The following is a 69,093-nucleotide window of genomic DNA, read 5'->3' as shown; positions in this document are numbered from 1 at the left end:
AACAATTGTTCACACCTTGTGTGACCTGAGGCAAGTCACTTAACCTCTCTTGCCTCAGTTTCCCTATTTGGATGTTCTAAAGCCAGCCTCTCTCCTCCATTCACATCTCCAGCGTGCTTTGTGCTGAGAAGGCTTCCTGCCCTGGCCCCAGATGGTGCCTTTCCCCATCCAGACACCTTAAGGATGATGATGAGTGAGCACAGTGAGCAAGCGTGTGTGTGCTTCCCTGCCGCCGCCCCAGGGAGGAGGGGCGAGGCCTCTCCACCTGCCTGCTTTGGGACACATGACTCACGTGCATGAGGTGGTCAGCTGGTTTTCCATGAAGCCAGAATGTCCTCTGCCCCTGTACGCTGAACGTGCTGATGAAAATCTGGATGGCATTATGGGTCTCTTTCCGGCCATGGTCTGGCCATCTTCTCCAGGTTGGGAAGCTCCCGGCTAGATTCTACCCTCCCAGAACCCCAAAACCAGTAACCCAAAGACCCTGCCACTGCCCTCCATTTGACCTTTAACATATACATCAACAGGCTCGGGCCCTGAACACCTGGGATGCAGGGGGTGGCTGAGGGGCTAGGGATACTCCTAAGTCACTGGCTGCCTGGTGGGGGAGACGGGTACACAGACAGCTAACTAAGCAGCAGAACAAAGTCAGAGTCAGAGAGGAGTGTGAGCCAGGGGTGCGGGGGCGTGGCCCAAAGATGGGAGAGCGTGATTCTTCCCGGGAGATCAGGGGGTGCTTCGTGGAAGAGGTAACGCTGCAAATGAGTAAGATTTGGCAGGAGGAGGAAAGGAAACATCAGGCTGAGGTAACAGCACAAACAAAGGCCTAGAAGTGGGAGTGGACAGGTTTGATTCAGAGACTAGGGATGTCTGGTGGGATTGGAGCTTCAGGAGGGTGGCAGAGGCTCTGAGTTGACAGTTCGGGGTGTCTAGAGGGCCCCGGGAGCCCCAGGAGCGTGAAGCCCAAGGTAGAGGGCATGTCTGCCTGGGGTTGGGTCAGGAGGTTCCTGCGGGCTCAGCCTCCCACCCAGGAATCTGGCTTCAGCATCCCGGTTCCTTCTCACCCCTCACCCACCTGGGAAGAGGGCGCAAGCTCCTCTGCCTCCGTCCGCAAACCTGTCAGCTATTTCTCTGCGTACGACCTGGGCAAAGCTGGCATCCACTCCAGGATGCCTCCTGACAGCACCCACCCATCCACCATCCCACCCCCCAGGCAGAGGTGAGGTGCCCCCAGCCCATCCCAGACAGGCCTCTGTTAGCACGCTTCTCCCAGGCCACAGCGTTAGCTGTCCTGTCTCCCCCACCAGCCATGAGCTCCAGGAAGGTAGGTGGGCTGGTCCAGGCCAGGTCTCCAGTACCCAGCCAGGTACACATTACCTTCACACACGAATGGACAAATGACGGTGACGACGTTCAAGCTTCAAGGAGGACCTTACCACCTGATTTTATAGATGAGGCCTCAGGGGCCCAGGGTGAGAGAGGATTGCCCAAAGTCGTAAGCATGTTGGGAGCAGAGTTTAAAAGAGAAGTTTGGTTCATAGCAGTACTACTCACAGTAGCCAAAAGGTGGGAACAACCCAGATGTCCATCAGCTGATGAATGGGTGAAATATAGTTTATTCATGGAGTAGAATATTTTCCAGCCATTAAAAAGAATTAAGTACTGATACGTGCTACAACTGAGATGAACCTAGAAAATGTTATGCTAAGTGAAAGGAGCCAGACACAAAAGGCCACATGTTGTATGATTCCATTTATATGAAATATGCAGAATAGGCAAATCTATGAGAGACAGGAAGCAGATTAGTGGTTGCCAGAGGCTGAGGGAGGGGAGAATGGGAGTGACTCCTTAGCGGGTACGAGGTTTCCTTTCGGGGTGATGAAACTCTTCTGGAACTAGATAATGGTGGTGGTTGCACAGCGTTGTGAATGTATTGTATGTTTTAAAATGGTTAAAATGGTGAATTTTAGGTTATGTGAATTTCACCCCAATTTCAAAAAAGGAGTAGATTGGGACCAGATCAGATGCCACCAGCTGGGCCTAATGTTTATTCCTCAAACACATGCCACTGATCGCCCTTCCTGTGACAGACCTCCTCAGCCTAGGGATAGGGGAGCCTGTGGCACATCTTGGTTCAGAGGAAGCCCCAGGGTCAAGTGGAAGAGGACAGGATTCCTGCTCAGGTGCCTCTGCTGGGGCCCGGCCTCCATCACTTCCCCATCCCACTGACCAACCTGCTTCCAGTTAATGCCAAATATTCCATACATCTCAGGCCTCCGAGATGCTCTGCTCTTGCTCCTGCTGTTTGCACTGTAAAGGAAGTTCTTTCCTTTGTGACCCTCTCATCCACCTAGAAGCATCCTTTAAGAACCAGGTCCTATCTTCCCCTTGCAGAAGACATCCACCCTCCGCCCCCTCACCACGAGCCAAGCTGAGCTCCCCAAGGTATCACATGCATGCAGCCTATTAAAGCAGCTGTGGGAATGATCGTGTTTGCCTGTGTGTCTCCCCTGGAAGACTGGGAGCTTTGGGAGGGAGGGCCTGGCTTGTTCACCACTGTGTTCCTAGGATAGCCCTGGTGCCTTGCTCACAGGAGGTGCTCAGTAAACGCTTGTTGAATGGGGCAATGGCTTTGGAAAAGTTCTCTTCCCTCCCAGACATTCTCCATCGGTGAGGGAAGGACAGGCAGGGTGATCTCCAAGTCCCTTTATGTCTGGGGTTCTCTGGTTCTAAGAGCAGCAGTGAGGGGCCAGCCCAGCAAGTTACTGCCTGTCGTCACAGGCCAGTTTTCTGCTCCTGTTGCCCGGCTGGTAGAAGTGGAGAAGGGGAGAGAAGGAGCCTGCAGTAATCCACTGCAAGCAGCTATTTCTGCTCTTGGCAGGGAGGAAGGAGGGCAGTTCCCAGAGACTGGGCTTCTCCATTCAGCCTGAATGGACCAGCTCTTCTCTTTGGAAATCTAATTAAAACCCTCCCCTGAACAGCCTAGACATGCAGGTTTTGGCGAGGTAGCCTGGAGTCCTTCATCTGCAGGGCCGAGAGCAGGCTCTTGCTCCATTTTCCTCCACAGACGAGAGGTGCTACTCTTTCCGCTTTCCTGATTTATGAAATTAGTCATTTTCTAGGAAGCTTATTTATAGAGTCCGCTGCACACATGCAGCGCTGAGCTATTCTGAACACGGCTTGGGGCCTGGGAGGCTTAAGGTGTGAAAGCAGCTGTGAGTCACACATGGGTCCCCCTGCAGAGGTATCTGGATACCTCAGTTACCTTTTTGCACTGAGCCAGGGGCCAGGCCTTTGGGGCTGCCCTCCAGCTGGGGCGCACTTCAAGATAAAGAAAAAGCTTCAGATCAGGAGGTAGGGGGTAGGTGTTCTCCATCGCAATCCACACAGCCACCCACTCGATATATCACCTGGGGCAAGTCAGACCTCTGTTCTGTGCCTCCGTTTCCTCCTCTGCTAAATGAGGGGCCTTCCCGATGTGTGATTCTGGGCCTACTGTGGACAGCAGCTGTGGAGGAAGGTTCCCAGTGACTTCACAAAGACTGCCTTCACAAAGACAGCTCAGATAATGGCCATGTTTGAGTTTCCTGATGTTTTTCCAAGAAGGTCAGGGCAACATTCACTTATTCAACAAGTGTTTGTTTATTTATTGGACACCTGCTGTGAACCAGGCACTATGCGAAGCTTTCAAGATACAATGGTAAATGAAACAGAAATGGTGGTCCCTGCCCTCGTGTCGCTTATAATCTAATGTTAGTCATATAATGGCCTGAGTTAAAATGAAATTTCAAACTCTGTCAAGTGTTGTGAGTAAAAAGTACTGGGAAGAAAATAGATAGCTAGTGGGAAGCAGCCACATAGCACAGGGAGATCAGCTTTGTGAGCACCTAGAGGGGTGGGATAGGGAGGGTGGGAGGGAGACGCAAGAGGGAGGAGATATGGGGATATATGTATATGTATAGCTGATTCACTTTGTTATAAAGCAGAAACTAACACACCATTGTAAAGCAATTATACTCCAATAAAAATGTTTAAAAAAAAAAAAGTACTGGGAAGTAGAGCTCGGGGAGCGGTGGGGGGCTCTCCAGGCAGGGAGAAAAGCATATGTAAAGGCATCATAAAGGAAAGAGCCTGTCCCAGTGTAGCTAGAGTGCAGAGGTTAAAGGGGAAAGGGGCATGAAATAAAGTTGGAGGGATGAACAGGGGTTAGACCATTCAAGATCTGATAAACCATGTCAAAGGTTGCCATTGCCTTTGTTCCAAGTGTAATAGGATGCCATTCAAGTATTTTTTTAAGGAAAGTTATATGATAAATGTTGAGTTGTGAAAAAGTTGATTCTAGCTCAGGCCTGCCCCATCCAGATGTACAGGTTGTAAACTGCACAACCTATGAAGCCGTATGTATTGGAGCCATATGGAGAATGTTTTGGAGGCCAGGCTGAGTGGATGCCAGAGACCAGTTAAAAGACTGCCACAGTAATCTAGGCAAGAGATGCTGCCCTGGGCCAAGATGTAGGTAGTGAAGAGGGAGAAAAGTGGAGAGACTCAGGAGACATTTAAAGGGCCTTGAAGATAGCAGCCCTCTCTCCATAGGAGAGCTGGGCCCTGGGATTTGGGATTCTCAGAGACCCTGCCAATTGAAGTGAGGAAAAAATAAAACAATTGCCAGTTGAGAGCAGAAGATGTCAGAATGAAAATGGTCACCATCCTTAACCCGGCCTGTCTGCCCTTCATTGATTCCGATCTGCAGCTGGGCCTGAAATCTACCTCAGGACCAGTCCGAGGAGCAGGATTGCAGGACTAGTGGGTGGAGGGGCAGCTGACCTCTTGAACTTCTTGGAAGTATTATGCTAGCAAGGCTGTATTAAAGTTTCTTCTGGTTGCCAATTTCAGAAATCAAATTCCGCTGGCTTGAGCTAAAATGTTGGAATTTATTGGAAGGATCCTGGGGCATCTTATGGTCTTAACAGACATGTTGCCCAATCAAGACTCAAGACGGGCCGGAATGAAGTAGCTCCAAGACCCTTGGCAGCAGGTGTTTTTGGACCTTCTCTCCAGGACACTGTGGCTACCCTGATTCAGCCCCCAGAATGCATTTGAAAAGTGCAGAGGAGAGGATCTGATTGGCCCAGCCTAGTTGGTTTGTCCAGCCCTGGATCAGTCAGCTACTGCCAGGGGTCAGACACGAAGGGCAGGCAGAGCCACTGGAGCCCACACCTGCACAGCAGGCTATTCCCAAAGCAGGGGAAGCCCTGAGAGCAACGCAGTTACCCTCAGGATATGTCAAAGTGCAGACACTGGGGTCTGGCTAATCTCCAGCAACCTTTTTCCCAGCTTACTGGGTAAAGGAGAAAAGCTAGACCCCAGCATAGTCCTGGAAGGTGCCCTGATGAGCTAGAAAGAGGGTTTTCTGAGTTCAAAAAGAAATAGAACATTTAGAATATGCACATACATATACAGCTACTTTTTCTAGCAATTTCCAGAGGAGAGTTTTGCATACCACTTTTTACTGCCTGAGGCACAGGGAATGTGCAGATGTGGGGAGCTGGACACACACTGTATGTTACCCAGATCCCTCTTGCTCACCCATGGTTCAAACCCACAGGAACTAGGAGGCAGAATGGCACAGCAGTGAAAGTGTGAGCCTGGAGTCCTAGACTGTAATTTCGTACCCAGCTCTACCCTAATGAGCTGTGTGGCCTGAGGCAGGTTACTTGACTTCTCTGAGCCAGTGGAATGATCCCTAATTCATGGGGTCCTGATGAAGATTCAGTGTGATAAAGTTTGTAAAGTGCTTTGAACGGAGTAAGCCCTCCTTCTGTGGCAGAGATGATGGTGCTGATGGTGGTTTTAGAGATGCTGCTGGTGGTTATTCCACCTGGAAGACACCTGTAAAATTCTGCTTCTGCCTCTGCAGCTTGACCCCTCTGTAGGTTGGTCTTTTCCTCCGGTCCCCCTAATGGGGCAGGGTTACTCCAAGGGACACAGTGCAAGAAAGGAAGGCTTTTTCTCTTTGCTCAGGGTTTTGTCTTGATCCCAGCTCAACAGCCTCATCTCACATTTTTCATTCTGCTGCAGGAGTGAGAGAGAGAGAGAACCACACTGCTGATGACTCCGAGGGAGGGGCCCTGGACATGTGCTGCAGCGAGAGGCTGCCGGGTGAGTCTTCCCAGCACCAGGTCCCCCAGAGCTCCAAATGGAGGAAGAGAGCTCCGGATGGCACTGGGGCTGGAGGAAAGCCTGGGTGGCTGTGAATTTGCTTTAGAGGAGTGACTCAGCTGGTCTGTAGGTCTTCGTTTCAATGAGGATTTGTTTTTTTTAATCCCTGATGTCTTTCTGACCTGTTATCATTTGGAGCTGCTCTAGACTCAGCTGGAGGGGAGAAGAGGCAGCTGAGGGTGTGCGGGGAGGGTGGAGAGAAGGGTGAAGAGCTGGGGAGTCCAGGCTTGATCAGGACGTGACCACTGGCCGCTGGTGTGCTGGGCAGGTTTCGAAAGGTAAGATTAGGAAACACAGCCTGACCGTGGCATGAGCCAAGGGTGGGATGGACGAAGTGGCGAAAATCCCTGACAATCTTGAGGAGAAGCCTGGCTGTGAATGCCAGATTGTGCTGCTTGAGTCTGGTTGACCACACTTGAACCACGGGCCATTGCTATCGCCACAGAAACATTACCAAGGCACTCCTGCCCATGGAGAAGCCACACGTCCAGTTGTAGACCAAATACCCAAGTCATGATTAACAGCCTTGGAAGGAATGAAGGAAGGAAGGTAGGGGAAATTTTTTTGTGTTTTTTCCTTTTATAAAAGTTTTTATTGTTTTTTTTCCTCCTTATAACAAATATCCATTGTAGAAATATTAGAAAATAAAGACAAGAGAAAAAGAAAAGAAAAATCACCGTAATCCTGTAACACTACACACATTTTCACATCTCCCTTTCCAAACCTTTTTGTTAAGAAATAACCGATTCTGAATTCTAATTTTGAACTCTCAAACCTGTAGCTTCTTAGAAACCTCATGATTGGCAAGGAACCTTAGAGTGTCGAGTCTTCAGTGACCCTCTTTAAGATAGACATGGGAAACAACTCGGTGTGACTCTAAAGCCATGACTCTTTCAAATAAGTGGCTGTTTTTTCACCCCATGAGCAGTTGCCCCAGCTACGGATGAAGTTCCTCCAGCCTCCCACTGAGCATTGGGCCCTTCAATGTAATTCTCACCTTACCCAGTAGGGGGTGCCATTGCTCAAAACACTTCGGACGGCCTGTTGAGATGGGCTAGGATGGATGCCATTGCACCAGAGTCGTTGCGGGACCCAAAACAGCTAGCTTGAGGACTAGACTTCTCCAAAGGGATGTGAGAGCTGTCTGAAAACATCTGAAAGGCTGTCTTGTGAAGGGGATGGCATACTCATTCTGTGTGTGTCTTATGAAGAGGGCATAAATCCAATACATAGAAATTTTAGAGGCCTGTTGGCTCACGGGATGCTGAACTTTCTTTCTGACTCTAAAAATAGTCCAGTCATTGAACTTGATAACGCAGGAGAAAATGAGTGTTCCATCACTGGAGGTATTCAAGTATTGTCTGGATAGACATTGGAGAGGAAATTTCCACAATGGGTGGGAGGTCGAGGTGACATCACAAGTCCCTTTCAACTATTAAACAGTTCTGTGATTCAGATATGAGTCATAGAATTCAGAGATGATTCTACAACCAGGGATGGCCCCAGCGGCTAGAAAAAAAAATCCATAGAAAATAGGACACCATGTATAGGAATCCAGAGAGTAGCATGGTGTGGAGGAAAGAGCATGGGGTCTGGTCTTGGAGTCTGGCTGTTCTGCACACAGGCTGTGTATTTATGGACAAGTCATATAACCTGCTGGTCCTCCAGTCCTTTATTTGCAAATGGAAACAACAACAATATGAACATTTATCCTCACAAGGAAAATAAATGTAATCACACAAGCATTCATTCAACAAATACTTATTGAGCATGTACTATGTGTCAGGTGCTGTACTAGGTGCTAGGGATATAGTGGTGAGTATAACAGACAAGGCCCCTGCCCTGCTTTGAGCTGCTTCTGGAAAATGGAATGAAGCCACCGCAGAGAGGCTACAGTAATAAGCGTGATATGTTTAATTCCAACCCTCTCTCCCATTCCTCCCCAAAAGCCAACAACCAGCATAGAATCAAAGAGGAGTATTGGTCATCTCCACTGGACCTGGCACATTGCCTGCCTTGTGCCAGGCACTGTACTAAATGCTTTCACATGTATGCAAAGGTGCAGGAGCACCAGCAGGTTATCTGAGAATTCAGCTCATTTCTGACACTGTCTACCAGGAGATAGCATCAGATTCCACAGGTAAAGGGCTCAATCCCACAAGTCTGCCCTCTACTTCAGACGCCAGTTGCAAGCCCAGGTTGTTACCTGTAGTTCTGACCGACTGGCTATATATCAGAGGTTCCCACAACCCTCTCCTCAGGTTCAATTAATGTGCTAGAAAGGCTCACAAAACTCAGAGAAACATTTTAGTTACTAGATTACCAGCTTACTGTAAAAGGATATTAAAGGATATAGATGACCATCCAGATGGAAGAGATGTGTAGGGCAAGGCATGGGGAAAGGGCATGGAGCTCCCATACCCTCTCCCAGCACCACTCTCCCCACCTCTCCATATGCTCACCCGGAAGCTCTCCAGGTCCTGTCCTTTTGGATGTTTCTGGAGGCTTTATTACATAAACATCATTGATTAAATCATTGGCCATTGGAGAATGATTCAACCCCCAGCCCCTCTCCCTGGAGGTCAGGTCTGGGACTGGAAAGTTCCAGCGCTCTAATCACATGGTTGGTTCTCCTGGCAACCAGCCCCCACCCTTGGGTGGGATCCAAAAGTCACCTTCCCTGAAGCATTTTCAGGAACTAAGGACAAGAGACCAAATATGATCCCACTGCTCTAATAGCTCAGGAAATTCCAAAGACTTTGGGAGCTGTGAGTTAGGAACTGTGGCGGAAGACCAAATATATATGAGAAATATATATTTTGGTCATCTGAATGGCAAATTATATATTTCAGATAAATCATAGTGTCACAACCTATATCTCATGCAATCCTCTCTGCTACCCTAGGAAGTCGGTATTATTTGCTATCACCATCTCATAGAAGAAAGGACCAAGGTCCAGGGAGGTTAGAGGGTCTGTCCAGGTTCATCCAGTGTTTAGTAGAGTGAGGAGTCCCTCCAGGCAGTTTCCTTCCAGAGCCCAGGCTCCTGGCCACTACCCCATTCTGCCTTCTTTGTCGCCATTGAGCCATCATGATCTTCTGGCACCCTTTGGACTGAGGCAGGAAGAACTAAGGTATGTCTGTCCCCAGGGAGGAGTTTGGAGGAGTTGGGCGATGTCACTGTGCCTGTCCCTATCTGTGTCCTTCCTCTGGAAAGCCTGCCTTCCAGGGGCCAGGCAAGTTATATGCCCTTCTAGACACCCATGACGCCACCTTCATGTGATATTGAAATAACTTTTTGTCTGTTTCCTCCATGGGACCATGAGCTCTTTGAAGGCAACTACCTCTCTATTCCATCCTCCATGGCAACATTCATTCACTCATTTCTTCATCCATTTACTCAGTATTCACTGACCACTTCCATGTGTTGGGCACTCTGTAAGCACTGGAGTTTCAACAATGAAGCAACCTGAGAAAATTTCCCACCCTCACAGGACAGTATCGTGCCCTAGTTAAGAGCAGGCATTCTGGACCCAGGCGTAGCTCCACCATTTACCACCATTTACCATTGGGGTGATCCTGGGCAAGCTACTTAACCTCTCTGCCTTCCATTTACAAAATGGCAAGAATAACATTCACTACCATGTAGAGTTGTTGGAGGATTAAATGGAGCTCAGGACAATGCCTGGAATGTGGCAAGTGACATAGGCATTTGCTGTTAAGGGAAAGATAGACAATAAATAAGTAAAATATATAGTATAGCAGATGGTGATAAGTGCTGTGGAGAAAATTAAAGCCAAAAAGGGAGGGGTGGGAAAGGACTGGGACTCGGTGGCCGGGTGCGGGGGGCGGGGGGATGGTTGGCATTGTAAATAGGGTGGTCCTGGAACCTGGTAAGGAGTAGACTTCCACAGTGTTCGTCAGCCAAAACCACCAGCCTAAGCTGCACCTTGGACATAAAAGGAGATGGAGGCATACAGGCCCAGAGACTTGGGGCGTTGGGCCTTTAGAATGAGCCCATGGACACTGCAAGCAGTTGCATAATGATGATGTAAAAATACAGCCCTCGAGTAATCTCTCCCCCTCCCAGCTGTCTTCCCCGCTGGGCAAGACTAAGAGGCGAGGCAGAGTGAGGACCAGCCATGCCTGGGTGACTCACTCATTCCCACACGAGCTGCCAGGCGGGGGCGACATGGCCAACACTCCCGCGGCCGCGGTCACCCAGACCCTAACCAGCGCCAAGCAGGTCATCCGGTCCTCCCAGATTGAGATTTCTGGGTGAAAACATCCTCAGGCATCGCCGACACCTGCAGGCAGCCCACAGCTGCCCCCGGGACAGGCACGCTCACTCACACCCCCGGAGGCGTTCCACGCAGGCGCACACACGCTCATGTTTGCTGTCACTTGTCACAGCCTCATGCTCACGTATGCACGTGCACATACCCACACGCAGTCCCCTGGGCACGTGCAGCTCCCGCACCTCTGAGTCTTCTTCCTCTTGCACACCCCGGACCTCTTAACTCCATCGCCCTGTCATCCACCCCTTTCCGCTAGAGATGCTTCTTAGAGATGGACACACTTGCTTGTTCTCTGTCTCATCGTTAGGTCTCATTCTTTCCTGCAACGACGCCCCCTTCTCCTGCACATGCAGATAAGCAGGCACATTCCTGCCCTCCGGTTCTCTGTCCTGTCCCCAGTCCCTTAACCCAACCCTCCCTCATTGCACGCAGTCCCTAGGCACTGTGGTGGGCACTGGTGTATCTCCAGGTCCGTGCACGGGCATACATAGGTTTCTCCTCTCTCGCGTGCACACGCTCTTTTTCACGTGCTCACCCTCCTTCTTTTCTCTTGCACTCCCCCTCACTTGCTCACTTCCTCCCTCATTTTCTTGCTCACAGTCACCCAAACACATTTAAACATTCAAACTCACACTCTCTCCCCTTCTGTGTGTAGGTGTTCACATTTGCGAGAAAGCAGGCAACCCTGCTGATGCTGGGGCCTCTGCTCCTGCCCGAATAGCACCAGTGCAGGCCTAGCCTGGGACCAGCAGCTTCCTCAGGGATACAGGGCAGGGGAAGGAGGTGAATAAGGCAACAGTAGGTGCTGGTGATGGCATGACGTCACCACATGTTGCTCACAGCGTCTCCAGCGGGCAGGTTCATGAGCAGGCCTGCTCCTAATGTTTGCAGGGACCAAGGTCAGACTGCGGTTGGGGCCCCTCGTGGGGCACCACCCCCTGCTCAGTCCTGCACTGGGAGGGCCCTCATCTGAATGCATGGGGGCACGTCAGTCTGTGCGTGCAAGTATGGTTCACACTCCACCCTGCTAGCTGACACTTGGCCACCCCTCAGACCTAAAGATTACCCCCGGGGAAGGCCATGTCCCTGCTCAGAAGGGTGTACGTGCATTCATGAAGGCTTCAGGCCATTCGGGCAGAGAGTTCTGGAGTCCTCGTAGCCAGAGCATGGCCTGGAAAGCGGGGCATGGGCACACCTCCTGGGCCCTGTGGACCTCTTGCTCCGTGGGGAGTGGCATGGCCAGAGGAGAGGGAGACCGGGGGCCAGATATAAGGACCACACTGCTTTGGGAAACAAGGTGCTCCCAAAGGCCTCCTACAGCCGGCAGCTGGTTGGAGCCATGGCAGTCCCCGCCACCCTGAGATTTAAGTGTGTCATGATCAGCTGGGTCTATGCAAGGCTGTGAGTAGCCACTGAAGGCCTGAGTAGGTCATTGCCCCTTTGGTAGGAACAGCTGACTTCTCCACACCTAAAGTCCTGGTGCTTTGAAGGCTACCCCCAGCCCAGCCCTAGGCTCTGTACCATCATGGATATCAGATGGACCCTCCTCTGAGGAGGTCAAAGTCTAGGTCTCAGCAAGAGACCACTGTCCATCCTGGGTGGTCTTTTATAAAGTAAAGGGAAGACCTGTATTGAGGAAATCTTTGTTATCCTAATCATTGCAGTGACTACCCCTGGTCATCAGGGAGAGTCAGGCCATAGCTTTCACAGCCATCCCACCCTGACATAGATGAGGTCTTTGCCAGAAGCCAACAAGGGCTGATTGAAAAGGCAGCCTGACCCTGTTATTGATTCAGCAAGCGTTTATTGAATGTCCACTTTGTGCCCAGTGCTGTACCAGGTACTGGTGATACAATGAAGAGCAAGAGAGACCTGGTCCCTGCTCTCAGGAGGACAGGGTACCATGGAAGTGTACAACAATAATATTACCTTATCTTGGGGCGGGGGGGGAGGCGGTCAGGGAAGGCTTCCTGGAAGAAGTGGCCTTTAAACTGTGACCTAAAGGATGAGTAGGGTCCTGGTTCATGTCTTGAGGAACCAGCTATCAAAGCATCTTAAGGAACAGGTTAACCTCAGAATGGGCCTTATCCCCTAGCTGCTAATGCTTGTTCTCACAGAGCCCCCTGATCTGGTGCCTGGTACTGGTTCAAATGGTCTGGGAGCAGGTGCAGGAGCCCAGATGGACCAACGTAGAGAAGACAGACTTGGATATAGTATCATTACTGAGATGTCACTTGTGCCCATCAACACTCAGCAGCTTAGGTGCTGTTGTTGACTTTTAGTTCTTTAATTGATGGCTCTGTTTTCATTCGGGACTTTTAATGCATTTAGGGGTGTTTATGTGGCCAATGGTACTATGAATTGTCTTTGAGACTTTAGGATAGAAATTAAAGAAAGACAACACCATCCAGATGTGCTGAGAACCCTAATTTAGAGAGTAGTCTGTAACGATACCACTGTATTGAGAAGAAAGGTACCAACCCAGGTACTCACTGATCAGCGATGGTAGAGGTTAACTATTCTCAGACACCAGGACAGATATGGAGGCAGGAGCCCATATAGCTGGGTCTTGGGGTCCTGGGGGGGGCAGTCAGACCTGGGTTCCAATCTCAGCTCTGCTGCCGACCAGCAGCTTGATCTCAGGTAAATAATCTGACCACTTTGAGCTCCAAATTCTTCACTCCAAAATGAGGGTGATAATAAGATCTTCACAGACATTTTGGGAGGTTTAAATAAGCTGATGTGTGTGAAATGCTTATTACACAGTGCTCCATAAATGGTAGCTAATAATGATGGTGATGATTTTGCCAGGATATGGAGTATAAACAACAACAACAAAAACCTGTGCATGTTCCCAGGCGTCAAGGGCCCAGGCATCAAGTCCCAGGCCAGACCTTCAGGCGTGGAGTGGATAATATGGGTCTGTGGATCTTTCATGACTCCCCACCACATGCCTGGGACCTCACAGAACCAGCAGACACACAGAGGAGTGTTGTTTACTTGCAAAGTCAGGTGGGAAGAGGAGCCAGACTTGCTGGAGAGGCCAATCATCCATTTTCCTGTGTAGAAACAGTTCTGACATTCCTGGGAGTTGCCTGGATGTATGATGAAACTACAAAGAGAGTCTTTGCAACTGGAAAAAAGAAGCCATCTGGTTCAGTCCCGTGCCTCCACCCAGGTGGATGCTCAAGCCCTTTCAGACAAATGGGCATCATTGTATAACTAAGATATGCAGTGACAGATGCTGTCACCTTTCTCCTTGACTTGGCCCAGGGACTAAATACCCCAACTCCCAGGAACTTCTTTATACCTTAAAAACAAACAAACAAAAACAACAACCTCTTTCCTTCCATTTACGCTCATTTCTTCTTTTCAAGTCTCAGGATGTGCTTTGTTTATCTATTGCTGCCTGTCTCAAAACTTACTGACTTAAAACAACCACCATTTTATTTGTTTATGATTCAGAGGGTCATGAGGGGCTCAGCTAGGGGGTTCTTCTGTTCCCTATGGCTTCAACTGAGGTCATTCACTCAGCTGTATTCAGCTGGTGCTGGGCTGGAATAGACGGTCCAAGAAAGCTTTTCTTACGTCTGGCACCTTGGTGTGAATACCGGGAAAGGGGGATCACTAGGGCACCTTGGAGGCTGTCTGCCATACTGCTTAAGAGTTGAATCCTTGAAATTCGAAAAGGCATATTCTCAGGATATGCCTGTACAGTTGTCCCTCCGTATGTGCAGGGGATTAATTGCAGGATTCCCCACGGATACTAAAATCCACCGATGCTCAAGTCCCTTATATGAAATGGCATAGTACAGTTGGCCCTCCATATCCACAGCTGTGGAACCCGCAGATGCAGACAGCCAACTGTATACAGAATGGTGGGGAAAAAAATCCACCCCCAGAGAGAGAAAAAAATACCAGAAAATATATCTAAAGGAAACCAGTGCCTTTCTCAGTGTGGTAGGATCATGGATGACTTGGGGTTCATTTATGCTTTTATGGGGTTTTTTCCCTCATATTTTCCAAAATCATTTTTAAAAGATTGGCCACCTGGGACTTCCCTGGCGATCTGGTGGTTAAGACTCCGCACTTCCACTGCAGGGGTGTGGGTTCGATCCCTAGTCGGGGAACTAAGATCCTGCATGCTGCACAGCGTGGCCAAAAAAAAAAAAAAGATTGGCCACTGGAAAATATTCATTAATCCTTGCCAGGCAAGAGTGGTAGCTGGGGATCATGGGGGCCCCCTGGGGTGAGTCACCTCCCTCCAGGTTGGGTTGCTCAGCCTGGCAGGCGCAGAGTCGGGGGCTGACCCAACCCCAGGGATCTTAATGGGGGCTGGTTAATCCTTTGGGGACAGCGGTGGAGACAGTCACCAAGGCATGGAATCCCTCCCCCCACCCCATAGAAAGCCAACAAAATGACTCACGTCATGTCATGTTGGTGAACCAGTTCAGAGAAGGGAAGACTCAGGGGTCCTTGACAGGCAGCTCTGTTTCACTAAGTCCATGAGTCCTTCAGGAGGTATCAGTTCCCAGGGCAGGAGAAGCAAGTTCTTGCTCTGTAATTCTCCCAGTTCCAGGACACAGACGGGATGAAGGGCCCTCTGCTTTCGTTCATTCTTTCCCCATTGGACCTTGGCCCCCCTTCCAACTCACCTGGTTTTGTTTTTACCTGGGGGAGGAAGGGGTGGTGACTGGTGGTAGGTTCAGAGCTGTCAGTCATACTCCTCTGTGGCCCTGCTTTCTTCACGGGTCCCCGCAATGCCCCTCTCTGGTTTCATTCACTGATTTTTTCTCTTTTGTCTCCCACCGCCAGGTCCCTTCTCCCCACAGTTCGTGTGTTCTAACGTGTTTAAGGCGTATTTTGTGCGTTTCTGTGTGCTCTTGCAGAATGAGTGGCAATATGTCGTGTATACATATTTTTAAAATTTGTGTCTATTGTGTTGTGTTCGGTCTCATTCTTTTCGCTCAGCCGTGTTTCTGAGGTCCTGCCATGGTGCCATATGTCCTCTGATCCTTCGCTTGTAAGGGCTGCAGAGTATTCCCCAGTGTGTCCCTGGACACGGCCTACCAGCTTCCCCAAGTGATGGGAATGTAGGTGCCCCACTCCTCCCACATCACCGCAGATAGCACAGGAGGGAGCTTCGGCGTACGGCTTATGTGTTTCCTAGGACTAGGTAAGAATTTTTTGGAGCAGAAGCACGCATTTCCAGAGTTTTCTACTTCCCAGATTGGTTCCAACAGAGGATCTGGAACACAGAGAACCAGGAGGAAATGGTGTGGGTGGTAGCTGGGGAGATACGCAGGGGACAGAGCATGCTGGGCCTTTATTGATGGCCATGGCAGGGATTTTGGTCTTTATTCTAAGAACAAGGGGAAGCCATTGAACGAAACTAAAGCAGGGGCTCAGATTTGTTTTCTTAAAAAGGCAACTGTGGATCTTTAGCACTAGAAGGGCCCTTAAAGACCCCTAGGCACACTCTTTGAGTTTACAGAAGGCCTCTGAGGCCCACAAGGCAGTGAGATGCCCAGGGTCACACAGCCCACGCCTCACAGAGCTAGAACTGCTACCCAAGCCTCTTGACACTGCCAGTGTTGTGAGCCTCCCCAGTTACTGAGGGCAGCAGCCCCTGGAGGGTTGGAATTTGTCAGCACGTCTGTCCCTGGCGGGTCTTGGGTGGCTCTTGCTCACCTCCTATCCCCTGGACTTTCCTAGACCTCTGAGAGCATTTACCAGGACCTACCAAGGAACCCCAAACCAGGACCCAGCCTTCTGCTGTCAGGGAGGGAGGCCTCAGACCTTCAGATACCCACAGGCAGCCCCTGTGAAACATCCCATGCTGGCTTAATGAGTGAAAACTGAACCAGAGGGTTAAAGACATGCGTGCCAATCCTGATTCTGCCTCTTACTCTCTGGACCTCAGTTTCCTCATCTGTAAAATGGGAGGGTGGGGCAAGAGGCTCTCCCAATTCTGTCCCTCCCTCCCCACACGTTTGGGCTTAAGTCTCAGGCACTAGGGACCTCTGGTACCCACTGCCCAGGGCCTCTCCGTTGGTTATTTTAGTGCTCACCGTGGGCTGGAGGGAGGGGGTAGCTGCACCCTCAGAGTTTCATTGACCCTTTTCACCCTTGTATTTCTGGGCCTCCGCTCCAGAGAGGCACAAAGAACTGAGCCTTTGTTTGCAGCAACAAAGCTGTTTGCAATTTCATATAGAACCATTTTATTATATCCCATCCAAAGAGTACTTGAGTTGCCTTTTGTTTTGAAAGCTTGTTAGCATTTCAGATTTAATTAACTGACAGAACAAAGCTGCCCCACTTCCACCACCCCCAGCCCATGCCCACTCCATCCACCGACCCCAGGTGCCAGTCGGCAGCCTCAAAGCCCCCGCCCACGTGGGAGCAGGGCACCCACTGTCCTCCTGAGGGGCTCACCTGGCAGATGAAAGGGAGGTCCTGTTGCCTGTCCCTCATGCTCCCCTCCCCTCCCCTCTTCCCCTTCCTCTCTAAATTCTGCTGCTGTTTACTGAGCGTTCACCGTGTGCCAGGCACCAGGCTAAGCACTGGGCATTTTTTACCTTATGGCATCCTCAGACCCTAGCCAGCAAGGCTTAGTGGATCTGTTTTCCAGAGGAGAGATTGAGTCACTTCCCCAAGGTCACACAGGTAGTAAATGGCACAGTCGGGCTTCAAAGCTAAGTCTGGGTGACTCCAGGGCTTTGGCTAGGAGCCCCCCCAAGGAGCTTCCTCCCCAGAAACAAGGCACTTGTAGGGACAGCAAGAGCTGCAGTGCTGACTGGATAGGGCCAGGTCCTAGAGATCGTTCTTGTTACAGATGTACCTCCTTTTATTGCGCTTCGCTTGATTGGGCTTCACAGATACTGCGGTTTTCACAAACTGAAGGTTTGTGGCAACCCTGCGTTGAGCAAGTCTGTCGGCACCATTTTTCCAATAGTGTTTTTTTAAATTCAGGTGTGTCCATTGTTCTTTTAGACATAATGCTACTGCATACTTAATAGACTACAGTAGAGTACAGACGTGACTTTTGTATGGACTGGGAAACCAAAAAATTCGTGTGACTTGCTTTATTGCGGTATTTGCTTTATTGCAGCGGCCTGGAACCAAACCAATAGTGTCTCTGAGGTACTTGGAAATCTGCCTCCCAAGAGCATCCACACACTGGTCCCATTCTCACCTCTTGACGTGCCCCCTTCCCTAGCACAGCCCCCTCAGGTGTCTGCAGACAGGACCCCGCCACCTCCACTCCCCTCCATCCCTTACAGTGAGGTAAGAGCAGTAATCCTATAAACAAGTGTCCGTGTCTAAGGGTGGGGTTTCAGACACAGTGATGGGCTGTGGAGCCCAGCACCACCTCCCACAGAGATGAGGCTGTACTTGGGAACACATGGAGGGTCAGGAGTGTTGGAGATTTCTTCAAGATGCTGTGGTGTGGAGAGCAGATCACCTGAGCGAGTCTCATCTGGTGGGCTGGTTAACGGTATGGGCTCTGGCCGCAGGCTGCCTGGGTTCTAGTCTTAGCTTCTGCCTATTGTTAGCTGACTTGGCCAAGTGACTTAACGCCCGTGTGCCTCAGTTTCCTCATCTGTAAAATGGGAGTAAGAGCAGTACCTTCTAGCATTGTTGTGAGGATTAAATGGGTTAATATACGTGAAGCACTTAGAGCAGCACCAGCGTGTGGAGAGTGCTCAGTAAGTGTTAGCCCTCAGTGGTCCTGGCTCTACGTTTGGCTGACTGTTGACCTACAGCAAGCCACTTTCCCTCTCGGCCTCAGTTTCTCCATCTGAGAAACTAGCAGACTAGACCAGATGCCCCTCAAGGCTGGTCTGGCTCTGCCCATCCGTGGTTCTAGATGCTCGCACAGGGCTGAGTGTGATGTTCTGTTGGTCAGCGCCCCCATGACTGTGGGGGCATGGTGGGGGGGGTCCCTCCTGGCCACGTTTGGGAAGAGAAGAAAAGCTGAATGGGACAAGAGCTCCCTCCTCATGTAAATAGAAACAGGCCGAGCCAGCCTTCGGCTCCGGTTCCGCGGCTGGCAGCCGGCAGCTCCAAGGATGAGTCACCAGCGGGAGCAGCCACGTTCTGGGGCTCGGGCGGGGCCAGCCCCGGGGCACACCATGGCTGCAGAGTTTAATGGTGGGATTTGGGTGCCAGGTGACGGGAGAGGGATCATGGTGTTTCCACATGCCCAAGGTAAACTCTCAAGGCCATTTGCCTGCGTGCCTTACCCAGGGCCCCTAGAGCTTTGGCCCAGGATGCAGAGCTCCTGCCTTCCAGTGCGCCATCGTTTCATAAGATATGGCCTTTGAGGAGCCAGGATCTGGCACAGAAGCTGCACCGCCACCCCCATGCAGCTGGTTAGGGTTCAAGGATCCCCAGACACAGGGACTCCCTCCTTCCCAGGTTCTCATCATCTCCCAGGTTCTCATCATCTCCCTGCCTTTGCTGCAGTGACCTCTCCTGAGAAGCAGTTTGGCAAAGCGGAAAGATCACTTGGCGTCAGGAAGGCCTGGGTTTGCATCTCGGGTCTGCACGTGCTTGGGCAAGCCACTTAACCTCGCTCAGCCCGATTTCCATGCCTGGAAAATCCCTTTCACCCCATGCAGGAAGCAGGCCCGAGAGGAGCCCAGTGTTCTGTCACTGTCAGCAAGCTGCCTCTGAGTCAGGGCTTCGTGCATGGCAGAGCAGCTACCGTGCTGTGAACTATTGAAAAGCCAGTCCTTGACACAAGCAGCCGCCTCTCACCGGCAAAACGGGGCTGACGATGCCAATGTCTACCTCACAGAGAAGCAAAAGGAACTGCGTGCGCACACGTGCTTTGGGAGCTGCATAGAGCCTACCCAGGAGACCTGGCGTTCTCATTCCGGAGCGAGACAGTGAGTGGAAGGGTGGACAGGGCGAGGAGAAGGGCTGGCGTGATCTCTAGGAGCAGGACCTGGAGGACAAAGGACAAAGGAGCCCAGGACCTCTGTGGTCCACGAGGGCGGGCACTGTGTTGTTCACTGCTGTATCCACAGAGCCTAGCCTGGTGCTTGGCAAAGTATTGATATATAATCGGTGCTCAATAAATGTGTGTCGGACTCACACGTGAATGAGCAGAGACTAAAATCAGCCCAGTTCTCTACCTCCCCACTGCTACCACCTGATCACAGACCTCTGCTCCCCACCCCTGAGATCAGGGGTTCTTAACCTGAGGTCCGTGGATCCCCTCCAGAATTACATGCAGAATATAGTGTGTGTGTGAAGATGTATCTTCCTGAGTAAAGAAATGTTAGATTTCTGCCCAGAAAAGCTTTTAAATAAACCCTGCTCTGAAAGGTAGGCATCTACCAGGCACTCATTTGGATTCATCCAGCCTCCAGGGCTGCCAGGTACCCTGTGGGTTTAAAAACAAAAAACGGTTTCCACCCTCGTCTTCTCTGAGAGGTGCATACAGGGCCCCGCCAGCCTGCAGTTTTTCTTCTACCCCCTTAAGGTGCCAGGCTGTTAACCTGCCATCTTTCATATGCAAAAGTGATGTCAGGGGGCCTGTCTTCTGAGTGGCTGCTCTCCGGCTGGGTGGGTCTCACAGAGACTGGGACTCACTCTCAATCTCTCCCAGTCCCCCCACGTGCCGTTTAGGTGTGACAGGTGAAAGTCGGGGTCCTGAACCTGGGAATATTAACCAGGCCTCATAATATCTGAACTTAGAACAGTGCCCTCTTTTTAAAAATAATTTTCCTCACTACAAATAAATATATATGTATATACATTATATATTTATCTCTATACGTATGTGCCTATTTACTTATTGGAGGAAATTTAGAATATATAAACAGGGACTTCTCTGGTGGTGCAATGTTTAAGAATCCGCCTGCCGATGCAGGGGACATAGGTTCAATCCCTGGTCCGGGAAGATCCCACATGCTGTGGAGCAACTAAGCCCGTGCGCCACAACTACTGCACCTGCGCTCTAGAGCCTGCGAGCCACAACTGCTGAGCCTGCGCACCACGACTACTGAAGCCCGTGCGCTCTGGGGCCCGTGTGCCACAACTACCGAGCCCATGTGCTGCAACTACTGAAGCCTGCGCGCCTAGAGCCCATGCTCCTCAACAAGAGAAGCCACTGCAATGAGAAGCTCGTGCACGGCAACAAAGAGTAGCCCCCGCTCGCAGCAACTAGAGAAAGCCTGTGCACAGCACTGAAGACCCAACGCAGCCAAAAATAAAAATAAAAATAAAGAATATGTAAACAATGAAAAAAATCACTCTATTCTCACCCTCCTCCAAAGAACTATTGTTACTACTACCTGTCTTCTGTTCTTCCCATTTACCGTGTATGATGTTCATTAAACACTTCCTGTGTGCCCGGCGTCCACTGTGCTGCACGCTCTCCAAGCACCACTTGAGTTAGCCTCTCATCTTTCTTCGGGGATTCTCCACCTTTTTATATACTTTCTTAATTTTTAAGGCCAAGGAGAGCAGACTGTTTTGTAACCTTGCCTTTCTTACTCCACACCATCGAAAATCTTTCCCCATTATTAAATATTTATCTACAGAGTCATTACTAACGGCAGCATGATGACGTTTTATTGCAGGCAGGTTCCAGGCTTCTCAGACTGGGGTGCATGTACCCCTGAGGGCAAAGCCACAGGATAAATGTAGAACATTTTCCTGAAGCATAAATTTGATTCCAAGCTCTGGGAGGGAAAAAAAACACATTATTTTAAGATCAAAACAAGCACAGAAATGCCATACAATAGCATAAAGAACACCCATGAATTTTAAAACAAAGCAGCAAAGTCCAGGATCATGTGACTTGCTGTTTTTCCCCCAAGACCCATGTCCCCTCTGCTCTAAGGATGGGAGAAACATCTAAGAAGCACTGTGTTCTCCCTCTTCTTACAGAAAAGGAAACTGAAACCCAGGGGGGAGAAAGGATTGCCCAAAGTCCACAGTGTGTGTTACGAGCCAAGCCAGGTGGCCCCTGAGCTGTACCCCTCCTACCTGTCCGTATTTGCCATCACACATCGACTGCTTTTTCTGAAGGTGTGGGTGGAGAACTTGCCACTTGGGTAATCAACCCTCTGCTTATCAATAGTGAAAACTCTTGGCTTCCTACGTGATCCATCTCTTAGCAGCGGCTGGATCTGAGGTATCTGCTCTTGTGGTTAGTAACTATAGCCTCCCTGGGCAAAGGTAGACGCCCTTAGGCTCCACCAGCACTTAGATTTTTCACTTAATGCACTGTATTGTAAACACGCATCCACTGGTCTGTTTTACCCAGCTGACTTGAGCCTTTTGAAGGCAGGAGTTACGTGTTGTCATTATTATTATAATCTGATGTTTCTTGAGCAGCTACTAGATGCCAGGTGCCAAGTTGGATGTTTCATCTATAGGATCTACCGTCTTCATCGCAGCTTTTCAAAGAATGTATTATTATCCTTGTTTATCACTTACCCATCATCATTCACTCATTTAGGAAATATTGATTGTAGACTTACGTGCCAGGACTAGCGCCACATGTTGTGGACAATCAGGATGAGCAAAACCAATACTGCTCCTGCCCTCATGGAACTTACAGAGACTGGGAGAGATGATATTCAGCAAATAATTTTGACAGACTGGAGTGAGTGTACTGTAGCTCAGAGCCTGTCCAAGTGCCTCAGTTCAAACCCACATCAACCACTTATTAGCCTCTCTGCACCTCATCTTCCTCTTCTGTAAAATGAGGATAATAGTAGTGCCAACTTCATAGGGTACCATGAAGAGTGAATAGATTAACATGTGCAAAGCACTCAAAGCAAAGCAGGGCTGTGTGCTCGCCAGGTGTTTTGTTGCTGCTGGTCATATGAAGGAGAGATGTGGGTTGCTGGGTGTGTGTGATAGGGGAGCCCCTACTTTAGGAGACAGATGATTGAGTTCTCCAAGATGAATAGGAGTCAACTTGGCAAAGTGTTTTGGGGACAGTTGAGGGGACCAGGATGTTGGGGGGATGTTCCTGGCAGAGGGGACAGGATATGCAAAACATGGGGTGTGGGCTCACCCGAGGAACTGCCAAAGAGTGTGGCTGGACCACAGCAGGTAGGGAGCTATACAGGGTCAGGTCTGGGAAGGAGGAGCCTGGGAGAGAAATACAGGTATCCCCAGGATCACCGCATTGTTGATCCAGGCCATGCGAGATGCTCAGCAAATACTTGTCACGTAACCAAGCGAGCATGCAGACAACTATGTTGGCCTCACATGGTCTTGGCTGTGGGTGTTCCGTTGTCTCCCAACTAGAAAAGGAGTCCATTGTCCCATATTCACAGTGATATGTGGACCGTCCCATCCCCACCATCAAGCCGTATACATCCGTCTTGATGGTCCCTCTCTTCTTGGCAATAGATTGGACGGTGTGGGTTTAGATGGGGAGCTCCAACCTCTGGGGCTCACCGAGGTGGTGCTGCTGGAATCCCCACACTCCACCAGGGCATCAGATCCAAGCCAGTGCTGTTCAGACTTGTTTAGTAGTGGAACCTTGTGTTGAAATCATCTTAGAGGAAGCCCAGTATATGGAACGGTATTGAACAGCTTCCACGGCTGAGGCCCAGGCATAGGGACCCAGAGCACTTGGTCATAGCTGGTGCACCTGAGAAAACACCAGGGCTCCTTAAAGCACAGTTAGAAAACCAGGGGACTTCCCTGGCGGTCCAGTGGTTAAGACTTTGCCTTCCAATGCAGGGGCCACGGATTCGATCCCTGGTCGGGAAGCAAGACCCCACATGCCTTGCGCCAAAAAAACCAAAACGTAAAACAGAAGCAATGTTGTAAAACATTCAATAAAGATTTTTTAAATGGTCCACATAAAAAAAAAAAAAAAAAAAACAACAACTTTAAAAAAGAAAACCAAGGGAAGGCCCCCAACCCCCATTTTCGAGGTGTGGAAATTGAGGTCCAGAAAGGAGGGGGTGACTTTCCCAAGGTCACACAACCAGGGATAGACCCAGAACTGGATCTTAGACGTTTGACATCAATTCTGCTACACCGAGATTTTCCTCCACACCATCCTGACCACCCCCATCCCCCCTCAGTGTGGGGTCTTGAGGTGGGGAAGGGGCACGGTGCTGTGACCTTGTCAAGTGTCCAGCGTCTCCCCCGCTGCACACACACTGAGTCAGGGCGCAGAGCATGAGAGACAAAAGCCCAGAGGGCAGGCGTGGGTGGGCTGTTCAGGGTCACGGCCTGGTTATGCCGTACCTTTTTTTCCCTCTCTCTTTTAATTGAGTTTGAGGTGGTGGTTTTTTGTTTCCTTAAGGAAGGGAAAAGAATGAAGCTGCGTAAACACCACGACGTTAACTCCCTGAAAAACCTCCTGCCATTTTAACTCTGTTACTGGAGAAATCAAAGAGAAATAATTTGTCCACCCACACTTAGCTCTTTCTGACGAAGGTAGGTGAATATTGCTTTGCTAATCGAGGGTGACTGCTGGCAGCGGAGCCAGGCTGACTGATCCCGGATTGAGAGGAAGCCACGGCAACCCCAGAAAGAGCGCTCCGCCGGGGTCGCCAGGGCTCGGATCACCGGCCGTGTGTCCGCCTTCCGCAGGTGTCCCCCAGCCGGTAGGGATGGAGGCGCTGGACCAGGCCGAGGGGCCCACGGCCTTGCAGAGAGAGATGCCGCTGCCCCCGCCTCCTTCACCGCCCTCAGAGCCGGCTCAGAAGCGACCACCCCGAGGCGCCAGGAGCCACTCCCTCACCGTCAGGAGCAGCCTGTGCCTGTTGGCTGCCTCCCAGTTCCTGGTAAGGACATCACAGGCCTTGCGGGGCCTGGAGGGAGGGTGGGTTGAGGGACGGCCTCCACTTCCTCCCCGAGATGGCCGCCTGGGGACACAGAAAGATGAGGGGCCTCCGTGGCGTCCCTCGTGACTCCAGCCCTCGGGCTGGTGTGAGGAGAAGGCTGGAGTTCTGAGCCACAGCTTTGATGGATAAGCCCCTCACGCCCTGACCTCAGAAGCAGGACCACAGGCCCACTCCCAAGCCCCTGGCCCCACAGGGGTCCTTCTGAGGACTTCCTGTCTCTGGAGGCATCTCTGGGAGACTCTCCTTGTTATGTGTGTACCTGGTGGGGTGGGAGGGTCCCCTCTGGGAAGGGCTTTCTCTTGGCTCCCTTGAGTCAGCTTTTCTCCAGGGAAAAGTCCCGGGCCCTTGCCCCAGCTGTGCAGTCTGGACCTTGGGGGGCCAGGTTGAGGCTGAAGGGGAGCTCTCGAGGGTGGGGAGATGGGGGTATGTGGGAGCAAGGAGCCCAGGCTCCAGACTCAATGTGCTGCCCCCCGGCCGCTCCAGCTCGCCTGCGGGATGCTCTGGCTCAGCGGCTACGGCCCCATCTGGTCGCAAAATGCCACAGACCTCATCTCCTCCGTGCTCACACTCCTGGAGCAGCTGGGACCCTCGGTGAGTAAGCTCCAGGGAGCCCCAGGGCAGGAGGGAATGCTTGGGGGCCTCCAGTCCCCCCAACCCCTGCCTGGGGCTTCTTTGAGTTCAGGAGATATTTACTGGCCCCTGAAGTGCTCCTCCCTGTCCCCCACCCAGACCGGGTCCAAAGTTTTCAGAGCCTTGATTTTATCCCTTTGAAACATGAGAACTCTGCCCACCCCCCCATCACCCTGACCTGTTGGTCTGATGTTCCCCAGGCCTGGCTGGCTGTTGGGACCTGGGACATCCCTAATCTGCTGCTGGTCTCTCTCTCCGTGGTCCTCGTCACCACCTTGGTAAGGCTCCTCCTGAACCAACCTCCGTGCTCCCCTCCCGTGACCCTGAGGCCCGATCCCCATCTTCTCCCATTTGACCTACAGACTAGATATTCTGGGTAGGGCTGAGGATGGAGTACCCATCTCCTTCCACCAATGTGCCCAGCCTGGGGGGAGAGGTGCCGTCTTTCTCAAAATTGGTTTGCAGCATTCTTGGCTGGGGAAAGGGGCTGAGGCAGGGGGAAGACTGGAGTAGGAACTCTACCTCCACCCCACGAAGAAGGCTTCAGTCCACAAGAACCTGAGGGTTGGGGATGGAGAGGGCCTGGAGGACGTGATGGGGGTGGAGTCTCCCATCTAGGTGAGGGGTGGTGCGATGCAGACAGCTCCCAGGAGGGTAGGGCTGCTCCAGACACATGGAGGGGCAGGGGGCTCAACTCCATGGGCACCCCCTCACCCAGGGGGGCTGCCGGAATGGTCCTCGGTCCATGATGCCATATGCCCCCAACTAGGTGTGGCACCTCCTGAGGACTCCCCCAGAGCCACCCACCCCGCTGCCCCCCGAGGACAGGCGCCAGTCGGTGAGCCGTCAGCCCTCTTTCACCTACTCTGAGTGGATGGAGGAGAAGGTCGAGGATGACTTCCTGGACCTGGACCCTGTCCCTGAGACACCTGTGTTTGACTGCGTGATGGACATCAAGCTTGAGGCCGACCCTGCCTCACTGACTGTCAAGGCCATGGGTCTGCAGGAGAGGTAGGTGCAGTGGAGAGGTGGGCTCTGCGGGCCCTGGAGCTCTCAGCTCCCGATCGGAAGGGCAGTTGCCTGACTCTGCCTCCCAGTGCCCAGGGAAGAGCTGAGCTCATAAGCCCACCAGTGGAGACACATCCTCTCCAGGTCTGATTCACATAGATCAGGATGCCCCAAGGTGAACGCTAAGAAATGCTGTTACTACACACAAACACATGGGCATACACAAGTGTACATACGTGCACGCTCACACGTACACTTGTGGTTTGGATAGGTTTCTTTACTGCAGGACGTGTCGGGACCTTTAACATGCTTGTAGTCATTGTAGATTGACTCAGGAGAGTGTGTGGCATTCCTCAAAGTCATCTGACCACAGAACCCTACTTTTTTTTTTTTTTTGGTTTGAACTCAATTTTTTTTTTAATTTTTTGTTGGAGTATAGTTGTTTTACAATGTTGTGTTAGTTTCTGCTGTACAACAAAGTGAATCAGCTATATGTATACCTATAACCCCTCCCTCTTGGACCTCCCTCCCACCCCACCCCCATCCCACCCATCTAGGTCCTCACAGAGCACTGAGCTGAGCTCCCTGTGCTACACAGGTTCCCACTAGCTCTCTTTTATAGTGTCTCATAGTGTTCCGCAGAGCACACGTTGGGAGGTGTCAACACTCTCTTTTCGGGGCTTGGCTGGGTAAGGCAGATCACACCAAGGTTGAGTTGCCCACATGATGTCATGCAAAGAGCACTGGACGAGGACTCGGAAAACCTAGCTTCTTGTTTCAGCTCTGCCACCCCGTCACTGTGTGCTTGGGCCATCCTTGTCCCCGCTGTGGGACTCCGATTCCCTCTCTGTGTCACGAGGGCGTTCCTGTTCTGCGCCCTGAACACAGTAGGGTTTGCTCTGTCTGCTCATCCTCGCTGCCGCTGTGCTGCCCTTGGGACCCCATCTTTCCCGGGGCCTCTCCTGGATTCTGCGTCCTTGCAGACTGCCGGTCCGGGGCTGGTATACAGAAGGTCGAGCCCTGCTTCTCTGCTCCAGGCAGGCACCCTCTCTGTGAGCTTCCTGGGGCCACAGGGCTGGGAACTGCCTCCAGCAGTGGCAGAGGCAAGTGCAGGGAAGGACTGAGCTCAGGGGCCTTGCATTGAACCTTGGGAACCGCGCTGAGGCCACACACTCAGCTACTCCACCGCAGGCAGCCCAAGCCTCGGGGCTGAGCCTCACGCCCCCTATGTCAGGGGTGATGTCACACCCACTCCTCTCTCTGGAGCCCACCTGGTTCCCACCCCCATCTCTCCCTCCCTCATCCTCCTGCTCCAAGGCCCCCAGCTGATGGCCCTCCCTGACCCTGATACTCACCCCTCCTTACCCGGTCCTTCCAGGAGGGGCTCCAACGTCTCCCTGACCCTGGACATGTGCACCCCGGGCTGCAATGAGGAGGGGTTCGGCTATCTCATGTCCCCACGTGAGGAGTCAGCCCGCGAGTACCTGCTCAGCGCCTCCCGCGTCCTCCAGGCCGAAGAGCTTCATGAGAAGGCCCTGGACCCCTTCCTGCTTCAGGCAGAATTCTTTGTGAGTCCCCTTGAGCTGGCCACCCTGCAGGGGGCAGCCCGGTCTGCTCATGTTGATCCCCCCAGCAAGGCTTTGGAGCGGGGTACCCCAAACACAGCATCTGATAGATGAGCATCATTTCATTCTCACCTCTCCTACTGTCTTGTTTTCTCTCTGGGCCTCAGTTTCTCATCCGGAAAATGGGGGTAAAAATAACAGGGGTGTTGCAAGGATTCAAGAGGTGCAGAACGTGTGCAAAGCGCCCATGGGGTGATTGGTGTTTGTGGCGTTCCCAAGTCTTTTATCATCCAGGACTGTGCTCTGAAAGCCTGAGAAAGCCTTAGAAAGCTTTCTCTTTTTTTTTTTCCTTTGGCCACGCCGCGAGGCACCAGGTATTGAACCTGGGCCCCAGCAGTGAAAGCACTGGCTCCTAACCACTGGACTGCCAGGGAATTCCTGAAAGCCTTCTCTTCTGACTCTCCCGTTTTCCCACCCTCCCCCTGCCCAACATCACCTAACATTGTTCGTCCTCCTTTGAAATCTCTCCAGTTCTGTGATGCAGGCTTAGGGTGGTCCTGATCACCTCCCCTCTAGACTTATGCAGCAGCCTCCAGCTGCCTCCTGTTGGACTTTGAGGGGCCTATAAATGACACCCCTGTTTTATGTGCCTGAGCACTCAACCAGTTAAGAGCCAAGACATGGAAAAATCACAAAACCACCTTTATTTTTGCTGATAAAGGCTAGGTTTAACATGAGGATTAGGTATGTAGCAGTAGGGAACTTCCTAATACCAACCACCAGAGTGAACAAACTTTCCACCCACCCCGAGCGGTGCTGGCACATCGCCGGCCTCACCTCATAGGGGTGCCCTATAATTCTTTCTTGGCAGGAGGGCCGGGAAAGAAGGAGGAAGGAAGGGGCTGGGGCCCAAAAGCCCGGTTCCTCAATCAAACACACTCATTGGGTAACTCGCCCACCTCTGCGGGTAGGAACGGGCAAGAGGCCGTGAGCATTTGGGGAGAGTCCCTCTTGGGAGAAGCCAGAGGGATGGAGAACCCGTGTGCCTCCCTTACAGCTCCCCCCGGCCCAGGCCACCCTGCTCCCTACCTGGACCAGAGGACTCTCCCCTCTGAGAAGCCCTCCATCACCCTCTGACCCGTTGCTCCAGATTCTCCAGAATGTGGCACAGCCTGCCTTACCTGAGTTGAACGAGCCCCAGACTCCTTTTCCGGACTTATATCCCCATCCCTGCAGGGACTGTCCACTTCAAACTGGGCCCAGCACCACCCCCCAGCCCCAGTGCCTTCCCTGTCATCATCCCCCACCCTGGAGGCCCCTAGGAAGCCTTCCTCGACCACCCAGCCTCAGCTGCCATTCCCACAGCCACACCTCCCCTTGAGGAAAGGGCTTGCATCCCCTTGTCATCTCCGGTTCAGTAGATCATTGTCAGTTTTGCTCAGAGAGTAAGAAAGAGGGGGTGCCCACACACCCACTCCACGGGCGCTTCTGCACGTGCTTTTTATTCTTTTGATTCTCACAACCACCCTAGAAAGTAAGTATTATGATCCTCATCGTACAAAGCACATACTTAGTGTGCCCACAAACAATGAACACTGTAAACCATGTGAAGTCAGGTGCTAAAGCGTGTGGACAGAAGGAAGGGGCGTGAAGAGAAGACAGACACTGGGGAGTCATCCCAGAGAACATGGGTCGGGGGGAAGAGGTGAACCTTAAAGGCTGGGAAGGATTTGGGGTGATGAAGAGGGGTGGGACCGGTGCTCCCCACAAGCTGGGTGCCGTGAGCTCAGACCTGGAGGCTAGCTGGATACTGACAAATTAGCCACAGGAAGAGATGGGCACAACTGGAAGGTGGGTCTCTTCAGAGCAGCTGGTGGTAAAGAAAGGCCGGATCGGAAAAGACCTCACATTCCAGGCAAAGAAGTTCCAACTTGGAACTCTTGACATAGAGAGTGATTGGGAAGTGCAAATACAACTCTGGGAGGCCCAGAAGGAGGCTCCTTTCCTGCTGGAGAATCAGGGAAGGCTTCTTGGAGGAGGTGGCATTTATGATGGACAGGAGGACATGAAAAGATGAGGATGGAGTGGATGTTACTACAGAGTGAGCAGCACTATCCAGGGTGCTGAGGTAGAGACACCCAGGGTAGGAACACGGGTCAGTAAAACCACTCAGTGTGGCTGCAGCACAGGGTGCAGAAGAAGGCAGTGATTTGCCAGGTCACTTTTTCTTCTGTTCTTCTTTGAGTGTCTACTATGTGCCAGGCTGGCCCCCAATAAACAATGGTGATAATAACATTTATTATGCACTCAGCGTGTGCCAGGTCTGTTCTAGATGCTTTTTATGTGCTCTAACTCATTTAACAGTCAATGTTTGTTGAATGAATGCATGCACTTAAGTCAGCCCACCTCTGCTCACACCCCCATGTCCTCCTCCTGCAGGAAATTCCCATGAACTTTGTGGATCCGAAAGAGTATGACATCCCTGGGCTGGTGCGGAAGAACCGGTACAAAACCATCCTTCCCAGTGAGTACTCACTGCCCCAGGGGGTGGGGGCAGGCTCCCCCTCACCTGGGAGCCACGTCACCCTGAGGAAGGCCTTAACCCCAGAGTGGGCCTCCACGGTCACGAGGAGAGGGGACGGAGGGTGCAGGTACCCAGTGAAGGGAAACACCCCCTTTAGAGGGTAGAGGGCTCCTTGTTCCTTCACACAGCACTTTCCAGACCCTTGCCCTGTGGAAGCCCAGAGAGAAAGAGGAACAATAACAGCAGCTTCTAGACAGTTCGTGGTGGCTGAAAAGTCTTATCACATCCTTGGTCTCTTCAGAATGGGCAGGTTTTAAAGACAGGACATTAAGGCTCAGAGAGGATACGTGGCTCATCCACTGTCACACAGCTAAGACGTACAGAACTGAGTTTCAAACCGGGCCTGTGACCCCAGAATTGGGCTCTTTTGTCTACCTTGAGTTCAGTTTGGCCAGATTGTGAGTCCTTTAACAGGCAGAGCCACCCCATAAGGGAATGAGCTGCCTGGCAGGTAGTAAGCTCCCCATCAGTCAGGGTATTCAAGCTAGACTGCATGAGCAGTCCCCTGGAAGGTCTGACAGGGATTTTCCCCCTTTGGGGGCAGTTAGACCAGGTGACCTGATATTCCTCTTTTAGCCCTGGAGTGTCATTTTCAGGTAACTTTCATCAAGCCCCTATCTGCCTGTCACCCCTGCCAAGTTCTGGCCCCAGGCCCCAGGGCTAGCTTAGGGGGTGATATATTGAAACCAAATCCACAAACCTACTCCACTCAGTTTATGGAGTAACGAGGCTTTAAAAAAGCAGTTTTGCCATTAGCATCTCCAACAACATGTAAGATGTCATGACTTATTTTTAACTTTTAAAATATCGACTTGTGGTTGCTATGGTTACACAGTGTCTAGGTAGTTCCGGTTAAACAAAGCACCATTTAAGGCCAGGATGCAATATTCAGGGCTGCTCACCTCTTCCCTCCTCTTGCCGCCCTCCACCCACCCAGCCCAACCTGGAGGGAGGGGTTCGGGTACCCCACAATCTAGGGCTTTGCTGGCCACTCAGAATAGCCACTGGGGGAGTATGGGAGCCAGGCCATCACTCCATTTGGTCCCCACTGGATTCCTGAGAAGAATCCAGCCTCTAGCCATGCCCTGAGCCTCCAGGTCCCCGAGCCCAACAGAGAACCTTCTCTGTGGCCAGCAAGAATTGACCCTGTGCCTTCAGAGACCGGGCTGGGGTGGATGGCAAAGCCCCCTCTCAGATCCAGGACACTCAAAGGTTTGCTTTCTCATTCATTCTACACCATGACCAGGGCCTGAGAATTCAGACATGAATGAGACACAGACTCTGTGCACAGGGAGCTCACAGTCTAGTGAGAGAGACAGATCCATGGACAGTTCCAGTACAGAGTGACCCAGCAGGTAGCATTGAGGACAAGAGGCAGGGGAGCTGCACCTATATGAATGAATGAATGAATATCCCTCAAATCTAGCTCCCCCTCTCCAACTTCACTGCCAGATTACTTTTTTGAGGCGAGCGCTTCCATGTTGCCCAGTGATTCTGGGGGGTCGGACGTGCATGTTGCACAATTCCAGGGGTGCCATTTACATGGACTGCATTGACATAGTGCCCCCTGGTGTTGTGCAGGGCAGGGCAGCCCTCTGACCCTGACACTTCTTATGTGGATCATTACAGTAATGTAACTAGTCTCCTGAGTCCCACATTCTCTCCTTCTGTCCATCTTCTACCATTGTCACCAAAATGATGCAAAACAGAAAACTAATCATGTCATTCTCCTCTTTAAACACTGTCACTGTTACCCCGTAATCCTCGGGTTGAGGTCCAGCCTTATGAGCGTGGTTTATCAGACCCTTTGTCAGCTGGTTCCTCTCCAGCCTCATCTCTCCCCAGCTCCCGCCTGGCCCTGTACACTTGAACTGGACAGAGCGGTGCTCCCTACGCCGCTTTCTCCTGGTCCTTCAAACCCAACCCAGGTGCCCCCTCTTCCATCTGAGCCAAGTCAAGTCCCCTCTGTTCCCTCGTCCCCAGTGCTCACAGGCCATACACTGCTCGACCGCCTGCCCAGCAGTAGGGGACAGGGACCGGGCCTGGCTGATCTAGGAGCCCCCATGCTCAGGCACAATGTCAGGCTCAGAGTCCACGCTCGGTAGGGTCAATAGAACCATCACCATTCTCACGGTGGTTCTTTGATATCAAAGGCCCTGGTGTCTGGCCAGGGGGTCTAGTGCCCACTTCTGAGTCCTAATCTGGGCAGGCACCACGAGGAGAAGGGAGGTGGCCCACACAGTGCTGCCCGCGCCTCTCTCCCGCTGGTCACCCAGAGCCTCCTTCCATTTACCCTCGCTCTTCCCCATACCTGACACCCCTCCACTCCCTCCTCCACAGGAGCTGCCCTGTCCCCACCTCCCTCCCCCCATCACCTGCCCAAACCTCAAGCACTGGGGCCGGGGCATGAAAGGGCCAGAGAGGGGAGGCTTTGTGGGTGTCATGTCCCATTTCATCTACCGGGTTTGGGATCCTTCTTTTTTTTTTTTTTTTTAAACGTCTTTATTGGAGTATAATTGCTTTACAATGGTGTGTTAGTTTCTGCTGTATAACAAAGTGAATCAGCTATACATATACATGTATCCCCATATCTCCTCCCTCTTGCGTCTCCCTCCCACCCTCCCTATCCCACCCCTCTAGGTGGTCACAGAACACCGAGCTGATCCCCCTGTGCTATGCGGCTGCTTCCCACTAGCTAGCTGTTTTACATTTGGTAGTGTATATATGTCCATGCCACTCTCTCACTTCGTGGGATCCTTCTTTTGAGCTGTTAGCTTATAGTGAGACTTGTAATGATGGCAGTAATAACAGCAGACACGTGCCCTATAGTGTTCACCATATGCTGGGCCGAGTTACGGGTCTGAGGACTCATTAACATCTACTCTTGAACGTTTACAAGATGAGTGAGGTTGTGATGGAAGGAATGTCCCTAGTTTAGAGAGAAGGCACAGGGGGACTAAGTAAATGGCCTACACTGACACTGCCAGGACTTGAACCCAGCCTTACTGGTCAGTGGTGTAGGCTCCTGACCGCTCCTCACACGGCCTTTGAGAGCCCCGTATGGGGCACACTGGCAGGGCCTTTAGTCCAGCCCTCCCTCCACAGAAGAGAACCTGGGGCCCAGAGAAGGGAGAAGACAGCCAATTGGTGACAAAGCCAGACCAGAGCCCCGGGCCTCGGGCCCCGGGCCCCAGCTTCCTGCCCACCCCACAACCTGCCGGCTCAATCCCAGCTTCTGCAGGCTCACAGAGCAGACTAGTCAATACAGGGAGGCTCTAGCTGGAACAAAACAAACCCAGGAAGAAGAGCAGGACGTTGTGAGAATCTGCTGCTATGGGATTTGACATGTGAATAGATGGGGGTGGGGGGGAACCCTTGTGCACGTGTGTGCCATCTCATCTCAGGCGTGGAAGACTTTACTCCTTTCATAGTAATATTCTCCCTCAGCGTCCTACCCAAATCTTAGCTATAAAGTGCTTTACAGTTTAACGTTGCACTTTCACATCTGTTTTCTCATTTATCTTCCCAACAATCCTAGGAAGTAGGCATCTTTACCCCCATATTACAGATCAGAAAACTGAGGCTTAGAAAGGCCATGTGCTTTACAAGCTTACACGGCACGTTGGGGACAGTGTATACTCGAACTCAGCCCTGCTGTCCAGGATGCATCCTCTAGGGAATTTCTTACTGATTTAGCTTTCTCCTCCCCAGAACATGAGGCACAGTGAGGACAGGGCAGCTTAAGGGACACATGGCAAGGGGCGGCATGGATCCTACAGAGGGAGGGACCTAAGGCCTCTCTCTGTACTGTCCTCTTCAGCCTGGGCCTCACCTGCCTGAGTGGGCCACAGGGATGGGTCAGTGTTTTGCTTCTGGGCAAGGGAAGAAGGAACTTCAAGTTCCAGAAGAAATGTGGGTGCCCTGAAATGGGCCAGACAAAGTGGGCTCTGCACCAGGGGGACTGCATATGTTAAATCCCAGCCTCACCTGTCTCCCCCACCCCAGACCCTCACAGCAGAGTGTGTCTGACCTCACCAGACCCTGACGACCCTCTGAGTTCCTACATCAACGCCAACTACATCCGGGTATGTAGCCCCATCCCGATGGCCTCTCCCTGAAAGGGAGGCCCGAATCAATGGGATCCATCCTCTAGGCTTGTCCCTAAGCCCATGTGGCTCCTGCCAGCCCCCTGGAAGAGCCTGAGTGTGGGGACTGGGCCCCAGGAGCACGGCGTCTGACCCTGATGGCCTGGCCTTGGCTGGCCGCAGGGTTATGGTGGGGAAGAGAAGGTGTATATCGCCACTCAGGGACCCATCGTCAGCACAGTTGGCGACTTCTGGCGCATGGTGTGGCAGGAGCACACGCCCATCATTGTCATGATCACCAACATCGAGGAGATGAACGAGGTAGGCACCCCTGTACCTTACCAGATGTCTGCTGCTTTGTGCCCTGAGCTAAGCGTCTTGTTTCCATATTAATCCTTACAGCAGTTTTGTGAGGTTGGTATGTTCACCTCACTGCCTGCCAAGGGGAGGAAATGTGAGGCTCAGCGAAGTTAAGTCAGTTGCTCAGAGCCACACAGAGAGTCAGAGGCAGAGCCTGGAGCTGGCCTCTCCACCTCCAGGGCTCAGGATCTTAACCACGATGCTCTGCTGCTGCTCAGGCTGCCAGGGCTGATGCTGGCTACTTCTGTACTCATCACGGCCCATTTAATTGAACTCCCATAAAAGTCCTTCAAAATGGGTATTATTTCCATGTTCCAGATGAGGAAACTCAGGCTCAGAAAAGGGAAGTAACTTACAGGTTATGAAGCTGAGATTTGAACTCTAACTGCAAACCTACTGCCCTGTTACCTCTCTTCCCGCTGGCCTGGGAGGGGTATTGGGGAGAGTATGGCTGGGGTGCTGGGGGTATCACAGCCTGATCTGGGCCCCTGCAGAAGTGCACCGAGTATTGGCCGGAGGAGCAGGTGGTGTACGACGGCGTGGAGATCACTGTGCAGAAAGTCATCCACACTGAGGATTACCGGCTCCGACTCATTGCTCTCAGGGTGAGGCCTGGGGTTGGACTGGGCTGGGTAGATGGGGGACTCCACAGCCAACAGGGTCCCAGAGGCCATGATAGCTGAAATTAAGGCGTGTGTCACTCCCAGGATTTACTGATAAGCAGGAACGAGGGAGAGTGGTGGATAGACTTGGAGGCCAGAAGAAGGACCAAACCCTCCATGCATTTCATATTGTTAGGTTCTCTCCATCCACACTGTCATTCATAATGTCTTCCAGCTCTGCTTCAAATGTACCCAAGGCCAGGACTGTCTGGAAGAGGGGGCTTCAGCAGCTTCCAGCACTGTCCTTAAAACTGAACTTTGAGATCCTGCCTAGAAACATCCTTTTACCTGAGCTTCCAGCCTGTAGTATGACACCGTCCACCAGAGGGCAGGCGCTCCTTGCTGCATTTGGGTTGCACAGGGAGGTTGTGGTTGCACAGAAAAAGGAAAAAAAAAAAAAGAGAGAGAGAGAAGAAGACATACAAAATATGAGCAATTACAGAACAGCCCAGAAGAGTGGGGGGAGGTATCCTCCCACCCTGAAGTTGTGCTTCTTCCAGGCTCAGCATAAGAGAGGAGATTGTTCCTTTGGAGTCAGGAGAATTAGTGCGTTCTGTTTTTGAGAAATCTTATGACCCATGTTTGGGGAAAGTGGTGCCACTGTAATAACCCAAAGTCTGGAAGAAGTGAGCTGGATGCCAGGACGCTGACATCCTATCCAGAAACAGCCTAGGAGGTCCACTGATGCTGGCAGCCACAGGGTCTGGATAGGATGTCAAGGGCCTGAGACTTGTTCCTCTGAGCTGCCCCCTCCCACTGGAGAAGGTGAAAGAGGGGGTGTCAAGGAGAACTCAGCCCCTGGAGGACAGTGCCCAACTAAGCATCTCCAAGGTATAGGCTTGCTTGCGGGCGGAAAGGGCCAGGAGGTAGTGGGCAGAGGCCATGGTAGCTGCCACAGCCAGATAATGCAGGGGTGCAAGGAACCAGCTTCCTTTTTACCCCCGAAAGATATGCTGGGGCTGTCTCATCTTCTCAGTGCTGCCGGACTGGTTAGGGAAGAATTGGGACAGCTTGGGGCTTGCGGGTATTTACTTCTGTCCATAAACCTTTACAAGCACCTGCTCTGAGCCTGGTTCTGGGTTGGGTACTGGGAACACAGAGCTGTCCAAAGCCTGGACTCTCTCCTCAAGGAGCACCTATAAAATGGTAAGTACTGACATAGAAATAGGTAAGAGCACAGAAGAAGGACCCTTTGTCAGCTAGGGTGCTTAGGGAGGGCTTCCTGGAAATGGTGGTGCTGAATGGGGTTCTGAAGGATGAGTAAGAGTTGGCTAGGGGGCAAAGAAGTGGCGAGAGCATTCCAGGCAGAGAGAAAGTAAAAGTAAGGGCGTGGAAGATAGAATAGCTCTATGTGTGTATACGTGGAGGAGGTGGGGGTAGCAGAGGTTTGATCTGCAAACCATTTGGAGTGCAAGAGAATCAAGTGCAAGTTCACAGGAGCAGGAGTTGGGCCTGAAGGGTAGTTACTGAACCATGTGTCTTATTTGCCTGGCTGAATACTGGGGAGGGTGGGTTTGATTCTAAGAGCAATGAGAGCCATCAAAGGGTTCTGAGCAGGAGAGCAGCCTGTGCTGTAGACAGACCGTTTTGACACTGTAGAGCTCGGGCCGTCAGGGAGGAGGAGGGAGGGTCTCACACAGTTGAGAGATGATAAAGACCAAAGTGGAGGCGGTGGTGGTGGAGAGGATAGCACGGAGAGGGGAACACTTGCTGGGGTTGGAGGTGGGCAGGGAAGTATACTGAGGCAAGAGGAAGGGTCCCAGGGCTCTTGGGGGGTGACTGGGCTGTTAAGAGGTGACCAGGAGACAGGAGTGAATTGGAGAAGGGACTCTTCGCCTCTCTTGGATGATCTTGGAGTTGCTGGGGCAGAACCCACGTGAAGACCAGTGCTGTCGCTGCTGACCAGCCCCTGCTGCCCACCTGGCTTCGGGTCTCTGTCTGGTGCCGCTGGGTGACGTGGTATAGATGGCAGAGGCCCGAGGCCCCACTCCCTGTGGCCTCCCTCCTGTGTGTTTCCTCCTTCCCTCCCATCTCCATCTCTGGGCTGATCTGTGGGCTCAAAGAGTTCACGTGTATCTGGGGTGGGCCTCTGTGTCCTGGACAGAGTGGGACAGAAGAGCGAGGCCTGAAGCATTACTGGTTCACATCCTGGCCCGACCAGAAGACCCCAGACCGGGCCCCCCCACTCCTGCACCTGGTGCAGGAGGTGGAGGAGGCAGCCCAGCAGGAGGGGCCCCGCTGCGCCCCCATTGTCGTCCACTGCAGGTGGGTCCTCCCAGACACCCACGAGGGCAGGGCAGCTTCCCCCACCCCTAGGCTGCCCTGCCCCTCACCCACCCACGCCCTCGGCCCTCAGTGCAGGGATTGGGAGGACGGGCTGCTTCATCGCCACTAGCATCTGCTGCCAGCAGCTGCGACACGAGGGCGTGGTGGACATCCTGAAGACCACGTGCCAGCTCCGTCAGGACAGGTCAGCCCATGGGTGGGGACTGAGCATGTGGGGAGCTAGACCCCTGGGGGCAGCAGAGAGAGACTGACGTGTGCATAGGGTGAGGGTTAGGGGGACACACCCTGCGGGGACTGACCTGCGGACAGGAAGTAGGGAGGACAGATGGGTAGAGGAACCGGGTCCAGACAGTTGGTGGCTGGATGAAGAGGGGAGAGAAACAGAGCTGGTGGACAGAGGGGCAGGGGCCGAGAGTGGTGGGACATGTCACCTGTGTCCCCGCTGTCTATGCCAGAGCTGGGAGGGACAGGAAGGGGGCGGGGGAGTGGCTGGCCAGGGTTGGCCTCTCTAAGCTGCACAAAGGCAGAGTCCCTGATGTGCCTCAGATGACTGGCACTCTGTGGGTCTGGGGGCAGGTCCCTCCATGACCCCGTCCCCACTGTGCGTCTGCTGGGCAGGGGCGGCATGATCCAGACGTGTGAGCAGTACCAGTTCGTGCACCACGTCATGAGCCTCTACGAGAAGCAGCTGTCCCGCCCGTCCCCCGAGTGACCACACTACTCCCCGAGGTCCTCTGGGTACCACCCAGCCTGAGTCTGGGCACCACCCAGCCTGAGTCTGGGCCCTCATCCCGGCCACACCCAGGGCCCTGCCTCGGGTCCAGCCTGCTCCCTGCCCCTCCCACTTCCTCCTCCTCAGTCTGCTCCCCCCAGCCTGGGCCTGGCCCCTGCCCCCCCCCCCCACAACGTAGCTCTTCCTACTGTACATATTGGGGAGTGGGGGAGGGTGGGGGAGGGGTGTGCCAGGCCAGGCCTGGGGCCCCAGGGCCTGACCCACGCTGCGCGACCTGGGGCCTCAGTTTTTAATGATGGTTCCATTGCTACTTGATCCAAAACATTTCCGTGCCGCACTCCACGTGTCCTGCTGCAGCGTGTTCTGTCTGTCCATCCATCTCTGCTGTCTGTACCGGACACTGTGTCTCCTCAGCCCGGGAGAGGGGTAATGAGCTCCAGCCCCCAAGTGGCCCCGGCAGAGGTGCCTGCCCCCGGCCCCCAGCCCCACTTCTCCCAACAGGCAGATTGCACTTTGCCCCTAGTTACTGGGACCAGGATAAGGACGGGGGGCCTAAGGACCTGGAGGTCAGGCACAGGGAGCTCCTGAGGGGGTGGCAGAAAGATCTCAGCTGGGGGAGAGGTCTCTGGGTGGTGGTGGGGGGAGGAGTATCGCAGCCAGGGTGGCCTCTGGGTGTCAGATGCCCGCAGGGGGCAGTGAGCAACCCACGAGGCATCAGGGAGGAAGGGGACAGATGGGGACAGTGAACCTAGAGGACCTGGGCCACGGTGGGAGAGGGGGAGCTCCGAGGGTAGAGTGGGGACTCGGCCCCAGATATGTGTGAAACATTTTTCGGTGTCACTGTGGGAAATCCCTCCCAGAAGTCTCACTGCGAGTAGCTCTCGTGTGTCCCATGTCCATGCGTGTGTTGAGAGCCCGTCAGCAGGGCGTGCATGACTCTTTGGCAACATGTGTTATCTTGGAGCCACGTGTTTTTATTGCTGACTTTAAATATTTATTCCACGGCAGACAGAGACATTTGGTGTCTTTTTATAATTTGCTCATGGTCATTGAATAGAGCAATAAATGGAGCATTTTGAGCAAAACTGGGTCTGTGTGATTGCCTCTCCCCTCCACTCCCTGTACCCCCGTCTTTGTACACACACACACACACACACACACACCCTGACCCTCGAGATCCCTAGCACCACACACACACACACACACACACACCCTGGCCCTCGAGATCCCTAGCGACACACACACACACACACACACACACACACACCCTGGCCCTCGAGATCCCTAGCACCACACACACACACACACACACATACACACACACACACCCTGGCCCTCGAGATCCCTAGCGACACACACACACACACACACACACCCTGGCCCTCAAGATCCGTGGGACCCCCTTGTGGATGCTGGGAGTGTAGCATGAATCCAGATTTGAAAAGCCAAAGTCCATTGAGCAGGATCCTCACACACCCCCACCGTCCCACCCAGCCAGGAGCCAGGGGCCTTGGGGAGCCACAGGGACAGGTGTTGGAGGTTTCCAGAGAAGGAGAAGTGGCTGGCAGGCCACCAGCTTCGACAGATGGGCCAGAGAGGCCAAGGCTGGAGCAGGGGGACCTTCAGCTCACACAGGCCCCTCCCTGTTGGCCAGCCCACTTATCCCTTGTTAGCCCTGCAGGTCCCAAGAGCAGCTGCAACCCAGCAATTTCCCCTGTAAGGCCTGGGCTGAGAGGAAGCCCCACCCAAGGAGCCTGGGGAATCTGCCCCTAGGCAAAGATCCTGCGCCTCCTAGACACTCCTGCTCTATTCTTATCCCAGCCCCCAGGGATGCAGCAAAAGTAGCTGTCATGCCCTTGCTGACAGGTGTGGGTCAACCCAGGGCAGGAGGGAGTCCAGGGCAGGACTGCTAACCAACCAGCAGGTCCTTACAAGGTAGCGAAGCCTTGAGTGGGCTGGTTGAGGGTCTGGGCTGCAGGTATACTACAGACAAGGAGGAAAGAACAGGGAGTGCTTGGGCAGCTGGGACGGAGGGACCAGAGTAGGGGGGCCTGCTCTCCAGCCACCCTCCAACAAGAGGATGGGCCCTCCTACCCTTCTGCCCAGATTAGGGCGGTTGGGCGGTAGGAGTGGGAGCGGGGAAAAGAGCTAACAATTCCCCCTCTTCTCCTGGGGTGGCCCTGTGAGGCTACTCAGGCTCTGTAGGCACCACATGTAGAGCACAACATGAACGGTGCCCCCTGGATTTGTGCAAAATGACAGACCTGCCAGACTGTCCCCAACTCACCCCCTCCTGGTCCCTGGAAAACACAGACCTGTTGCTTTGTTCCCCAAGCCCTGTTGGCCACACACACACACACACACACACACACACACACTGCCCTTCAGCTCAGAAGGTCCCACCCGGCAGCAGTGAGAACCAAAAGCTCTGCACAAGGGACCAGAAAAAGTACCCTGGGACCACCACCCTCAGCCACCGCCTACCCCATGCCCCACGTTTCCTCCAGCCCTGGCCTCAGTCCCCCCATCCCCCAAAGCAGTGTGCCAGCTCGCTGGGACAGCTGCAGAGCCTGAGTAAGGGATCGCCCCCAGGGGAGCAGATACTTAAGGAACCAGTGACTCCTGGTGGCCCCATTGCTGGGGGAAAGGAAGAAGGAGACTGGTCAGTCTACAGCCCAGGCACCAGCTGCACCTCCAAAGCTGCGGGTGGACACAGCATTCGAGGGTTAGAAGGGATTGGTGACACGAAGGTAAGGCTTGCATCTTTCCTCAGGAAAGGGGCAGGATCTGCTAACTTCTGAGCCCAGAGGGGGACAGCAGGAGCTGGGACAGGGGAGTGGTCTCAGAACCTGGAGGGAGAAGCAGGCCAGGCAGAGAGATATCATGGGATGAGGGGGTTAACTTTAGCCCCAAACCTAATTTGGAAGAAGGCTTTGGGGTCCCCTGGAAGGACACTGGACTGGGAGTCAAGAGGCCAGGATTCTAGTCCGGGTGACCTTGGACAGGTTATTTCTCTGACATCAGTTTCTCACAAACAAAATAGAGGTTTAAAAACCGCCACTCTGGTTAAATAAAAGATGGTATGTATACCCATTCGTTGGAATACTGTGTAGCCGTTAACAAGGATGGGGAAACTTTATGAACTGGGATGGAAAGATCTCCAAGATGTAGAAAGTGAAAAGAGGGCTGAATAGCGTGTATAATAGGCTACCTTACGTGTTAAAAAAGGTTAGAGACAAAAACATATTCCTATTTGCATGAAGCAGCTCCAGAAGGAGCCCAGAGACCACAAGTGGTTACCTGCTGGGGAGGGCTGGGAGATGGAGGGGCTTGGGAGCCGGAGGGAGCCTCTTCACATAGATGTTTATATTGTTTTACTTTTTAACTATATGATTGAACTACCAATTCAAAAAAAAAGTATAAGAAGTAAAAACTCAATCTCTGTCTTTACCATGTCGCAAACGAAAGCAGAGCTGTAGCAATGCTTTGTCATCTGTCTCAGCATTCCCCCAATGCCAGGGCTTCCCAGGGCCCAGCGAGAAGATCCGCAGTTTCCTTTCAAGGCCTGCTCCAGTGTGGCTTAGTCAGGAAGTTCCTTCTCAGGTCTGACTTCATTCCCTCCTGATAAAACCTCCAGCAGTGCCCCCCTAGTTCCATGTAGCGATCAGTAGTTATCCTCAACTCCCTCTGGGCCTTACTGGGTGTGCTGGGTAAGTCTAAATCCTACCTTCTCCCCCTCCAAGGACTTGGAATAGTTTGGTACTAGTCAGTGGAGGACAGGCCCATTGGTCCTTGTAGCCAACCAGGGAAAGGGAGACACTAAGGGAAGAGAAGAGAGGCCAGAGAGAAGAGGCTTGCTGCCCAACCTCTCCTCACCCTCTCCTGTGCACAGCCATTTCCCCCTGTGTCCACCTGTCCCATCCCTTCCCCCCCTCACACACACACACATAAGAACATCTCTGAGTCTCCCACCTGCTCCCTTCCTTGTCCTTCATGGCCTCATCCTCTCCCTGGTCCTCCTAGGTGAGTGCCCACGCCTGCTGTCACCATGACGACCATTCACCACAAGGAGATGCTTCAGGAGCACGTGTCCATGGAGTTCTCCAGTTCCACCACCCACATGCAGACCTTCTCCCAGACAACCAAGATCGTGGGAGGCAAGTAGAGTGGGATGGCTGGAGGAGGGGGTCAGTAATCAGGTAGGGGCAGCCTTTCTTCCTCCAGTCTTTGCGACTGCTGGGCCCCTCAAGAGCCCAAGATACCACCAGCAACCCTTCCCAACCTGTGTTTCTAATCTGTGCTTTGATAAAGCTTAGCCAGCCAGATGCTCACCCACAGATCCAACCTCCAGAAAAAAAGCTTAGGAAAAATCAGTCACATGGATGTGTGTGAGTGATTGATGAACTCTCAATCGCTTAAGATCAGAGCCAAAGGCAAATACCATCTCTGATGGTAGAATTTCAGGCATGGAGGAAGTTAGGGAGGTAGCAACCTTATCTACCTATGAATAAGAATGCTGGCCCTGCCTCACTCAAGAAAGAGAAGACCTGGAGCTGCCAGTGGAGAGAAGACGAACACATAAACAAGTGACTTGAGCTTCCAGGTACTCAGCCCTTGGGGACCAGACCTGGGGGAGGGCAGATCCAAGGGAAAGCTGAGAAATGGTCTTAGAGCAGAACAGACTGTTTTAGTCATGTCTCTAGAGGAAAGTGATTAAAAGACGGCCAGGGACCAGGATATTGAATTCCTGTCCTCCCAGTCGTTGCCCCCTCCTTCAGAGTCCTCTGTGCACAGAGATGAAGACCAGATAAACACTTTACACCAATTCCTCCTGGCCAGTGAGGCAGAGCAAGTGGAACAGCCGGGACTCAAGACCAGAAGTTGCAAACTCAACTGACTATAGTAGCGATTCTCAGCCCTGACTGCGCACCAGAGTCATCTTAGCGTAGGAGTGGGGGGAGAGGGGAGTGAAAAAAACGGCGATATGTGAGTCTCACCTCAGACGGTTAAATCTGGTGGTTTGTTTGTTGTTTTTTTTTTTTAAGATCTCCAGGGATTCTTATGTGCAGCCAGCGTTGAAAACCACTGGCCGATAGTGTCCAGGCAGGGAACATAAATGCAGAAAAAAGACTGAGGTGAACTGGACAGGATGTAGCCCATCTAAAGGGACAGTCACTCTTCACCTCCCTCCCACTGACTGTTACCATATGGGAATGTGAGTCCAGTGCTGAGGATCCAGAAATCTGCATTTTTATGTGAAATCTCTCAGTTTTTAGATGTAGGGCTATTTTTTGTTTAAACATTGTAAAGGTCAAATAAAAAAATATGTGTAGACCAGGTGCCGCCTTCAGAACTCTGGTCACTATTTAATGCTACTAGGAGACCAGAACTTCCAGAAGAGAAGCCCAAGAGACCCATAAAATCCCAAAGACAAGTTTCCTTCTAAAACAGAAAAAAGTAGAACTTTGGCTTTGACCCAATAAAAATTGACCAGAGGGGTGGATGAGGCGTTGGCTCCCCTAGTGGTTGAAATTTGCCATAACACAATGACCCACCGACTCTAAGGCCCTTGTTTCTCGGCCAGTGCTGGTCCTGCCCCCCGCTGACCTAAAATGCTCCACCGTCCCCTCAAGAAAAGGTCAGCCCTCCAATCCCAGGCTAAGCTCCGCCTGTAGCCCATTCTGACCTCTCGCCTGCCGCCACAGAGGAAGTCGTGACGAGGAAGTCCTCCGGCACCACAGAGTTCTTCAGCTTGGTGACCCGGAGTTCCAACATCCCTGCTGGCGAGAGCATCCCGGAGTTCGTGGATAAGCCTCAGCCAGTCACCGCGCCCGAGGGTGCGTCCCTCCCCGCGTCTCCCCAGGCCCCTGGGTGCTTCCCTTTCCTCCCCAGTGCCCCAGCCGCCACCACCACCACCACTGTCCTCTCAATACACAATCACTGGCTGGGTCGGGCCGAGGGTCCCTGCCCTGCCCAGGGCTGGGAGCAGGTAGAAGGTGCAGCTTGGAGGCTAAGAGGCAAAAAATAGGTCCTGTGCCCACTGCAGGGGATAAAGCCATGTTCCGAGTCCGGGTGCAGGGGAACCCCAAACCCAACGTCTCCTGGAAGAGAGAGAGCGGCGCCCCCATCAAGGAGTCCGCCAAGACATTCTACGACAGCGTTAACAAGGAGCACGTGCTGAAGGTGCGAGGTCCAGTTACCCATAAGGTCGGAGGCGGGGACCCCTGGCATGGGCTGCAGGTCCTGTCGCAAACAAGAGATCCACAATGGAGACCCAAGAACTGGGAGATGGGAAAACGGGCTGTCATTGCCCTAGAGGAGGGGCAGGATAAGAGAAACCGTGTCAGTAGCTGGGGCGTTGCCAGAGTGAGCAGGGGACCAAAATTAGGGGCGGGGTAAGGCAGAGCTAGGACAATGCCAGAACAAGGAGGGGGCAAGACCAAATGGAAGAGAAAGAGAGGTTCCAGAAGGTGAGTGAGCCCAAAAGGAACGTGAAACCAAAGCTATGGGCGTGGCTAGAAGGGGCTAAGACCACGGTGGGCGGAGCCAGGCTGAGCTGGAGCGGGACCGGCACGGAGGGAGGGGCTGGTCCTAGAGTGTAGGTGAGGGTGAGGGTTCCTGGGCTCTTCAGGGGAACCTTCCAGAAGAGCAATGCCAAGGGCCGATCATCCTAAGGTCTAGCTATCTTCTGCATGCAGCCTCTGGCTCCAGACCCTTTGAGGAGAGGGAGGGATGGGTCCCTGGGAGACCTAGGCCTATAATTAACTCCTGTTCCTCGTCCTGCCCGGACTTCCCACTGTGAAAGTCAAAGAGCCTCCCTTCTCCCCACAGACGCAAGTCGCTTCCTTCTCCTCCCGAAGGCGCATTCTAGGACCCTTAGCCCCTACAGCACACACAAGCTGCCCCAGAGCCCCCCCTACTGGCCACTCCCTACACAAGCTCATTCATTCGGCAAGCACTTTCCAGGAACCCACTGGTACCTAAGTGCCTTTCTACAGGCGCCAGGGCAGCCTTGTTCACCCCCATTTCCTCAGGGGCTCAGGCCAATACCTGGTACAGAGGAGTAAATCCGTGTTAAATAAAGGCGTACTCAGCCCAGTGCCAGAAACTGCAGATAATGTTGCAAATCAGAGGAAGTCCCTGTCATCCAGGAGCTCACAGCCAAGGGGGAGAATCCAATGCAGAATCAGGCTTCAAACAGACACACACACACTGACTGCTACCTGGCACCTCCCAATCACAGAGGCTGCTCAATCCTCCACACATACATCCAACACTCAGCTCCTCCCCCAGCCCAAAAGAAACACCCTCCTTTCCCATCTCACAGAGAGTCTCCCTGTGGTTCCCTCCCCACCTCCCCTACTAATGGCCTGACTCTGATCCAGCTGGAGCCACTGACCTCGGATGACTCTGACAACTACAAGTGCATTGCAAGCAACGACCATGCAGACGCCATCTACACTGTGTCCTTGCTTGTGACCGAGGGTGAGCCAGCCCCGTTCTCCTGGCCTTTCCTCTTAGGGACCAAACTCCCTCTGTCTGACCCTGTCCCTCTTTCTGTCCTCAGGTCAAGAAAAATTGGATTTCAAAAAGATGTTGAAGAAGAGGTGAGGCTGGGAGGCTCCTGTGCCCAGGGTGTGGTCCCCCCACCCTCCAGGCTAGAGCTTCTGGAAGGCCTTTCAACAGCCCCCTGAGTTAATGGCCCAGCCTCCAAGAATCCATGGCGTAGGGAGGAGAATCTCATGGTTGGGAGAGGCTCCCTCTGTCTTCAGAGAAAGGCACTAAGTCCAAGCTTGGCACCCACTTCCTTCCAGGGGACCCCCTCCTCCCAAGAAGAAGCAGAAGAAGGTGACGAATGAGAAAGAGATGCTGGAGATTTTGTCCAAGGTGCCCAAGAAGGACTTTGAGAAGGTCTGCATGGAGTATGGTTTCACAGACTTCTGGGGGCTGCTCAAGAAGCTCAAAGGGATGAAGAAAGTGGAGGTAGAGGTCAGTGCCCATCAGGGAGCAGGGAGCTGCAGGCCAGGGGCTGGGCCTTACCGAAAGTGCTAGTGCCTGTGTGACTCCCGGTGGCAAGGTCTCCCCACCATGCACATGCATATTCAAGGGCATTCTCTACTGCAAGGGCAGGCAAGGAACTCAGGTCACCCTTCTTCTACCTCTTTTCTCTTCACTGCTCCCTAATGTATTTGCATGGACTTTGGAGTCAGACAGACCTGGGTTCAAAGTCCAGTTCTACTGCCTTATTAACTGAGTGAACTTGGGGGTCTCTCTGAACCTGTTTCTTCATCTGCAAAATGAAAATTATACTTTCCTTTTTCATTTGTTTTTGTGTTGTTGTTCTCATTCATTCACTCAACAACTCATGACTGTTAAGCATCTACACTAGAATTAGAAGGCCTATGTAATGGGCCCAGGTACATAGTGACTATTCCACAAATGGTGGTTCCTTTCTCTTCCCTTATCGTACCCATTTCCCCCTAAATCTTCAAGTTGTTCATTGTAGGGGGAGGGGGGTGGCGGGGAGCACAGTTATCTAATTAGCCTAGTCATTTCTCTCCAGACCTTCGGGGGGCTCCTCCAGCACTGGAGACACAGTCTGGGCAGATTCCAGATTCCAGATGCCTCTGACACCTGCCTTTTTGTTACCACAATCTCTCAGACCATCCAGATTCTGAAGCTCCTGGAAGACAGAGAGACCAAGGTGGATACCACGGTGGTCTTTGACTGCATAATGGAGCTGAAGGACCCCAATGTCAAAATGACATGGATCAAGGTGGGGAGAGCAGCTAGGAAGGGCCCACCCTGGAATTTCATTTTTTCTCTGCACCTCTTTCCTTCCAAGACCCTCTCATTACCCATAAGCCCTGTCCTCTCCTCCATCCCATCAAAAGAATGCTATCTGGTATGGTTGAAACTGGATGAGAGCTGGGCTTTATTCTTAGATGTTCCACCAGTTTGCTGTTTGATTTGAGACAGTTACTTCCCTTTCTCTATACCTCAGTCTACCCATCTGAAAAGGCTGGATTAGATAGTCCTGCAGGTCACTGAAGATGGGCCTCTAAGAGAAAGTATCTAGTGAACTCATGCATATTAAGAGTTCGGGCCTCGGGAGAGGCAGAGACCCTGGATCCCACCGAGCCAGATGATGAGGCTAGAGAGATCTTAGGGGCCTCTGAATGTGTTTGAGGATCTTAGAGAGGTAGATATGTCACCTTCCAGCTCAGGCTGGCTTTGGGGAATGGAGACCTCTAGAAATCTCCTCCTAAACCCCTTCATCAGCTTTTCTACCTATTCCATAAGGCAGGATAATGAGCCACTGAGGATCCAGTACTCCCTGGGCAAGTATGACGTGAAGCAGATGGGCACCAAGTACATGCTGGTTATTACCAACATGAACATGAACGATGCGGGCACCTACAGCCTGTCCGTGGGCAACAAGCGGATAAGTGCAAAGCTCACAGTGCTGGGTAAGAGTGTGGGCACCAGGCAGCACAAGGAGGACACAGTCAGGGTCAGGGCAGAGGAATATCCAAGGATGGGGTCCGTGGGGACATGGGAGGAAGGACCATGGGGCTGTGCACAGATTGCATGGGGATGGGAGTTAATGGAGGAGAGAGACATGGGGTATAAGGGAGAGGACTATGAGATAAAGTGCTGTGGGGCAGTGTAGCATAGTGATTAAGAGTACAGCTTCTGGAGCTGAACTACTGGAGTTCAAATCCCAGCTTCTGTCACTTATGAGCTGTGTATTTGGGGCAAGTGATTTAACTTCTCTTTGCCTCAGTTTTCCCATCTGTAAAATGGGAAATAATGGTAGAGTCTACCTGTGTGAGAACTGAATGCTTTAATATGTGCAAAATGGCTAGAATAGTGCCTGGCACATATCTAAAATCACATAGAGAAATATTCTTTCTAAAATTGCTGTTAACATTACTGGGGAGGAGACCATATGAACATCATGGGAGGAGACTCTAGGATTCACAAGCAGAACGAAAGAAGGATGCTTTCCCCAACTGTGGGCTACAGGAGGCCAATGACACCTGAGTTTTTATGCCCCCCACTTCACCATCCTACCCCTCAGGAGGGACCAGGGATACAGCCCAATGAATGCCTCTCCTACTCTTTGCTGCAGATGAGCCTCTGAATTTCTTGGGAGAGATGAAGCCAATGAAGGTGACGGAGCGCCAGACAGCTGTATTTGAGATCCACCTCTCCAAGAAAGTGCCCAACTTTGTGTGGAAGTTCAATGGAAAGGAGCTGAAGAGGGATGAAAAGTATGAAATCACCGTGTCTGAGGATGGTTTGACCCACACGCTTAAGATTAAGGATGCCAGACTCAGTGACAGTGGCGAGTTCTCTGCCGAGGTGGGGGACCTGGTTCAGAAGGCCCAGATCACTATTGACCGTGAGTATTTGGGCCAGAGCTTGAGGGGTGGGCTTCATGCCACAGCAACCTCCATGTGAGCATTCATCCATCCATCCATCCATCCATCCATCCATGTATCTGTTCATCTCCTCCTTGCAAGGCCCTTTGACGGCTACTAGAAAGATAGAGAGTTCTCTCTGCTAATTCCTAGTCTAGTGGGAGAAGCAGGTGTGGAAATGGAATTAGAACAAAAGTTCTTAAGCAAGGAGTCAAGACACTCTAGGATCTTACTATCAGCTGGGAGATCATGGGCCAAGAAATTATTAGCCTTTATGGCTCTAATATCATATATTACAGCACATCACTCTTGACTACTTACATTCTTATATTATACCTAGTTTGGAGAGTTGCACATGATGGTGGGTCATACATGTGAACCACTCTTGACACAAGTGACATGGAATAATCATTGCTGTGACTGAGGGAGACATGGAGGCTGTGAGAACCCAAAGAAGAGGTACCACCTGGCAATGTCAAAAAGGATGTGATGAGATGATGGCAAAGCTTTACCAAGTAAAACAAAAAGGAGTTCAGTTTTCAGAGAAGAGGCAAGAGAAGAGGATATTCTCAGGAGTGGGAATAGCATGTGTAAAGGCCCAGACACCAGGGAGACAATGCAATTATGGCTGGAGCTCCAAGGGGACATTAGAGATATTGCCTGCAGTGCTGTGAGGAGGTAAAAGCTGTTGTCCCGTTTTACATATGAGGAAAATGAGACTTAGGGAGTGAATGCACTAGCACTTGCTAGTCAGCTAGCAAGTAAGAGGCAGAGCTGGGACCCTCCCTGCCGGGTACCTCTGTGAGTCGGCTACCCACTTCATGTCACAAGGCCCTGTGGTTTCTAGGGTCAAAAAGAGGAGCAGGGCAGCATCTAGCTGCAGAAAAGGAGGTTGGGAGCAGGACCAAGTGTCTGTTTGTCTGTCCATAGGCATCCCTATAAAGTTTGTGAGCACTCTCAAGAATGTGCGTGTGAAAGAGAGGAGCTGTGCATGCCTTGAGTGTGACCTGACATCCAAAAATGTGACCCTGCGCTGGAAGAAGGACGGACAGCTGCTGGAGCGTAGCTCCAAATACAGCATGAACCATGAGGGCAAGCGAGCGGAGCTGGTCATCGAGGATGCACGGCTCAGTGACGGTGGCGAGTACACTGTGGTGGCCATGCAGGATGGGGACCCCACGGAATACTGCAGTACTGCTGTAGTCACTGTGGAAGGTATACACCCACCCTGTCAGTCCCCACTGACCAACCCCCCAGCCCTAACAGTTTCCTACTGTGGACACCCATCAGTCCCCCGACTGACTTCAATCCTCCTCCAGACCATGATCTAATTCTACCTCCCCATTCTGACCACCCCCATCTCCCAAATTCTGACCATCTCTACCTCCTAGACCCTGACCATCCCTCATCTTTTGAACTCTATCCAAAATCCCTTGACTTCATCCTTTACTTCCAGACTCTGACCATCCCCAGCAAACCTGGTCATCCCACACCCCTAGACCCTGACCAGCCCCTACTCACTATCCCTGACCACTCCTCACTGACCCTGACCACCCTCAACTCCCAGTAAACGCTGGGCATCCCACAGACCAGCATAACCAGCTAAATATCCCAACTCCACTAACCACCTGCATCCCACCATCTAGTCCCCTTCTTCACCTGAGCATCCTAAGTCCCCACTGACCATCCTCCGATGATCAGCCCCCCATTAGCCATCTCCCAGAATTCCCAGTCGCCATTTCCCGATGCCACTGACTTTTCCCCAACCGCCCCCCCACCTACCTGCTCGAATGCCCCCACTGACCATTATCCACTTGCCCATTGCCAAACATCTTGCTCATCATAAATGATTTTGATAGACACCACCAGCCCTTTTCCCGTAAGTCCCTTACACCCCGATACCCTAACCCACCCCTGCCCCCTTTCTCTCGAGAGCGGCTGGCCACCGTGAAGAGCGGGATGTCCGACGTGCACGCGGCCACCGGGAGCCCGGCTGAGCTGTGCGTAGTGCTGAACGACGAAAAGGTGGATGGCGTGTGGCTGAAGGATGCCGAGGAGGTCCGAGGCAGGGGTCAGGGAAGGGAATGAAGGACGAAGGGGTCCACCGGGCATACACTCGCACTCATGACCGCCCCTCGCCCCGCAGATCACAGACTTGACCGGCGTGCAGATCGTGAAGCAGGGTGCGGTACACAAGCTCATCTTCCCCAATATGGGGCCAGAGCACGAGGGCAAGTACACATTCAGGGCCAAGGGTGCAGAGAGCGAAGCCTCGGTATTTATTGCAGGTAAGGTCGCCGCCCACTATGGACAAAGCTAGACCACGCCTGGCCCGCCCACCTACTCCTAGCTCCTCCCCCATCCCCCATGGGCTCCTCCTTCACCCCTCGGCTCCTCCCGCATCCCTGCTCTAAGAGCCTTCCCTGCCGCCCCTCCCTGCAGATCCTCCAACCATCGACCCATCGGTCCTGGAGGCACTGGCCGAGCACCCGGTGACCGTGAAGGCGGGCCACACCGCGAACATCAAGGTGCCCTTCCGGGCAAAGCCGCTGCCCAAAGTGACGTGGTACAAGGACGGCATGGAGGTGACGGAAGAGGAACGCGTGTCCATGGAGCGTGGGGAAGACCAGGCACTGCTCACCATTTCAAACTGCGCGCGGGAGGACAGTGGCATCATTATGCTCAAGCTCAAGAATGACCATGGCTCCGCCACAGCCACTCTGCACCTCAGCGTGCTGGGTGAGGCCAGGACCCTGGCTTGGCTGGGCTGGGGGCCCCACGCAGGCTGAGGAGAGAGTTGGATTTCGGGTTGAGAATGGGAATGAAGTGCTGGCTTTGCAGCCAGAAGAAGCCCATTTCCTAACTTCCTAACTAGGTGGCCTTGGGCAAGTCCATTAACTTTCCTGAGCCTCAGCTTCACATCTGCGACAGGGTGGTTTTTTATTTATTTTTATGGCTGTGTTGGGTCTTCGTTTCTGTGCGAGGGCTTTCTCTAGTTGTGGCAAGCGGGGGCCACTCTTCATTGCAGTGCGCGGGCCTCTCACTATCGCGGCCTCTCTTGTTGAGGAGCACAGGCTCCAGACGCGCAGGCTCAGTAATTGTGGCTCACGGGCCCAGTTGCTCCGCGGCATGTGGGATCTTCCCAGACCCGGGTTCGAACCCGTGTCCCCTGCATTGGCAGGCAGATTCTCAACCACTGCGCCACCAGGGAAGCCCCGACAGGGTGGTTTTTTTAAAGTGCCTATTTCAAGTGAATTTAAAGACTATAGCAGAGTGCACAGCACGTAGTTGACCTTCAGATGTTGCTGAAGTATTGTAACTGACTTGGAGATGAGGACGTGGTTGGAAGTAAGGTGAAAATGAGGTAAAAGAGAGGTGGAATTTAGGATGAAAGTGAGGTTCATTGCGAAGAATATTGGATTTGGAAGTGAAATGGAGTGAGGGGAGGTGAGATAGGGTTGAGGATAGAATGAAATTGGAGAGAAAGATGGAATGGGGGTGGAAATGGTATTTGGGATGGGTCTGAACATAAAGTTAAGGAAAGAGATGAGGAGCTGGCATTAGTGAACTCATATTCAACATGCAACACACATACACACACACACACACCAGCATCACCTCCTCCACCTGCATCTCCATCAAGCTGTGGGTTTGGATGGATTGGGTTTCAATTCAGTTCGGCAGCATGACTGAGCACCTCCTCTGTGTTCTCAGTACTGGGAACACAGGGATGAGTTATCCCCAGCAGTCCCTCAACCCCAAAGGGATAAAACCCGGCAGACATGTAATTATAAAATAAACTGTAATAAAAGAAAGTACTGGAGTTCTGGAAGCTGAGAGGAGGGGAGACCTTGTCTGGAAGAGGTAAGTGGGAATTAGCTGAGGTGGGGGTCCCTCAGGTCTCCAGTTCACTCATTCCTAGGCGGACAGGAATCTTGGGGGGGCGATGCGCAGGGATCAAGCTATTTGGGCAAGTCTTAGGAAAACAGTGACAGAGGGAAGGACAAGGGATCCTCAAAGCTCAGAATCTAACTATGTCTCAGTCTGCTGGACCTCCAACCAGTGGGATGAAGCCCTTCTGGTCCTTTGCTCCAAAGACACATTCTGATGCTATCTTCTGTCCTTAGACCGTCCCAAGCCTCCCCAAGGCCGGGTGGAGTTCCTGGAGCTCTCGGGTAATTGTGTGCACATGAAGTGGAAGGCCCCAAAGGACAACGGCGGGCGGCCTATAACACAGTTCATAGTGGAACGGAAGGCAGTCGGCAAGAAGTCCTGGATTAAGATTGGTGAGGTGGACGGCAAAGTCACCAAATTCTCCACCAACAAGGTGGAAGAGGGGAAAGCCTACCAGTTTCGTATCCTGGCCGTCAATTCGGAAGGAGTGAGCGACCCGCTGGAGACAGAGGAAGTGTTTGCAGGAAATCCTGTTGGTCAGTGAGATAGCCCCGTGCTCAGTGAGGACCTCAGGGGCCACCGTGGGGACCTTCAGCTGGTGAGGAGTGCTGGTCTGTGGGAGATTCCGCAGGGTCATCTCTAGCTACCCCACGAGACAGATGGATTCTAGAGTAAGAGCAGAAGATCGTTTTGGATGGGAATTGTCAACTTTTTCCAGTCAGATCACATGCACAACACACTCCCGTGTGTATATCCAGAACTGTGCACGATTCCAGGGAGATAACTCCACTTGTTTCTCCATTCCAGAAATCATCCCATATCCAAGGGAGAGTAATGTTACTTTAGGGATAGCCTTGAATCAACTCTAATTTTTTTTCCAAAGAAAACCCTTGACAACATTGGCATTTTAATTATGATCACTAGTTAATTACTTGCTACACTCCTCCCAACTGATCTCCATGTTTCTGTGTGTCAAGACAGTACATTAAAAACTGTGCCACTGGGGATGCCACAGGTTGGAAAATTCAAGTTGGCGGTCTCTATCTTGGCTACATATTAGAATCACTTGAGGTCTCTAAAAAAATGCTGATTCCTGGTCTCCACCCTAGGCCAACTGAATTAGAATATCAGGACACAGGACCCAGACACTAGTTGTTGGTGGGGATTTTTGGGGTTTTTTACTCCCCACATGATATTAATGTGCAACCAGAGTTAATCATTGGCTTAAGTTTTTTTAAGGAAGGGACCAGAGCTCAGCATGGGGTGGGCAACTGTCTACATGCACCCCCTCCTAACCTCTGCCCTCTCTCTCTCTCCCACAGAGCTCCCTGGTCTTGCCTCCCAGCCCCAAGTGACTGACGTGACCAAAGAGGCTGTGACCATCAGATGGAATGCCCCCACCCAAGATGGGGGAGCCCCAGTGCTCAGCTACATTGTGGAGCGGAGGAAGAAAGGCAGTAACCTGTGGGTGCCAGTCAACAAGGACCCCATCCAGGGTGAGGTCGAGGGACAAAGGCCCAGGAGGGACCAAGGGAGACTTTGTTGGGTGGACCCAGGTACCCCTGCTGCTCCAAACATACTCCCTCCTCCAACTCCTTTGTGGGTTTTAATAGCATCTCATGACCCCCTCTTCCACATCCACTCACTCTATGGTCTCCTACCACGTGGACCACCCCTGGCCTCATTAGCCCTCAAATTCCCATTTCAGGCACCAAGTACACTGTGGATGGTCTCCTTAAGGACACAGAATATGAATTCCGAGTTGTAGCTGTGAATAAGGCAGGCCCCGGACAGCCTAGTATGCCTTCCAGCTCAGTGGTAGCCAAGGACCCTGTCAGTGAGTGTGGTGCTGCCAGGCCGCAACACATAGTGGAATTAGCCGTTTTGAGGTAGAAAGAGGATTTCTTCCTGGGAAAGTCTAACAGGAGGAGATCACACAGTCCCCACTCTCTGGGAGCTGCCAGCCCGATAGAGGGACAAGGTTCACACACAAGAGAAAGCCAGCAAATAAAGATTGAGAGTCAGGGACAGCGAGGAGGTGGGTGGAAAAAAGTTTTTATCAAATGTTGAGTATGTCTGGTTAGGTGAGGTAGTAGAAGCATGTTTGAGGATTGAGCAGGGGTGTTGGGTAAATGGTTGGGTGGGTGCTGAGCTTAGGTGGTGAGATGGGGATATCACACATGAATGGGTGTGGTGCAGAGGGCTGAGTTAAAGGCTGGAGTTTTGAATACAGAGGGGTTGAGTGTATAGTGTATATTGAATTTGGAGGGTTTTGACTTCAAGGGTGAAAGTATTGAGACTGAGAGAATTAAATTTAGAGGTTGTTGAAGGTGAAAGGCTGGGTATTGAGCGTTTTAACTGTGAGTGTTGAAGGTAGAGGTGTTGAAAGTTAGGTTTCAGGGGTATTGAGTGCAGGAATTGGGCATGGAGTTGAGTGGAGAAGAATCTGGGGGCTGACTGGTTGTCTGTGTCACGCAGAACCCCCGGGCCTGGTGCAGGGCCTGCACGTGTCGGATTCCTCCAACTTCAGCATCTCCCTGGCCTGGCCGGAGCCTGCCGAGGGAGACCCACCCTCTGGCTACATCCTTGAGATGCGGGCTGAAGACACCAAGGAGTGGTCCAAGTGCACAAAGATCCCCATCTTGGGCACCTGCTACACAGTAGGAGGCCTCACCGAGAGGCAGAAATACTTCTTCCGAATCCGGGCTGTGAACGAGGCTGGGTGCGGGGAGCCTGTGGAGCTGGACGAGGGGGTCCGTGCTGTGCCACCACCAGGTGAGGGATGCAGGCAGGGCTGGGCTTTAGGCCCCAGCATCCTAGCCCCACACCTTCCTCTCTGGGACCTCATCCCACAGGAGAAAACTGGGCGATGCTGTGATCAAGAAAGAGTCGTCCATGCTTGTGCCTGGACAGAGCTAGGGATAACCCCAGGGGCTTCCCTGCCAAAAACAAACAAACAAACAAAACGAAAACCAAAAACCCCACTCATTGTGTGCCGAATAGTATCTACTGTGTGCCAAGGGAGGTGTTAGGGATATAGAAAAAAATAAGACACAGGACCTGCCCTAAAGAGTCTTATATAATAATAGAGGGAGACAGATGAGAAAAAATAAATAAATGCTTCACAGCATTGCAGGGTTGCTAGATGTCTGTATGGCCTGTAGTGAGAGCATGAAGGAGAAGAGGTTGGGAAAGGCTTTGGAGGGGAGGCTTAAAGCTAAGTCTTCTGGAAAGAGTGTTCCATGCTCCCATCTCTGTCTCCTCCATCTCAGCTGCTCCCAAGTTTGACCTCAGTGCCCGGCTGAAAAGTCACGTGGTGGTTCGTGCTGGGACAGCCCTCTGCATCCATGCCGCCTTCTCTGTGAGTCCTACCTGGCCCCCAGACGCCCACCGCTTAACCAAGTTGGCTGCTACAGCTATCATAATCTCTGCCTCTGCCCCTCATCAGACCCCTGGCCTCAGAGCCTGGCAGGAGACTTCTGGACAGTGGGATAGGGCCTGCCCCCAAATACCACCCAGCTGACCCCTGGTGCCATCTCCTGTCACCACCCAGGGCTCACCACCACCCAGCGTGATCTGGCTGAAGGATGGCATGCCCACCAAGGGCAGGGAAGCCATCACCAAGAGCAAAAACCACTCCCAGTTCCTCATCAGCAGCACCAAGCGCTCCGACTCAGGGGTGTACCGCATCTTGCTCCAGAATGAGTTTGGAGAGGCATACCATGACATCCACGTGCGTGTGGCACGTATGACAACAGGTAGAGGCCTGGGGAGGCATCGCTGCACACGCTCCCTTGTGCTGCTTGAGTCCCTACCACTGTAAAGTCATGCCTTAGGGTGTCAAGGCTTCTTTGGCACCACAGAGCAATGCGGAGGGTTGTTTCCACTTTTTCTCAGTGTCTTGAAGCCCCAGAGGCATTGAACTAGGACCCAGCCCTTGTTTCAGTCTCAGTCATATGTGGAGAGCTTCGGGGCATATGCAGAGTAGGGTCTGTGAGCATAGAGAGAGCAGAGAATGGGTAAGAGGCAGGAGGGACAGATGGAGAGGAGTCCATTAAAACTTGGGGTAATTTGCCTATATGTTATTGGAAATACTTTTAAAGTTTGTGATGTGGTCACCGAGAAAGACTTTTGGGGGAAACTTCACAGTCCCACAGTGTCATTGCCATACAGCTTCATTAGAATTCTTGAACCACAGCTGAAATGAGCCTTCTATTATTTTTCAGTCCCCCCAGATATTTAGAATTTTAATAATAAAGGTGGTGGGTAAAAACTTTGGAAAGAGCCTTTTCATTATCTTAGGTTGCAGGAAACTTTGTAGCTTTTGAGGTTTAACACATTGTGTATTATTAAATTTACATTAATCACTGTGCCAAAGAGTATGTGAAACATTCTTCTGCATTGATGCATTTTGTACCTCTCTCCATTAAAATCATAACAGCCCCCCCAAATTGGGTGACCTCTTAGAGACGGCTGGAAGCTTTATAATAAAGCCCTAAACCCCCAAGAGATGAAGGGGTGAACTTTTATTGAACAGATCCTACATGCCAGGCACTTTACGCAACATTTCCATGATAGTTATTTTTAGCCTCATTTTGCAAATGAGGAAATGGGTCTCAGAAAAGATAAGGAACTTGCCAAAGTTCACAGGGCTAGTAAATGGCAGAGCTACACTTCATAAATAGTTCTTTCTGACTCCAAGACCCCCAGCTGACTGAGAGTTAGAAGAAGGTAAGGTGCCCCATCCCATCCTCCTTAGGGCTTGACAGGTAGCGGGGGTGGGGGCACGATACTTCAGCCCCCCCCAGGGTGGCTGATGGACCTTCGGACCCTTCCAGATTTTCCGCAGCCACCCACAAACCTACAGCTGTTCGAGGAGGTCCCCAACACGGTGACTCTGACCTGGAACCACATCCCCGACGTGCAGGAGGACAGCAAGGCCCACTACGTCATCACAAAGCGGGATGCCAGCACCGCCACCTGGTTCACTGTGGCCGAGCACGTCTTCAGCAACAAGTACATGGTGACCGGGCTGCTCCCCGCCAGGAAGTACTACTTCCGAGTGCTGGCCCGGAACGAAATCGGTGACAGCGGCCCGCTGGACTCCAGGGATACCTGGCTCGTCAACAAGGACAAGAGTGAGTCTGGGGACTTGGGGGTTCAGGTAACGTCTGGGATCCCTGATGGCGGGGATGAAATAAGGGTTGCAAGGGGTACCCGAGATTTGAGGTAAAATCTGAGGAGCACTGAGGTGAAAGGGTTAATTAACATCAGGGACCCTGGGGAGAAAAGCAGAGGTCTGGAAGCCTAGGGGAGGAGATTCCTTCGGGGTACACTAAGGGGTGGGACTAACGCAGATGTGGGGAGGTCCCCTTGGGGGCTGGGATGACAGTGGGGGGCCGGAGGGTGAGGAGGGGATGTGGAGCTGAGAGGCAGTCTGAGCCGAGAGGCTGACTGAGGTCCTGACTCAGGACTCAGGGAGGGTCCAAGGAGCGGGGATGACATCCAGAAACCCTGGAGGGAGGGGATTAAAGGTAAGGATAGCTGCGGGAAACTTGAAATGAGGGCCTGAATTGGAGAGAGCGGAGACCGCGGAGGCTGGGACGGCGTTGGGGAAAGCTTGGATGGGGAGTTAAAAGCCAGATAACAGCTCGGGTCCGGAGGCTGGCGGCTGGAAAGAAGTCTAGGACGCCCGGGTCTGGAAAAGCGTAAAATCCCGCGGACCTGGTTTAGGTCTTGGAACCCATGGGGGTGGGGGGTTGGCGGAAGGGGAACCTTAGGAACCAGTATAAAGTCGGGACCCCAGAGTTGATAGTGCGTGGGAATCTAACCCAGGTCCTCCGGGTTCCGTGCGCTGGGTCTCCGGGGCGTCTTAGGAGCTCTAAGCCGGCGCGCGATGGATGGGGGCCTTGGGGTGCGCTCACCGCCCTTCGTGTCCCGTCCGAGCAGTCGAGGACCAGAGCGCCAAGCTGAAGCCGTACCAGCAGAAAGACTGGCGCCACGCGCCGGGCTTCTTGACCCCGCTCAAGCCGCACACCGTGCTGCACGGCCAGGACTGCACCATGACCTGCGCCTTCCTTGGGAACCCACGGCCCACAGTGACCCTCTACAAGGGCGACGTCAACATCACGGGCAACTCCACGTTCTGGTACAACTCCACCAGCGGCGTGTGCACCATCGTCATCCCCACCTGCACACTCAAGGACAGCGGGGAGTACAGCGTACTGGTGGAGAACGAGCTGGGCAAGGACCGCAGCGGCTGCACGCTCACCGTCTACGGTGAGGGTTGTGTGTCCCGTGTGGGGCGGAGGCGCAAGATGGCGGCCTCCTGAGCCGTTGATCGACTCTTTTCCTATGGCTGGTGCAGGCTTTTATTTAATCTGACATGGGGTGGTGTAAACATTCTCCAACTGGCCATAGTTTGTACCACTGTCCCATCTTCTCGATGTCATTTGTTATGTGCCTGGCCCCTGCAGACTTGGGAGTTTGCAGTCCCTCAGTAGTCTGTAGTTTGCAACCCTTGGTGGGCCTAGACTTGCATTTGAAAAAGACGCCAGTGATCAGGCCTAAACCAGACTTACCCATCACAGTCTCCCTGGCAGGGTTCTGGAAGGAATCTTTATGTTTACAAATTTTGCAAGTGGTTCTGATGTGCAACCAAAATTGAAGACTGCTGGTCTGGGATAAGGATAGATGGGAGGCACTGAAGGGAACCTAGTGGAGGGAGGCCCTCCCTCTCTACATATGTGTGCTATGTTTCTGCTCATGGGTGCACATATAGGGGAAATGTTCTATTTCTTCCTACACACTCTACTGTCTTCACAGCTAAACAGCTAGTTGCATGAACTGTCTAAATGCAAAGATGACCTGTTTTGCTCCTCTTTGTTTAAACTCCCTCCTAGCTTTCCTATGATCCTTTAGATAAAATCACAATCAACAAGGCACCCCACCCCACCCCCCAACCATCTACCTCTCCAGCCTCATCCTCTGCCACTCTCTGAAGTCTCCATGGCAAACTATTGGTGTCCATGGTTTCCATGGTTACAGATGCCTTTTTTTTTTTTATCCTGTTATAGATGCCTTTCTCTGGGGAAGGGACCTGGTCCTGTTGCTCTGTCTCTCAAGTACTTAGCTAAGTGTCTGGCATTGAGATGACGCCTCTACAGTGGCTGCTGAACTGTGTAACAGAACTAGGCCAGGGAAGGCCCTGTGGGAGACATCCAGCTCTCATTCCACAGCTAGAGAGATCCCTGACAACTTAATTCTGGTTGTAAGCACATGGGCACAGGGCCCTGGCTCCAACACTCACCAGCCACGTGACCTTGGCAAGCCACTCTGAGCTTGTTTTCCCATGTACTGCTTAGGGCTGTTATGAGGATTAAATGAGATAGTGCACAGAAGTGCCTGGCACAATGCGTGGCAAATACGAAATGACGAATAACTGGCAGCTCTTGGCCCCACACATTCAGCTGACCTTGGGAGACTGGGGCTGGCAAGGACTGAGGATCCCGGGCAGGGTCCAGCCCCTGGTTCCTGCATAGCGACTGCAAGTCCAGCAATTTGGAGTTTCCCTTACCCCAGCATCATTCACACTAACAAATACTTGCTTTGCTCTTTCAGACAAAGATGACAAGGCAATTCTAGCCTCCGTCACTGAGAGTCTGCAGAAGAAATCAAAGTACCTTATGTGAGCTCCAGCCCAGACCAAGCATCAGGAGGATGCTGTGATGTGGGTGGGGCTTCTTGGCCCATCCTCTGTGTGTGGTCCCAGTGAGACAGACCCGGTTCCCTCTGTGGTGCTTGTCAACGTAAACATTCAGTGAAGGCACGGGACAATAAACTGAGTGAGTGCGCCTGTGCCTGTTCCTAACCATGGTGTGCAGCAGGGACCAAGGAGTTAGACTTGGGCATAGGATACATAGAACCGCGACCCCTGAGGGCTCGGTCCAAACCCACCCACGTGGGGAATGACCAGTCCCCTTCTGACTGGGCCTCGCCTTGCCCTCCCCTCCTCCACAGCCACACTGCGCCCTGCCCTCCCTCCGGGCATAGTGCGCAAAGTCTGCATCTTTCTCCCCATCCTGCCCTTCCCATTTCTTCACTCCAGGTAGGTGTGTCTTCAGAGTTCAGGGGTTGGAAGGGATCAGGACCTTGCCTCTTTAGTGTCTGGGGTTCCCACTATTTGAGAATTAGAGCATCTGAAAGCTAGAAGGGATTGGTCATCCTGCTCGCCAGCTTTCAAACTTATGTTTTGCAGCAGAAAACCCTTCCTTTAAAAAAAAAAAAATCTTAAGAAGCTACTGGACTTGAAACAAGGATAGGGGGTCTTTGAGCCTCCCTCCTCTACTTTATTCTTTTGCTAGCTCCCACTAGCAGGGATCTCTGTAAAAACCCTAGTTTGAAAATCACTGATTCATTCAACACCCATATGGGGCTTGAGTCTCTTTATCACATCCCCACAACTGTACAACCCCTCTACTGACGGCGTATTCACCACCACCCAAGGCTTCCCTTTTTACTTCTGGGTCAGGACGCTGCCCATTAAGATGCAAATGCCCCTGGAGTGGGGTGACACGTTATTCTGCCAGGGCTTCACATCTAGAGTATGAACCAGACAATCTAATCTCATTCCTCCCAGCTGTTCAACTGAGCCCAGAGTCCAGGAAGAAAGGAGATGCTTGAAGGGAATCTGGATCATTTTGGAGCAGCTGGCAGGTCTGGGGTGGGGAGAGGAGGAGTTGGGTAGCAGTAGAGGACACTGGGTAACTAGGAGTCACCAAAGGTGCTGGGCATCTGTGCACAGGGGAGTGCATCAAGGACAAGTTTGGACGGTGGAAAATACTAGCCATCCCCCATCCTCTTGATCTACATCCTCACCCACACACGTGAGCAGGAAGGGAGACAAGCTCCAACCAGCAGCGTCAACAGAGCCAGGGAGCCAGCCTGGCGCCAAGATGCACCGGCCAGGACTGTGACCCAGGCTGTGAGGACATCCAGGGCCCCTGGCGCCATGCCCCACACCCCCACCTCTCCAAGACAGGCACGTGCCACACAGGCAGACAAGCAGAGCAGCCAATGGCCCTTGGGTATTTTTTATTTTTTTTCACACGAGCAATCGGATGGAGTTGTCCCATCCTTGCTCCCCTTGCATTGAATGTGCCTCGGGTCTTATGACCCTAGAGTGTCACTGGAGCCCCCTCCTCTCACTCCCAGTGCAGGAGGGGCAAGGAGGAAAGACCTGAGAGTGGGTGTGTATGTGGGGGACGTTCCAGCTCTCTGAGCCAAGCTCAGCAACCCCTCAGCAGCTCCCTGAGGCCCTCTCCCTAAAAGACTTTGACACACAGCAGGTCAGAGACAGCTGGCAGAGTAAGACATAGATAGACTGGGAGACAGACTACACACACAAGACTCACATACAGACGCACACACACAGGCTGGCCCCTTCCTTTGGCGTGGTTCACCCTAGCCCTGGGGATAGGGTCTGAGGGTGGTAGTGTGGGGCCTGAGTTCTGGGATGGCCTTTGAGATATGGGACCAACTTGAATCCTTGGTACCCTAAACTCCCAGGCCAAAGTAGTCCCCAATCTTGCCTACCTGGATAGACACCCCTTCACCTTCCCACCCAACACTTAGAGATTAAGATTGTTCAAGTAACAAGGATAGATGTGGGAAAGGGAGACTCCACCCCATCCAATCTTCCCAACTAGGGGCCTGTGAAAGGGGGCTTCAAGCCCTGGACGTGGGTCATCTCAGCACAGACTCTTCCCCTCCTCCCTCAACTCTGTGCAAATCAGAAAGACTGGAAGTGGGTGAGTTAGACTCTTCCATCTAGTAGAAGTAGGGGAGGTTAAGAGGATGAGCACCATGGCCCTCCGGAGGGGCTCTGACAGTCTGCATGGGGTAGAGGTGGGGAGATATCTTCTTCTGGCTCCAGCAAGGAGCATCAAGCTGGCTCTTTTTAGTTCTCAGCATTGTCCTGGACCACTAGCTTTGCTAGAAAGATCCTTTTGCTGCTTATCCCCTCAAACTTGTGCATTTCACAGGTGGTACCTGCTGCCCCAGGCTGGTACTACAGCCATCCTGATCCAGCTCTTGGAAGTTCCCAGGTTCTGGACCCCAGCGCCAGGAGAAGAGAGGGGTGACCAGAACCTGACCCCTCATTTGGCCTTGCTCGGTCTGTAGTCTTCCACTGGCTCCCGGCTCTCGACAGCTGACAGGGCGATGAGCATCTGGGCGGTGTAGTAGGTGGACATGATGAGGGCCCGCGAGTAGGGCACAGGAAAGCAGAACTTGTTGAGGGCGATGGTCAGGTCTGAGACAATAAACAGCAGTGCACCGCTGCCCGCCGCCAGCTCAGTCCAGCGCCAGGCAGTCCCAACCAGCTGTAGCCCTGCCACAGCCCGCCAGCCCATGAAGCTGATAAGGGCCATATAGACCCCCACCAGGTAGGTGAAGGCACCTGTGAGGCATGGGTAGAGGAGGGCATAGCACAGGCCCGACAGTACTGCCATCACCAGACCTGTCCGAAGAGCCAATGGCCGCATGCCAAAGGCCGAGGCATAGAACATGTGGGTCACAGCAAACATCAGCAGACCTAAAAGTGAGAGGGGATGATGGGATGTTGAAGCCAAGCTCAGGTGAATAATGAGTAACAGGAGGTGGGGGTAGGAGTAGAGTGCTTGGGATAAGCCAGGAGCTTTCTTTTGAGAGTAACAGGGGTGGGAAGAAATCCATGAAGGCAAAGATACCCTCCCCAACTCTCCTGTGGCACTCCAGAATTGATCACCATATCACCGGCAGGGTCATCCTCCAACAGGGGCCCCAACAGTCTTTGGCCACAGAACCCCTCAAATTCCCCATATTCTTGTTAAAACAAAAACAAAAACAAAATAACCTCCCTTTCCCAAATCCTTGGCCCCCCAGGGTCCTCTAGCCCCCAACCCCAGGATTCCACCCAGGTAGTTACTGTGATGACTGACCGTGCACAAAGTAGCCCTGGTCCTGCCAGATGAGGAAGGCATCACCTAGAGCAGAGAAGACGAGCCCCACAAAGATGCAGGTGGCACTGGGGTGGGCCAGCAGGAATCCTAGGCCGTGGGCCAGAAGGAAGAGCCAGAGGCAGAAGATGGGCAGACACTTGATGAGGGCGCTGACCCACGATGGGCTGGACAAGGGCAGCCAGAGCACAAAATACACACAAGTGGCTTTGAAGAAGGGCACCAGCTTGGGTCCCTCACTCTTCACCTGGAGGACATAGGACAAGGGCAGCACTCAGAGCGTGGGAGCTCAGAAGCCCAAAGCGGGGCTCAGAGCCAGCACCCTCAGCCCAGGCATCCACCCCAAAGACAGGCCCACCTCCCAAGCAGAGAGGATTGACACACAGAAACCCAGTTTGGCCTGCCCCAAGCAGCCAGCAGAGTCTGAACAAGCCCATCATTACCCTGAGGCTTAATTGATTTGGAAGAGAAAGGGCTCCACTGTCCCTGCTAGTTGCATCCATTCTTGGCCCTGGGGCAGGACCAGAATAGTCACTCACTGCGCAGAAAACAGACTTTGCAATCGTGTCCCGTCCTGCAGCCCAATGCTTCTCCCTTTCTGCCCCCTCTCTCTCCTTCCCCAAAGCCCCTTTAGCCTCTCTCTGCCAGCATCAGCCCCCAGCTGTCTGGAATAGAGTGGAGTCAGCAGGAAATCACAGAGACGCCACAACTGGCCAACTCGTGATCCTCAGCAGTAGGGCCAGGACACAGGCCCAGCGACACCAGGTGAGCGCCAGGAATGTGTGAGGGTGGGCACCGTCAACCATCTCAGCCCCCACAGGCTCTCTCCCTGGCCAGTCTGCAAACTCAGCCTCCACTCCAGCTGCCCCAGCCTCAAGGTACCATCAAGGGCAAGGAGAGGAGACAGGGATGCTGCCTAGAGAAATGGACCCATGAGTTAGGAGCAAGAAAACTGTCCCTGAAATACCAGCAATCTCAGGAATTGGGGGGTTGGAGAGGGTGTCAGTCAGCCTCATTTCCCAGAGAACAACAGCAATTCAAGGCACATCAGAAAGAGAGGCAGGAAGGGGAGGGAGAGGTTCTCTTCCCAGCTTTAGATCAGAAGCCAGCAGTCAGGCTGGGAGGAGATGAGGAACTGAGAGGGGGAAGTTAGAGCAGCTGACTTGGTCTCAGCCAGATTAGGGGGGAGGGCAGCTAAAGAAAGGTTGTGTCCAAGGCCATGCAGGCACCAGGGGGCTGCTGCAGATATTCTGAATCTGTGATCCCCTGAAGCTCCTTTTCTTGGGCCTCTGGTACCGGGGCTCTGAGAGTGATTCAGAGCAGCTGAGGTTTCCGGTATACTCATGCTCTGCCCAAAGTGATAGGCCTCTGGCTGGGTGAGCCGCCCAGCACAGGGCTCTAGGTACACACTCCGACTCTCAGACCTCCAGTCCCTGGTTACCTGGGACTGAACAGGCTGTGATGAAGGAGGCTGGGAAGAGGCAGATGGTGGGTCCAGGGTCTAAGCCTGCCCTGGCTCTGCCAGGGGTGAGAGCAGTGAGAAGAGATGACTAAGTTCCTTCCTATGGAGATTCCCCCATGCAGGCTGGTCAGGGCAGGGACATGGGCAGAGGAGGAGACAGCTTATCCTCACAGTCCCCCGATCTCCCCAGCCTCCACCTGCCAGCCCTTGGAAGCATCTACTCCACACCCCTCCCCCAGCCCCATATTTCCTAGAAGGAGAAACAGCAGTAGCAGCTGGGGAGGTTTTGATAGTCATAGAGAACCCAGCACTAGGAGGAGGAGGGGGGCGGGGGAGAGACAAAGGTTCAGGTGAGAAAGTCTGAACAAGGGGTGTCAATAGAGAACGACCTCTTTTCCTCCAGCGCGTTATCAAGGCTGTTTAGACTCAGAGGCGTGCCCTGCATCTCCCCAGACTTCTCTATAAGATGAGGAAGGGGAGGAAACAAATTTGGAACAGGATTCCCAGGAGGTCCCAGTCACCCTCCTGCTCTCCCCCGCCCTCTCCCACGCCTCGCTGTGGTCTGCCCACGCAGAAGCCTGCGGCCGGCTGCCGTCCCCTTCCTCTCCCAGGCAGCGATCCAGCCAACCCGCCCCAGACACACAGCGATCAACAAAGTCACGCTTCCGAGTCACGTGCCCACTGTTTTCCTCCCTCCCTCCGACCGGCGGCGGGCGCGCGGAGGAGGGGCGCAGAGGTTTGGGATGCGGCGGACCGTGACAGCGCCGACTCCCGCCTGGGGACGCGGCCGCCGCGGGATCTCTGCCCTTCCTCGGCCCCCGGCTGCTTGGCCTCCCGCAGCCCAGTCCCCAGGCCGGTGGGCTCTGGCCGCGCCGGACACTGGCTCGCTCGCTCACACACTCACCACAGTGACCGGGGACACCATGGCGGAGGCGGCGGCCGCAGCAGCTGGCACCCAGCTCCGGGCTGCAGCTGCCAGGACGCGCCCGCAGCCAGGTGAGGAGGCGACGACGTAACAAAGCCCCAGTGACGGACAATACCTCCCGCGCGCCGGGCGCTGAGGGTTCTGTCTGCGATCCCCACGACGTCACTGCAGACAGGGCCAATGAGCAGGCTGGAGTCGGCTGTTGGGGGGGGCGGGAGGAGTGAGGGTGGCTGGTGATGCGGGCTAGACCCCGCCCACCACCCACCCACACTCCCACACCCTCACACCCACACACCCGGCCGCTACTGCCCAGGGTAGAGAGGCTTGCCTATCCCTGGTGGCTGGAGGCGGGGCCCTGCTGGTCCCGCCCCTCTGGGAATCAGTGCCGAGGCATCCTGGAAAGTAACCGTGACCCCAGGCCCTGGGTGAGGACGGAGATTGGCCGAGAGACAAACACATTCTTGCTCTGGTCACACGGCTACACACATTTTTCTCATAACCCGGGGATAAAAGGCAAAGACAGATTCCCTTCAGCCTTTAAACATGCATTCCACACGGACACGGTTACAATTAGACCCACAGCCTTCACTGTGTACAAACCCACATCCAAATGGACCCACGATAGTCAGCAGACGTACAACTTTCAACATGAAAAGACACATGTAGCAGCCCATAGACCCATACATATGCACAAACACACACAGGATCACAATTACTCTTAGGCATCAAACAAGTACATGGACACAAAACGGACAACCGCAGATGGACACACATCCTTCAAGGTAAAAAGAGACACATATATAGGCATGCAGCATCCTACAGACCCATGATAAACCCAGTTACTCAATTGCCCTTAGGCACACACTTCTCACAACTCAGACACACAAGAACACACCAGGAATGATAGACAGGCAGACCTGAGCATACTTAAGGACCCAAAGGAGTGTGAACTAACTCCACCAAAAATGCAACTTAAGCAGATTAATGTTGATGTCACACAGACTAAAAGTACACAGGCACATTTGGACCCAAGCATGTTCAGAATCATGGGAATTACATGAGAGAAATGGTAGGCAGTCAAATAGACTGGGACTTAGTCCCAGGTTTGCCACTTCCATGCTTCCCCTCTCTGGCCTTGATTTCTTCATATATAAGATGAGTGGATGTTCTCCAAGGTTCCTCCCAAGCCCAACATGTGTAGGATTGGGAAGGGCAAGGGCTGCTGCTTTCAGGAAATGTAAGTCTAGGGGTCTTCCTGGAGATGGAGATTTCAGATACATCTTAAAGGATGGCCCGGTGGTCTTTGATCTGCCATAGGAGGGAAGTAGCTGTGTGTCAGGCTTTGGGAATTGGGGTGGAGTAACCAGCCCTACTTAGCTCTAATTAGCAGCCATAAGGAATTTTAGCATCATGATGACACTGAGGCCCTAGTGCTGGACCCCCCCTTGTGCTGGCTGGGGAGAAGCCCACAGACTGAGATCCCCTGTGAGCCCCTCCCACAGTGGGCCTCTTCTTTTTTCTTTTGGACTCTGCCTACTTTCCCTAAAGCCTGTGTTGTCCACTTGACACCCTCTCAGAGGAGGGAGCAGCCCTCTTCTAGTGACAGAATTGAAAAACAGAGATTCAGAGCCAGGAGCAATAAGGGTGAGAGCCAAGGCTTGGGACTGAGGCTCACCCCCAGCCTTCCCTCATCCCCTCCAGGCTCTTCCTACACAGAGTCCCAGTGGCCAAGGAACTATGCGTGTTCTACTATGGGGAGATTCACCTTACCAGAATGGGAGACTAGAATTGCTGCCCCAAGGGCTTTGTCTCACACACACACACTCCTACAAAGTGTGCTGCCTGGAAAGAACACTGGATTAAAAGTTAAAATACTGTACTTAGTACTAGTCCTTCCTCCTCTGTGACTTACTAGTTATATAACTGCGCACATCACTCCATTTTCGGAGCCTCAGTTTTTTCATCAGTAAAATGGAGGAATTGGGCCAGAAGATATGTGCAAATGTGTCAGTTTTCCAGCCAAACCCTTTAATGTCACCTAAGGGATACTTCTCAGAGAGTGGCCAAGTCAGGGCATTTTTCATTTCTCTGGATGTTAGTTTCCTATCCATAAAAATGAGAGGGTGAGACTATAACCGTGGCTCTCAACAAGTGGGGCCTATCAGAATTACTTGGGAAGCTTTTTAAAAACATAGATACCCTTGTCCCACCTCAGACCTACTAATTAAGTGGCACAGATTGTAATAAGCTTGAATACACCAATACCTAAATAGATAAGACATGAGACCTAGAATTGTAATCCACAGGGCTGTGTCAATGTTTGATTACTCAGTAGGCAAGAATCATACACATAGGTCACCCACAAAGCAGAAGCATCTCCCCTCCATGCTGGTTATTCTGTTTGCCCTCCTACCACCCAGATCCATTCTTGGCCCTTCTCCACCCTGCCCCTGGAAGCTGACCTCTGTGAACTGTAGCAGTAGGGTTCACTCGTTCTCTGGCTTCTGATTGAGTTCAGTTAATGAGAGGCAGAGGCTGATCTGCAGTTGGAGGAGAACATGCTAGAGGTCCTCACCCTCTACCCACCCCCACAATGAGCCTGCTGGCTGAGACCGAGTTTCCCATAGTGGCTGTGCTCCTCCATGGCTACAGCTCCAGGCTCCCACCCTGGACCTCAGGCCTAGGGTTGGCAACAGCTTCCCGCTGTTGCTAGTCTTCAGCCCTGACTAGTTTGCGGCTAGTTGTGGCTCTTCAGCCCTGACTAGTTTCCTTAACCCTGCCCACATCTCTGTCATCTCATAAGTTATATCCTTGAGTGTGACAGCAACCTGACTGATACAGTCATCAACAAAGCAGAGGCACTGCCCCCTTCACCAAAAGAAAGAGCTTATCTAATTTCATTCCTATGAATAAGATTCCTTGGTTGTTTCAAAACTAAAATTGTATTTGCTCTGTAGTGTTTTTATGTTGATTGCATATTATAGGAGGCAGAAAATGGGGCAGGGCTGCCTGAAATTAGGCATCCCTTCCTCTCTATACCCAAAACTACCTATTTCACACAGCTTTGTGATCTTCTCTTTGTTTGTTTGTCTCCCCTATAAGAGCATGAGCCCATTCATCC

At 52.6% G+C, this 69,093-nt stretch overlaps 3 protein-coding genes across 4 annotated transcripts; 2 read left to right on the top strand and 1 right to left on the bottom strand.

The window, feature by feature from the left end:
- Positions 1-698: 698 nt before the first annotated feature.
- Positions 699-38,425, top strand: PTPN5 (protein tyrosine phosphatase non-receptor type 5). The gene is made up of 16 exons (XM_059929927.1): positions 699-749; positions 1,032-1,219; positions 1,308-1,324; positions 6,079-6,159; positions 24,020-24,294; positions 24,838-24,945; positions 25,185-25,262; positions 25,754-25,995; positions 27,371-27,560; positions 29,997-30,081; positions 34,147-34,226; positions 34,410-34,547; positions 35,081-35,191; positions 37,353-37,513; positions 37,605-37,718; positions 38,153-38,425. Exons 1-16 carry the CDS (start codon positions 699-701, stop codon positions 38,244-38,246), a joined length of 2,013 nt encoding a protein of 670 aa, XP_059785910.1. The 3' UTR covers positions 38,247-38,425.
- A 3,890-nt stretch (positions 38,426-42,315) lies between these two features.
- IGSF22 (immunoglobulin superfamily member 22) lies at positions 42,316-60,279 on the top strand. The gene is made up of 22 exons (XM_059931252.1): positions 42,316-42,424; positions 43,973-44,104; positions 44,314-44,450; positions 45,653-45,752; positions 45,835-45,874; positions 46,082-46,256; positions 46,930-47,043; positions 47,575-47,737; positions 48,403-48,675; positions 49,625-49,909; positions 50,628-50,752; positions 50,841-50,982; positions 51,137-51,433; positions 52,822-53,124; positions 53,911-54,084; positions 54,297-54,425; positions 55,067-55,363; positions 55,861-55,949; positions 56,142-56,334; positions 57,427-57,726; positions 58,538-58,867; positions 60,209-60,279. Exons 1-22 carry the CDS (start codon positions 42,316-42,318, stop codon positions 60,277-60,279), a joined length of 3,978 nt encoding a protein of 1,325 aa, XP_059787235.1.
- Positions 60,280-61,646: 1,367 nt separating this feature from the next.
- On the bottom strand, positions 61,647-66,310 carry TMEM86A (transmembrane protein 86A). 2 transcript variants are annotated; one of them, XM_059931253.1, is made up of 4 exons: positions 66,268-66,310; positions 65,952-66,171; positions 63,568-63,832; positions 61,647-63,182 (listed from the first exon to the last, which is right to left on the bottom strand). In XM_059931253.1, exons 2-4 carry the CDS (start codon positions 65,970-65,972, stop codon positions 62,746-62,748), a joined length of 723 nt encoding a protein of 240 aa, XP_059787236.1. In that variant the 5' UTR covers positions 65,973-66,171; positions 66,268-66,310; the 3' UTR covers positions 61,647-62,745. The 2 variants fall into 2 exon arrangements, with proteins under 2 accessions (XP_059787236.1, XP_059787237.1); XM_059931254.1 differs by lacking the exon at positions 66,268-66,310 and having other exon boundaries at positions 65,952-66,174.
- Between the last annotated feature and the right edge of the window lie 2,783 nt (positions 66,311-69,093).

This window comes from Balaenoptera ricei, chromosome 8, assembly GCF_028023285.1.
Source record: "Balaenoptera ricei isolate mBalRic1 chromosome 8, mBalRic1.hap2, whole genome shotgun sequence".
Classification (NCBI taxonomy): Eukaryota; Metazoa; Chordata; class Mammalia; order Artiodactyla; family Balaenopteridae; genus Balaenoptera; species Balaenoptera ricei.
The sequence above is the reverse complement of the archived record's forward strand: the minus strand, read 5'-3'. Positions and strand labels throughout refer to the sequence as shown.

Coding starts and splice junctions, on each gene's coding strand:
- TMEM86A (XM_059931253.1), bottom strand. CDS start 65,972: ATGGTGTCCCCGGTCACTGTG. Junction 63,833..65,951: donor TGGTGTCCCCGGTCACTGTG/GTGAGTGTGTGA, acceptor TATGTCCTCCAG/GTGAAGAGTGAGGGACCCAA. Junction 63,183..63,567: donor CCAGGGCTACTTTGTGCACG/GTCAGTCATCAC, acceptor TCTCACTTTTAG/GTCTGCTGATGTTTGCTGTG.
- IGSF22 (XM_059931252.1), top strand. CDS start 42,316: ATGACGACCATTCACCACAAGGAGATGCTTCAGGAGCACGTGTCCATG. Junction 50,753..50,840: donor GGCTGAAGGATGCCGAGGAG/GTCCGAGGCAGG, acceptor CTCGCCCCGCAG/ATCACAGACTTGACCGGCGT. Junction 54,426..55,066: donor GGTAGCCAAGGACCCTGTCA/GTGAGTGTGGTG, acceptor TGTGTCACGCAG/AACCCCCGGGCCTGGTGCAG.
- PTPN5 (XM_059929927.1), top strand. CDS start 699: ATGGGAGAGCGTGATTCTTCCCGGGAGATCAGGGGGTGCTTCGTGGAA. Junction 30,082..34,146: donor GTACAAAACCATCCTTCCCA/GTGAGTACTCAC, acceptor CCCCCACCCCAG/ACCCTCACAGCAGAGTGTGT. Junction 34,548..35,080: donor ACATCGAGGAGATGAACGAG/GTAGGCACCCCT, acceptor GGGCCCCTGCAG/AAGTGCACCGAGTATTGGCC.